This window comes from Oreochromis aureus, linkage group 23, assembly GCF_013358895.1.
Source record: "Oreochromis aureus strain Israel breed Guangdong linkage group 23, ZZ_aureus, whole genome shotgun sequence".
NCBI lineage: Eukaryota > Metazoa > Chordata > Actinopteri > Cichliformes > Cichlidae > Oreochromis > Oreochromis aureus.
The window spans coordinates 12,488,001-12,560,089 of record NC_052963.1 but is presented as its reverse complement, the minus strand read 5'-3'; the positions used below and the strand labels follow the sequence as shown (position 1 = coordinate 12,560,089).

At 40.2% G+C, this 72,089-nt stretch overlaps 1 protein-coding gene and 1 long non-coding RNA gene across 2 annotated transcripts; both read left to right on the top strand.

The window, feature by feature from the left end:
- Window positions 1–45,082: 45,082 nt before the first annotated feature.
- On the top strand, window positions 45,083–63,857 carry LOC120436044. The gene is made up of 2 exons (XR_005610076.1): window positions 45,083–45,146; window positions 63,566–63,857. It is a non-coding gene; the product is annotated as an uncharacterized LOC120436044 (long non-coding RNA).
- A 3,139-nt stretch (window positions 63,858–66,996) lies between these two features.
- Window positions 66,997–69,537, top strand: sox1b (SRY-box transcription factor 1b). Its single transcript, XM_031738485.2, has one exon. It carries the CDS (start codon window positions 67,283–67,285, stop codon window positions 68,345–68,347), a length of 1,065 nt encoding a protein of 354 aa, XP_031594345.1. The 5' UTR covers window positions 66,997–67,282; the 3' UTR covers window positions 68,348–69,537.
- The last annotated feature ends 2,552 nt before the right edge of the window (window positions 69,538–72,089 follow it).

The window sequence follows — 72,089 nt, the reverse complement described above, 5'->3', positions numbered from 1 at the left end:
ATGTGCATCGTGCAAGCTGCGAATACACACATTTCTGACAAAATGCAACCTTTTTTTAGATTGAAATTTAATCTCCTTAAATTATCCAGATTCTAATGAAGAAGAGGGGAACTCAGCCAAACTCTTGACATGAACTCATAAATTGAAGATAGCATCTGAATGAGACTAAATCATTCAAAAATACCTGCTAGTGTTTAATTTAAGGTCAGTAATCCATATTATCTCGAGTGTGTTTAAATAACACTTTGTTATCCTGTCTCTGTGTCATTTATCTCCATTTACTCTTTAGAAAGTATTCAAACACCTCAGCAACCACACCGCTGCACTGTGGCATCTACCTGTTCTTTAACAGTCAGTCAGACACGCACAGCTTGGACAATAGTCCACTTGTAATAAAGATTAACCACGTCTACAGTGGCAGGTTGTACTTTTGAAAAGATTTTTTTTTTACAGCATTGTGCCCGAGACAGTCCACCCGTCCATCCCACCCTGTGCACATACCCAGAGAACAAATCTGGCACGAGCATTAATTTGGACTCGAGGAAGAACTGATTCAATTTCGGTGGTTTAGATCAAGGTCACTCTGACCTCATGTCAGTTCAATTTGTGGATGTGATATCTCAAGGATACTTTGATAATATTTCACCACATCTGGCACAAATGTCCGCTTGGAGTACAAAAAGAGCTAAAAAGAATTTGGTTTTTTAAATGTTTTTTAGTTTCTGCATTTCTGCTTGTCTACATTTTCTTTTAACAATCACGTTAATTAACAGAAGCCAACTGTGATAACCTTTAAGGTGATTAGACTGTTATAAACACTGGTACCTGTCTTAGTTCTGAGAGAACAGTTGAGACCAAAGTTAGTTTTGGTTAGGGTTCGGGAAGAAATTTACTCACTGTCAGTCCTCACAGCAGCAGAGATGCACACAGATGTGTGTGTGTGTGTGTGTGTGTGTGTGTGTGTGTGTGTGTGTGTGTGTGTGTGTGTGTGTGTGTGTGTGTGTGTTGTGTTTGTGTGTGTGTGTGTGTGTGTGTGTGTGTGTGTGTGTGTGTGTGTGTGTGTGTGTGTGTGTGTGTGTGTGTTCAGCACTGAAGCCGTGCCAGGGTGTAATTTTCCATTTGGCTGCTGGACAGAAAGATGCATGTTGGCTAGACAATCTACTTATTGTGGTAAACACACACACATGACAGCATGGAGATCTGTGCTATTATGTAGCTTTCACAAGTTTGTTCTGGCATAAAGCACAACCCCAAGCTAAATACACTGCTTTGACATACCCCAATAGCAGTGCACTTAACACAGGAAGGGAAAGATATCTCTGACATAGACGTTATTGCTCCCACGGATCTCTATCTGCCTCTCTACCACTGGAACACTTACTCTCATCACTCCATCTACGTTTCCTTTCTCTCCCATCTCTTTGCAATCTGTTGCTACTCTTCCCTCTGTTCCCTTTTCTCCATCTGCCCTTCTCTGATCTCCTGCTGCTGTCTGAGCATCAAAGGTATTCAAGAGGTTTGCCATCTCACCTTCCTCCCCACAGATCCCTTCATCTTCTTCAAACGGAGGGAAGTGCAAAGGCTAACTGTGGGTTTCAGAGCATCTTTGTATTGCTCTACATCTCACGCTTGCTTCTCTGTCCTGGTCTTTGCTATTAGCAAAGTATCTGACAGAAGTGTTCTGGGTATAGAAAAGGTTGATCCTCAGATTGGACTTGTATGACCTTAGATCTCAGCTCAAAGAGTTTTAGTTTTTTTTGTTTGCTGCAGTGACAAGAGTTGTAGCTTCAGAACCTTCAGAATTTTAGAGTAAAAGGACGCCCGCTTAGGTAAATGCTTTGTAAAATGTTGTTGTGAGGAACAGTAATAGTTATAGTACTTTGTTTTTATTATTTTAAAATACTGCAGAATTTGCTTAAACAAACTGATGACTGCTAAAAGTATGCTTAAAGCATGAAGATATTGAACAATGTGAACAGGCTGTACTGCCTCCAATTACTGATATAGGATGGTAACCATGAGCACTTTCACTGTTTCCTTGTGCAGTCAATATTATCTCAGCTATTATGTTAAATCAAATAGACGTCTTTTATGTTCTGGGTCAAATTGGCCCCTGTAATTTAATTTAATCCTACCTTTAATTGAAAGTGTTACCCAAATTTACTCTTCCAAACATCACTTAAAAATACACGAATTAAGATATTTTTATTTACTGGGTTAGAACCCTTTCCTTCTGGTCATGCTGACCTCTGCTCTGAAACTTTTCTATTCTTGGCCTTCCAGGATTTTGATTGTGATCTGAAAAACTGTTGGTGAAGGACACAAGCATTCAGTCTGTTGTGTTAAATGCTGCACGTTTACACTTTTGGTGTAAAGGATTGACAAGCATAACACTATAACTACCTACCAAAACAAACAAACTCATTTATTCAAACTTGAAAAAGAGGGTAGGCTTTAAAAGGCAAGTAAAAACAAATCAGGGTGAATAATTGAAACAAAAAACATGTGAACATTTAGATGCAGTCCTCTGACCTTCTAACGTGGACACTACAGCTCTTTAAAAGGCTACACAGTCTCCTCACTTCCAGGACTCTCACTGACGGTGTTTCCAGGACTGATGCCAAAAGACTCTTTTGTGTAAAACTGAGACACGAACAGCCTCTGACAGACTGGCAGGATTTGACACATTGATATAAGATGAAGTTGCAGATCCCAAAGTTTACAAAGCAGTTTCTGATTTTAGGATCTAGATCATTCAACCCGAGGATTAATTTAAGCAACATAAACATGTTTTAAATGATTTCCAACAATGAGCCTAAAATGCTTGAAATGCTCGAAACATTATGTATACCAATGAGATAAGTCTATAGACTCCCACTATCCATCAAGTGAAAAGAAATTGCTCCACAGTATTTTTTCACATTATATTACAAATAACTGATTGATTGATCAACTTTGTTTTTCTTTCAAAAAGACCAAAAAACTTTTGCAGTACCTGATATCCCCCATGCTGGTGTGGTTTCTATATTATTGTAATAATGTTAGTCCAGGATCAACATTACAACCAATGACCTTAGCATCTTAGCATCTTAGCACTCAGTCAGCATTAGCCAAGAAGTTAGCTAAGACGATTACAAACTATCACAAGCCAACCAACACCAGTAACTTAAGTCTGGTTAACTGGAAGCCTAACTTGATAATATATGTATTGTATTGTACAATATTGTACAATTTGTACAATATAATAAAAACAATATTGTACAAATTAATAAAGAAAAAACACTTGAAATCCTGATCATTTTTTCCAGAAGAGATTTTTATATAAAGAAAGGCATTTTTCCCCTTTTTTCCTCACATTGCAAAGCTATGACATCACAACAACAGGACTGGTCAGCTGTAATGTTGATCCTGGACCAATATGAATACGACGATGCAGGAAAAGTCCCAAGGTCAACAAAATCTGATGTTTGTACAAATCTTGTGTAAAATACATGGTCGTGTAACTCCATTAAAGTACTTATTCTTAAAAGTTGTATAGAGATGTAACTACATAGGTTCCTTTTTAAAGGATAAACCAAAATAAATGTCTTAAAAAGCTCTCGGGGCCAACAGAATATCTTCAGTGCACCTTTACTGACTCTACAGGAGTCAGTAATGCTCTCTGACATGTTCAGTTTAGTTATGATGTAGTTATATGATTTACAGTTTTTTCATGGTTCAGTGAGCCTCATGTTCAGTAGACTGAGGCATTTTCCATATTGGAAGAGATCATTTCCATGAGGATAGAAGTGTTAGGATCACCCTCTGATCAGTAGGCTAGCAGCCATGCCACCATAAAGGCATAAACGCATAACAGACCCACCAGTCATCCTCACCGTAAGGCTCAGGTTTCAGGTTTCTTCAGTCATCACCTGTATGCAGATTTACTTTATAAATCTGCACTTTGTATTCAGATCTCGCAGCAGCAGGTTTGGATTTCTGGATTTTCAAATTGAGAAACCTGCTATGATATCGTCTGGTTTGAGGTGCTGAATTGTCCATCTCCTCATGACTCTATACAAGTGTGTAAGAGGATCCTAGCAGCTGCTGTTTACAGTTTAAATACACACCCACATGATGTATGTTTGAGTTTGCTGCCTATACTGTGTGATCACCTGCTTGTGTGGTGATGAACAAACAAAATTGTTATTACTGTGAGAGAGAGGGAGAGTTAAATTTCAAATCCTTTAGATCCTTTAGATTGTTTCCTGTTTAGCCTTCATCTGTGGTGAAGTCTCTACTGCACCTGAGAAACATTGTTTTGTGATTAGTAAAAAAAGCAACACAATAGTGTAAGTACTGTTGTTAATATTAGTATATTTACATATGTATTTGTGAAGGATTATATGGAATTACAGGACATTTCACACTAACACTAAATCCCCTTGGGTATGACACTGAAAAGGGCCCAAAGGCCTAGACCTTACATGCTACATCAACATCCACAAACCCACACATATACACACAGCCCACACACAGCACTCTGACCTTTACCCTAAACCCATTCCTCATCTCTCTGCAAAAGCAAACCAAGTGAATGGCTTCGCTAAAGGCTTTTTAATAGACTGCTTTGTGTGGGGAAATCTGTGGGTGACGAGGGGGGGGGCGGAGGTCCCCAGGGAGACACAGGCAGGGAGAGACGGAAGGACAGCGAGAATAGCTCGCTGAAAACCATGTGGGCAATTGGTGTTTGCCGGACTATTGATTCTTAAACATATTTAAACACCTTATTTAAATACAAAAAAATCACGGTTGCATCTGTGACATTTCCTAAAAAGTAATTGGCTTAGCTCGTCCAGAACCTGTTGTGACCGAAATACCCCATTACAGCCCGCGCAGATATCAATTTTACAGTGCTGATGAAGCCCAAATAACTAATTACGCCGAGTCCCACTGAAGATTTGAGTTTTTCCAGGCGTCAGCTAAAGGGTTTGAACCTCACATTTCTCTCCCACCCTATAATCATGGCAGCCATGAAAGCTTTCCATTTGCTGCTCGGTACATTCGTGGCTGTGTTTGCATCAAACCCTCATTTTGTTTCAATTTGGTTTCCATTCTCAGAGATTATACAACATTCAGGCTTTAGAGGGGTTTGAAATAGCTTGAATTATCTCCTCCTAAATGCACCCACACACGCAGTGAATACCCTTTCTGGAAAAGAGTATGTTGGATCATGTTAAATGAAATAAGAGCAAATCCACATTTGTATTTATACTGTACTTTTATTTATTTATTTATTATTATATTTACAGTAGAGTCTTTAAGCGCTGACAAAAAATAAATAAAAAAAACTATTCAAATGGAATCCATGCTGTTAAAAAGATGTGCAAGGGCATGAAACCTTTGCAGCACACTTCATATACAGACAGATGTTTTTAAAGTGTATGTGGCTTTGCATGGGTTTGGTATGGTTTAGGGGCATAAAACCAATCCGTTTGTCACAGAGTTTTCAGAACATTTTAAATCGTGTGAATTAATCTTCCACCAAGTACTTAAGTTTTTAGCACACATGGTACCACAGTGTCTAACCAGATTAAGAGACCATCAAATTTTCCATTCAGAAGACAGATTTTTTTCAGATTTTGCTTTTACTTTCATTTCTGACCTCTTGTTTTCATTTGCTTTTTTTGTTTGTTTGTTTTACACCCTTTCATTACCATCTGCATCTGTGACAGAGGTGAAAACAGCAGAGAATATTTGGCTATAGTCTCAGTTCTTGATGTCCTGAGTTGTCCAATAGAGTTCAATGGAAGTTCCCTCAGCTTCTGAAACTAATGTGTGCAATAAAATGTGCTCTAAGGAAGTTCTGTCCAAGCGTAACTTTAACTGTTATTACTGTGATCTATACATGAGGTATCAGAAATACCAGTGTAAGTAAATGTAAGTACTGTGCAAGTAATTATATCTTCATGTGTTTTACAGGAAAGAAGAAATGATTACACTGTAAGTACAGTTAAGTAGTGCATAAGTAATTTTTACCAGAAAGTTACACAAGAAAAAGTACAGTGTACTTATAATGTAGGATGTTTGTTTTTCCACAAAATTACCATGAAATTACAGAGTACTTAAAGTTACTTATGCACTACTTAAAATGACTACTTACAGAATAATCTCCTTTCCTGAATAGTTTTGCACTATATAAAATTACTTACACACTACTTAAATGTACTTGTTTTCTGTTAAAACCTTAAGTAAATATAATTACAGTGTAATTTTATATAAAATACATTTAAATTCTGCTTATAATACAGCTTGCACCTAAGGACATTTTTTTCTATGTAGTTAAAATGTTACCAAACAAATAACATGGTGAGGGCTAATGTTGAGATTTGAGTGCAATGGGTGATGTCATGGTGGGTAATCCAAGTCTAGTTGTCCAGTCTGTAGTATGAACCTAATGACCATAACGTTATTTTCAGTAATACTGTATGACTGATATCCTGAGAAAAGTCTTAACCCCAAAACGTGACAAAAAAGAAAGTTTTGCCTTTCATTACAAGACCCATGTTACATCTTTTACACCAAATTTTTTCCTCTTTCTTTTTTTGTGGGTGGTTCCAAGCTGGATGCCACAGTTTTGGGTCAGAACAAGGTGACATGTTTGCCATAGCTGTGTACTCTGGTCCCCTCTCCACTGCAGCGTATGAATGAAGACATTTATTACAACAGAGACACAGAGGATTAGCAGAGAGCTTAAACCATTCTCATGGTAATGCACAGAGCTGGGAGTGCGCAGATAAACACAAACACTCACCTTATCAAAACACCCAGACCTGCGAGACTACTCCTTAACAGCACCGACGGAGTGGCTGAGAGACCCTGACAGGAAACAGGAAACCGAGAGAACGACCTAAGTTAGCTGAAGCAGATTATTCAGGAAAAAAAGTCAAACAATGAAGTCATTCATTTCATATTGCACTTTAACGCAAAAGGCATGACTTCATTGTCTAAGCCAACACACACACAAAACAAAAACAAAAAAACTTTCATACAGGCCTCAGTTTGGTCTCACAGAATCAGACGCTTAAATCTTAAATTTGATGTTGCTGCCTAACGTATTTAAATGGGACGCGTGAATGTGTCACTGTAATACTGTTTAAGTAATCAATCAGTGCATGAGTCATGAGTATTACTGTATAAAACACGAATATCCAGAAGGTCTGCTATTACTGAATAATGTAATGCAAATCTGTGTGATGTGTGTGAGTTGTGAACATTGTGTAGCTGCTGCTGAGTCGTCGGGCACAGACTTTTTACCTCTGAAGCTTTTTAAGAGGGCAGCCTAATGTTTGATACATATATTATAGTCATGTAGTGAGCTCCAGCACCTCATGTACAGGCAGTCCATCATATCTGATGTCTAGTATTGACCCATCAGAGCAGGAAAAACTTCTTTTTCTCTGAATGATGGCTAATAATTCAAGTTAGCGAAATGTGATTTTTACAGTAAACTGAATATTTTTGAATATGACACCTTTGGATGAAAATAATCAGACTTGTGAAGATGTTCATGTTGTGAATTACGGATTTAGATTTTCACGATGAATTAATTCATCAAGAAAACCATATACACCAATGGGAAATGGGTGTTTCTGGTTAAACTAACCTTCAGATCGCTCTACTGTCTAATGACTGACTCCTTCTCGAGTTCTATTGTGGTCTGTGCAAAGAAAGACAATGTGAAAGACAAACGCAGCAGGGAAGAAAGTAATCTGTCACGGTATCCTCCCCGCTCGAGGCGGTCCACCGCACTCACTTATATCTTCTCAACATTGTAGTGAGACAACAATCTCAGCCAGTAAAACCATGAGTCTCCAAATCTCCCATTTTGGCTCCTTTGAGAGAAGACGGGCCAGCAGCTGAGCTCTGTGGATTGTTATATACCGCTTTTGAATAGACTCTACCTCTTTGAATGTTGCATTAAGATTCATCCAGGTTTCATGGAGCCTTAAAATACTGCTAAAGCAAGCATAACATAAATGGGCGAGATTTTCAGAGCGCATATGGTTAGAACTAATTATTAGTGTGTAGGAATAACACGACCGAAGGATTAAGGACCAAGTCAAACGCAAACCTCAAGCTGTTCGAGAACAGGCCAAGTGTAATCTCTTAAGTCCTTTGCGTTTAATCAAGCCAAGAGTTTTTAAGTGTCATCTTCACTGTTTTAACGCTGACTGACATGCTTTTTTCTCTCTCTCTACTGGTTACACACTTTCACCAAAAACAATTTTAAGAAGTGCAGGTGTCAAAAAAGCTAGCACCCAAAAATTCACCAAAGATGGAACCACTAACACCAGCGGCTGCAGTAAGGGGCTACTGCTAGAAATTAACCAAAGATCTGTTAATGCAGCACTCAGACACTGTGTCAGAATCCCGATAAAGAAATATGTACCCACTCTGCTAGTATCGATCCAATACCACAGTTGTTATCGAAACTATCGATATTTGGATTGATCTGTCGATCCCCAATAAACTGACTCATTCTGTTTAGTATGAAAGTGTAGTAAGGGTCAAGTTCTCTGACAGTGGTGTGGTGTCATGGGACAGACTCAGTGTGACCCTTGTAGGCATGTGTAATACCAATGTTTTACTTTGGTGGATGATTTCTGCTAAACTGACTTCACTAAAAAAAAAAAAAGTAGTTCTAATCAATGGTTCAGTATCTAAACCTATATCAGAAACTATCAGTGCCAACTACTTGAGCCCCTTGGAAGCTTCATGTGATATTCATTGAAGCAATGCAATATATTACTTTCATGCAATGAATTGTTACACAGTTTGAAATTGTGTGCATTTTAAAATCTTTTCTAATCTTGTTGAGCATTTTTGATTGGTCATCTGAAAACCACACAATCACAATCTAAACCCAAAATTTCTCTCTTTATTAAAATTCGCTCTCTATGGGATGAGCCTTTAACTTTTGCTGTGTGCCACCACCATAGGATTTTTTTATATAGACACATGTTGTTCTTCCTTCCTCCCTCCTCTCCTTGCCTCTGACTGCCAGTCTTCCATGCAGTGACAGAGATGTAGCTTCCAGATCTCTCCCCTGCCACCTCTGATTAAGGCCGCTGTGAGCGAGACACACCTGTACAGCTGATGGGAGACAATGCCGCTGCTTCCTCCTAGAGATTGATTTTCTCCATTAAAACGGGCCCTTTGTCTAAAAACCCTGCACCCTCTTTGTTATGCTAAAGAGAAGATGGAAGATTTCCAATTCAATTTGGGCTGAGCCGAGGGCCGGTCAGCTATATGGGCCTCCATTGTCCTGGCTAAGCCCGCTGGGACAACGCTAGCGTCTCCCAAACGCCAATTAAGCTGGACGGAGAAACGGACGGGGGATAATTGACAGGCAGGAGAAAGGCAGCCTCTTCCTCTCTGTCTCATCATTGAAAAAGAAAATCAAAGACACAGCAAAGGAGAGGAGGAGAGAAGTGAGGGATGAGAGGAAGGGAACAGTAATAACCTGTAATATGTTGCCCGCAGCAAATTACATGAAGTGTTTTGCTCACGTACATGAAATGGGCACCAACAGAGCAGAGACAAACACAATGAGGGCCGTGATTAAGAGGAAAGTGAAAGTTGGAGGATATTCATGAAAAGTAGGAATGTGGGGGGAGAATGGATCAAAATGTCATCCACTGAGAATAGACAGATGAGTTAAAGTACCTGTATGCATGCTGTACACTTTTTGTATGATGCACTTTAACCTTTTAGGTTGAATTCTGCTGTTTTAATAAACACAAGATTCCCAATCACAAGAAAACAATTTTATCAATAATCCTAAGTGAAAATTAGACCTCGTCATTGTTATAATTACTTGTGTATGATATTAATGTTGTCTAACTCTCACCATCATCACCCACCATCATTAACTCATCATGGGTCCCACATATGTTCATTGGTAGCACATCCCCCTAGCTCCGTGTTACTGTACCTCAAAGAGTACACCACATAAACCAATTATCTAAGAATGGTAGAGCACGCAGTGAGGACTTATGAGAAATACATTTTCTTTCTGGTGTTGGATTGAGTAGTTTAAGTTAATAATAACACAATAATTTGGGCTGAGAATCTGAGCTTATCAAAGGCTAACCCTGTCTGCTGAACTAATAGGTACAACACTTGTTATAAATCTGGATACCCTGTTCATCTAGGACAGGGATGTTAAAATAATTTTGCATTGTGGGGCACATACGGGCCAGACCAGTCAAACTCCCCTTTTTGGTCAGTGTATAGAAGTCTAACTACACATTTAATTCCTGAGATATCTTAAGATAAGTAAAAGAAATGCAATTTCAACAGTAGGTCTTAGTTTTTTTAGACATGATAAAGAAATGCTGCTGTAGTAAATGTAAGACATGTATCAGCACGACTCTTTGGACTTAAACTGTAACAAATAAATGTGTAAAATTACAGGAAAAGCTTTGCTTGTTTGTTGCCCAGAATGTCCTGTAATTATAAAACAGAGGTTTTGTTCATTGACAGAACATTGTCTTCTTACTGTGGGCCCACTGTAAAATTCGGAGATTTCTATAGTAGATTGTAAAAAAACAGGAACTTTCTGTCATTTGATTTGTTCATCTGCTGGTGATTGGGGAGGTCATGATGATTAACAAAAGCCGTAACAGCTAAAAAAATAAAAAAATCTAATTTTGGGCCAGATTGGAGTCATGTGGGCCTATTTTGGCCCCCAGGCCTTATATTTCAGACATATTTGATCTAGGAGTATTAGTATACAGATTCAAAAGTAGTAGTTTCTAATTCAAGATCATCACATTATGCTGTGTTTATGATCATCTTGGCTCCAGACATATTTATAAAAAACCCTTTAAATACATTAAAGGGTTTTCTCTTTTTAAATCTCATTTTCTTGATCACCCTTCTTTTCGTTTGGTGACTTGTGTAATGTCTAATTGATCTCAGAAAACTGGACAAAAAATTTTTGCTGTCAAGACGATCTGCGTCTTGAGCTCATACACTACAATGTAAGTAAGAGCTGCTCTTGAAGTGTGGATTGTGAGAGATCCTTAAGCTGACTGCTGCTTGTTATAATATCACTAGTCCAGCAGACTGTTCAAGACGAGGTTAAAACATATGCAGGGGTTTAAGGTAAGGTAAACTACCAAGGCAGAAGGTGCGAGTGAATAGTCTGTTTTGCTAACTGAGTGAAGTGACCCAGAAGCAGGATGCACTGAAACAACCTGTATGAAAGGAAAGGAGATAATTCCCTCATATAAAACCCAACAACACGGCACTCAACTCTGCCTGAAAACGATCAGAGGTGGCAAAGTGGTACAGATCTTGAAAATGGTGCTAAGTGTGTTTTCCATTTAGATAACCTGCTGATATGTTTTGAATTTTCAGCAACAGGCTGGTAAAGCCAAAGCTAAACTGTGAACTTTACACTGTTGTAAGAAAGTTCTTGTTGAGGTGTTGCAGTTCACGAATGTCGATTCATACAAGCTCTCTAAATCAAGTTATATGAGTAGGAGAAAACAAGAAAAACGATTTATTTCATTTTATTCTTTACTTGTTTTTTTATTCCAGTCTTTGTAATGAAGTCATCTTTTTTTCTCTTTTTAAATGTTTTAGTTTCTATGACCTTCGCGAAACAGCGTTAGGAAGATCAAGAAGTTTAGTACTAGTGCAGTTGGACACCACAGATCTTCTTTTCCCAACTCTTTAGAAATTCTCTTTTACACCCTCCTTGACTTCAGAACATCTTCCACAAGTAAAAATGATCAGGAAAAAGAGGTACAGTAGGAGGTAGTTTTTGGACTATTGAACCACATCCAAACTACACAGACACTACCGCGTATCTCTAAACATTTTAAAAGCTGACACAAATTGAAATAGCACTTTGGTGTAGAATGAGTGTACAAACAACTTGATTGTGAATCACAAGGTAAAGATTTTATGAGCAGTTTTACAGTAGGGGTCCTAGTGACCCCAAAATGGGATCTCATAGGTAAAAGTCTGCCATGCCTGAATACACTGTAGACTCTTACTTTTGACTCTCCTCTTCTGGGCAGCCATTGGCTTCCACTCATGTCTCATTATACTTTGAAAATACATTACTGTAGCTGACTGTTGAAACTTATTTCACATTGTGCAATCAATAACATGCATACTGAGCCAGCATTAATTTAATAGATGGCATATTATGTCTGTATGGTGAAGCCACATTGCATTCCTTATAGTGTATCTCAAATTAATTTTGAAGGTTTTAACTTGAAGCTCAAATTAATTATTTAGAAAATTGCACATCTCAATTTTCCAAAGGAAATGATAAAAAAAATGCTTTTAACTAAAGTTGCTGTCATTCAAACAAACACACAGCAGCAAACACACTAGCTGAAAGCATAACTCTGTCTACTAGAGGTGAGTGGATTGATCCAAATATTGACAGTATTGATAACAATGGATCGATACTGAACTATGAAAAATGTCTGAAACTTTTTGTGTTGACTGTCGCCTTTTTTTTATTTAAGGCCTGTAGCACATTTGAACAGATGCTGATCCAAAGTGCTTTAGAGACCGGCACAATTACATTCCAGGTCTCAAAAAAAAAAGATAGGTGTGTTTTGTTGTGTTAGCTAATTATTGTGGAAAGTTGGTTTTAGAAGTTTAAAGTATTGGCATCATAATTGGTATTGACAGAAATGGCCCTGTATTTACTTGGTGCAGGATTGATACCAAAATTTGCAGCATTGCGCAGCACTATGTCCTCTCAAGTATCAGGAAGACTCATCTCTATACTATTAAAACATATTAGTGCTTTTTTCATTTTATAAAACTCATTATTTTGTCAGGATGGCTGATATATACACGTCTGCATATCCCTCTTAAAAAATAAAAATAAAAAACTATGAAAGATATTCCTTCCTTTTTTTACGTTTTCCTCTTTCTACATTTTATACTCAGTTACATTTTGTTAATTTGGAAAAATTATCTTGCTGCAGAAAAGAGTGTTTTTGTTATCGTCAGCTTCGTGTCTAGAAGTAAGAAAGCAAGTCTCGGTTTCGGGAGAACTGCTTTCATGTTTAAAACGGGAGCTGAGAGGCTTGATTTAAACCTGAAAAAGGTTTGAGTTCTTTCTTTCAAAAGTGATTCCAGTGATACAGACACAAAGGATGAACAGTACCTGCTCCTCTCCGTTTTACCACTGAGAGCTGTGTGAATGTGCACAATAACTGAGACACGTTCAAACAGGAAAAGCTGCCTATTTTAGATGATGTTTTATTTTATTTATGTTTTGAATAGGTCTGTTTGAGCTACGGGCTTGTATTGGCCATATATCGCATCTTTTGTTATGATGTCATTTTGGAGTAAACATGTCTTTGAATGATATAAATCATAAATTGCATGGCAGGAAACAGGTTTTCCGGAGGAATGACACACAAAAAATGAAAAACGTTGAGCAACTATGATCCTACAAATCTCACTTGCCTGTATTCAGATATATGTATTTATATGTACAGTAAATATCTGAAGGGAAACAGCTTGTAGCTACTTGTAAAAACCATCCTTTCTTCACTTTCTTACCTCCAACCCAGCCCCCCCCCCCTCCCAATTTTGATCACTCTTTCTCCCGTCCTCTAATTGCAATGTCTCTCACTCCTTCTCTCTATCCCTCCCTCCCCCTTTCACTCTCTCTCCCTCTCGCTGCTGGCTTGTGACAGACGGCCTAATAGGATTTAATAAGCCCCATTTGCATGTCAGCCTTTTAGATTTTCTGTAAGAAAGAAAGGTGATGGGAGGGATAGGGGTGGATGGAGGGGGAGGGAGAGAAGGAGGGATAGTTTGGAGGAATAGAAATAAAAGAGCAAAGGAAGGAGCAAAAGAAGGGAGCGTGACGATAAACGGTTTGGTTTAAGGACTTTTTTTTTTCCTTCCTTTTTTGATGAAGTTTATAAAGCTATTAAACAAATTGGTTTAAAACAGTGCTCGATTGGCTTTATCTTTAAACATGTAATATCATGCTTTCACCTTTTTTTCCATTATTATTTCTTTTAATCAGATTGTGAGCTGAAAACTCGTTCCACTGTTTAACATCAGCGATAATTGTTAATCTCTCTTTTTTTCATAGAATGGTTAACACGTGAAACAACAAAGATTTTACTGTAAATTCAATGTTCAGCCTGATCCTACAGTTTCATGTCCCTTCTGCTAAGTGGCTTTTGTGCTTTTGTTTGGATTGTGTTTGTCATTTAGCGCAGATGTGCACAACGGGCAGCAGCAGAAAGTCAAGATTCTCAAAAACGGATCACAGGATGATGAGTCATCCAGGTATTACTTGACAATCAAATGTCATCATGTTGGAAGAGCTTATTGTTCCCACCCATACTCCAATGCCAAATCATTTGTTTGGTTTTGTTTTTTTTCTCAAGTGCTTATAACATCCCATTTGTACCACCGTGACTTTAAAGAGTGACTGTTGTCACAGCAAAGGACGAGGTAGCACGATGATGTTCGGCCTTAATGAAGAGGAGGCCGGGGCGGATGTTTTGATGTAAATCTAGATAAGATTGCATCTTGTTTCCACCAGCGTCATGCTTTTTTTTCATTCTTCCTCTTCTGTTTTGTGACCGATGATGATGTGACGTCCTCTCCGTGCTTTGGGACCTAGTTTGAAACATTAAAATGAATCTTGGAGAATATTTGCTGTGCATATTTAAGATAACGTGCAAACATGCTTCTTTTCCAGGACGCACACAATGCAACACAAGATTTTCACATAACACAGAGCTCTAGGCATGCTTCATGATGTTTGAGATTTATTATGGTGAACTGTGCACACACATGGCTTTATAAATCTAGTGAAAGGAGTAGTGCACCTTTTTGCTTTAGTCTGAATTCTGCATCTGAACGTACCCACAGCCACAGATGCTGATCAAGAGCCTAATGGGGGAAAAATGACTTCTCAAATTTGCTGAATAAGTTTCCAGAAGCAAATACAAACACAGATTTACGGTACAGTTTATGATTTTATGCCGGCCCTGACATAAATATTTACTCAAAGCATAGGCTGTGAGAGACACACACAGACCGTCGTTCTCTAAGGATTATTATTTTTGAAAAAAGAAAAAAAAAAGAGTCCAGCCAAAAACCAGAAGTGTTGAGCACACATCTCCACACGCTCTGTCACACTCGGTAATCCGCATGTTGGTAGCTGTTGTTTATTGCCGTGTAATGGGATCAGGATGAGGCAGCGCTGATATCGGAGCAAACATCTCACACTCTCTCTCCCTCACACACACACGCACACACACAACTGCTGATCAAACATAGCCCAGGAAACATTGTGATCCAGGAGAAACGAGAGGGCTAATCCTTTTAGCCCTCTAAGAAGTCTCTCCCTCTCTTGCTCTCTTTCTCTCTCCAAAACCATTCTTTATCTTTCACTCTCTGTCGTTCTTTCTTCCTCATTTTTGGTCGACAACATTTTTCCCCCTCTCTCTCTCTCTTTCTGCCTCTCTCTGCCACTTTTACCAGCAAGAACTCAGTTAAGGGGAGAGAAAGAGAGTGAGCGAGAGTGAGGGAAAGAGAGCGCTACTGAGCTAAATATACACACCAGTGTGTGTATCTATGTGTTAAGAGATTGATCTGCTTGGTTTGCTGAGAGATTAGGCCTGATAAATCCTCCTTTTAAACCAAACGAGCCTTCGTCAGCCTCCTTCCACCTACACTCTGCATCCGTCTGTCTGTGCACATTCCTTCATGTCTCCACATTCATCTCCATCAAACGTTGGAAGTTTAGTTTGAGCTGTTTAAGTTCTGAAGTGCAAAATTCGACCTGTTATTGGATCGGTTATATGCTAGATGATGTAATTAAGCCTTTTTGTTTGCTCCAACAGTTTTACACTGGATGATTTGTGCACTGTAAAATAATGGGAAATCTTAAGTTTCATTTCATGTCTCTTAAATGAAACACTTATTCAAGTGCAGACCTTCAGCTTCAATTCAAGGGGATTTACACAAACATTGTACTTAATGTTTATGACCAGTTACAGAGCATCATCATCAGGCTGAAAAATTAAACACACCAATCAGAGAAATAGTAGAAACTTCTCAAAAACACTATTGAGGAAGTAGTGTAAGGCAGTTCCCTGCCTTAACTGCCTTAATTCTTTATGGGATAGATTCAACAAGGTGCTGGAAACATTCCTCAGAAATGTTGGTCCATATTGACATGATAGCATGATACACTTGCTTCTGATTTTTGGCTAAACATCCAATCTCAACATCCCAAAAGGGCTCTACTTGATTGAGGTTTCGTGACTGTAGAGGCCATCTGAGTGCAGTGACCTCAATGTCATATTCAAGAAACCAGTGTGAGATGATTTGAGCTTTGGGGTACACCATCATCATAAAGGCAGTGGTTCCCAAACTTTTTTTGCCAGGCCCCCCTTTTTTTACAAGAAAAATGTTCGCGCCACGTTATTGTTTACATGAGATGAATTGCAGAATGGCAGATAGAGACAAAATACTGTTACTGTTAATCTGACTATCTGCAGGTTTTACACGCTTACATATACACACGCAGTTACTGTCCCTCCATTTAGAAAGGCAGAGGCGTCACGGTGTGATTATTTTACGTGTAGTTGTTTTTTTTCCTGTGTAATAATTTTCAACATTGCTGTCAATACATTTTTCAAAAAATGCCTCTCTGTGCAAAATGGGTTTAAACACATAAACAGCTGTGGGATACTGTTCGTCCGTGATTTGAACCGGGGGAACAAATTACGGCAGGATCAGCCTGATATTATTTGTATCCCACTGTAACTTTACTGCACAAAGAGCTAACATGTCCAAAATGTCAGGAGTAGTTAGTCATTACAAGAAGTGTTTGTGAACTAAAAATCAAGAATGTGGGATACTGTTTGTCCGTGATTTGGAGAGCCCAGCGCTGCTCCCGACGCAGGGAAACTAATTTTGCAGGGAAGACCTACCTTGGCACCTGTGCAGGTGAAGCCAAAGGGAAGATATGCTTCACCATATTTTCCTGTCTTTGGCTTGGAAGGAAGTTGGTTTGGAAACATATTTAGCGATGCTTCATCTCCTGCTTTATGCTTGTGTGGGAGCCCGTCAAAACCTGTCCACAGTGTCCAAGCGCTCTTTTTTTTTTTCTTTTCATACTGCGCCCCCCTGCAATGGCTCTGCGCCCCCCCTAGGGGGCGGGCCCCACACTTTGGGAACCTCTGATAAAGGGATGGACAAGGTTGTCAACAATGCTCAGGTAGGCTGTGGCATTTTAAACAGTGTAACTGGTACTAATGGGCCCCAAGTGTGCCAAGAAAACATCGTGTATACGATAACACCACCACCAGCAGCCTGAGTGGTTGACAAAATATTCTGACCCTACCAAATCTCAGAAAACTGCAGAAATCAAGACTCATCAGACCAGGAAACGTTTCTCTAGTCTTCCATTGTCCAACCAGTTTGTACCAGGTCCTTGTAGCCTTAGTTTCCTGTTCTTAGCTGATAGGAGTCACACCCATTGTGGTCTTCTGCTGCTGTAGCACATCTACCGTAGATTTCGGGTCATAAGCCACTACTTTTTTCCCACACTGTGAACACTGCGGCTTATACTGACCTGCGGCTAATGCATATTTTTTTTCGTGCGGCCAAAAACATTTTGCCTGGTAACAGTAGACCAATCAAAATGATAAGTAGTATATATACCAACTTTATTGGTTGTTAAGAGTCGTTGTAATGTTGTTTGTGCACTGTTCCGTAAAAAAACCTGACCTCAAGAACGGCCATTCTTTGTAAACCCTAAAGATGGTTGTGCAGGAAAATCCTAGATCAGCAGTTTCTTAACTACTTACCTTTTTTCTCATTATATAAAATAATTATTTAATGTAATAAAATAAAACAACAATATGGTACATTTTCTGCAAATTCATTCAATTAATAGTTTATATAGTGAGTTTTATAGAGTATTTTTAACATAATAAGTTATCTACTCAAAGATGAATGGTACTCTGTGGTTATTTTCTTCATTTTGTTTGGACCTTCTAGACAAATCTCTAAGAATGTAAAAATCTGACATATGAATGTATGAAATACAGCATTTTTCAAAACAAATAAATATATAGTTTTAACTGATGATCTCGAGGGCAACACATTGGACCAATTTATACCAATTTTTGATTCTTTGGTACAAACAAACTTTGTCCATCCAAATTCTGCATACCACACTACATTGAGGCTCACTGTTGGATGAGGTAATATTGAAGACTGTTTGGGTATAAAAACCGTTGTGTGGAGCTTGCTGTGAATAGAATATAACAACCAGACCGGTCATGTCATCATCTACATAATAACATTTCAAATAGATTTATTTCCTTTCTTTCCACCTGCAGTGTAAGTGCTTTGATATAATATTGAATTTCTATATCAAAATACTATTTTCTTTTAGCTTGTGTTCAGTGTAATGCCAGTGCAGTCACATTTTAGAGCTGTGTTTGTCCTGTTGGACGTGATATTGTTTTATTGCTGTTTGTCTTTTTTATTCATCCTGTTAAACTCAAATAATCTTCACTCTAATTGCCGTGTAGCTATTTGACAGCGTACACACATTAAAAAAAAAGACAGTATGATTAGTGCATATCACATTCATAGGTTCATGTTAATGCTCACTTCTGCGAGCAGGACATGCTTGTGAAATGTGTGCGTATGTGCGCATGTTTGTGTGTCTTCAAACAGAGCTGTGAGTGCTTAATGAATTTACTTTGCTCTGATTGAAAATTAATTAAAACAGCCTCAAACAGACAGCCGCCCACAGAGAACCACTGGCAACACACTGACAGACAGATTACCGCTCTGAGGAGGGAGAGAGGGAGGGAGGGAAGCAGGAGGGAAAAGAGTTTGCACTTCCTACGACCCTACATGTCATGGATTATAGCAACCTTAGCCTAGCCGTTGGTGTAATTTTTGAATCTGTTTTATCAGTCGTATCGGTAGAACGACAGCAGTCTCAATCACAGACTAGTAGTCTTCTCCCTGGTGAGTTTGTGACAGCTGGTGACATCCAAAGTAATATTTGGCTTCTGATTCCTCTGAACAATGCAGGGAGCAGATTTACATAAATTAAGTTCTGGAATATGTAACTGACAGTTCAAGCCAGATGTGTTGCTATACTGCTTTTGTCCCAGTGGGTTAAACTCTGGATATCCTGGAAGCAGATGGGGCAATGACATTTCAGGATCCTTTATCTCTTTTCTTTCCTTTGCATGGACCATGTTCATCAACAGTGGTTTCATCAGTGTTTGAGCCCATCAAGTAATTTTTGTCCTCACTGCTGAATTGGGCCTATTTTTAATGCAGCGCTGCCCAAGGGCTGAGAAAAGATCACTGGCGTTCAAGTGTCCCCTTCATGTGGGGCACGCTGACTTTATATACAGCCACCGTGATGCCATCCAGTGGTTTATGAAGAGCTGTTCTGAAGACTTCAGAACAGGGGGGGACACTCCGCCCTGGACACTCCACTCTGCTCATTAGCGACTTGCAAATCACAAGGTAGCCCGCCCTAAATCAAACCTGGCTTCATCATCAACTTGCAAGAAAGAAGCAAAGACAGTTGTAGTTAAAGGTGAAGAAAAGAGCACAGGCAGCGTGGAGATGAGTGTCAGGGGTGATTTGTAATAAGGATAGCAGTAAGAGTGAACAAGAAGGTTTTCATGATCACAGGGACAGCTCAGGTTGAGCAGTTTGGAGTCTAAGTCAGAGAGGTTGAGAAGGCTTGTGAGAGACATGTGCAGAGGAGGGATAGTGGATATACTAGACAAAAGATGTTGCAGATGGAGCTGCCAGGCAGGAGAAAAAGAACAAATATTTGTGGATGTAGTGAAGGAGGACATGTCTGAAGAGGATGCTAGAAATAGGGTGGAGATACAGAAGATGATCCGCTGTGATGACCCCTAAGGGGAGCAGCTAAAAGAAAAGGATGTTGTAATTAAAAATACTAGTAGCTAGTCAATGAGGCCATAAAGTCATTGGGAACGTGAGGTTCGATACAATCCGATTTTTTAAAATCATATGGGTTTTGTGCTTACCACCACCCAACCCCTCCGGTGGTGCATTAGAAAGAATCCAGGTTTAAGCCACTTCCATTTCAGCTTCACTTTTCAGACTTGAACGCTACATCCATCTTTTATATACACTTTAGAAACACTCACCGTATTGGTTCTGAAATCAGAAACTTTTTATGCTTCATTGCCTTTAATGAGTTATATGATGCAAAGTGTTTTATTTGTTTGGGTTTTTCTTACTGTTCTTCTCATCCTTTTTTGCCTTTTTTTCTGCCACTAGTGTAAAAGGTCAAGGGGTTTTCCTCATCTGTACAGTATATTCACAGTTATGTTTCTCCCAATGGAAAAAAGAGAGTGTTTTTTCTGCCTCGGGCCTTCTGCACATACATATACAATGCAAAGGAGCCTTGAAAGGCTTCATTGTCTTTTGGAGTGAATTGAAGTTCTGCTTCTGTTACTGTTCTGTTACTATACAAACAGGGTATTACAATGACCCAGTGAAGCTGTTGGGAGGGGGGGTCACTTTTGTGCCAAGGTTTAAATTTTTGTGTTGCTTTTGTGTAATACTGACATCATATTTATTATATTTATAATAAGTTAAATGTGATTAAACCCATCTGACACAGTGTTATGTTGGCATATTGTGTGAACCATTATACAGACTTTGCATCTACACAATTATTGTAAACATTAATGGTCTTTCTTTCCCGTCTTTCCCGTTTCCCATTTTTACATTTCGATATAATAGAAACACATTTTTACTCAGCCTTCGAATTAACTGCAGTCACCCCCCTTCGTGTGTGATGCAAGCTGTCTCTGTCCCAGCCCTGAAATTAACCCCAATAACATCTAGGTTTTTCACACACCCCATTTGCTGACTGAAGGATTTACACTAATATGAACATTTTATTTTTCTAAGCAGCGTGTTGCTCGTGTATTCACAAAGATGAATCAGCAGTAATGGGCTCGTTCGCAAAGCCCAAGTCACGCTCGTAATTCTGAGGAATATCATTTCTCCACCCCTCGTGTTCAACCCCCTGCGTCTCCACATTAACCATCTCTCCCCGCCTCTCTGTGAGGCAAGTCTCACCGTTTTAAAGTCGCTGTTCTACATAATGGGGCATGATCAAAAGCTCCAGGACAGCTACTATAGCAGACTGTGAGGTGAGCCTGCTTCACCACGCCTTTAAACCAACATGGATGACAAGTGATCGGAGGAAAAAATTTAAAAATGAAGTTTAGCGCAGCTGAGACAAACTTAACTTTGAAGATAATGTGACTTCACTAAGTGTTCTAAAGAAGCTAATAAACTGAGTTAGTGGGTCTGTTGTGTAGTTAAATCAAGTTTATTGTGTTAAATGAAGCCGGACCCCAACTGTCGATGCGTCTGAGCCTCTCTGCTCTGCCTCTGGTTCAGGAAGTGTTAACCGGTCCAGCTCCCTCAAGCACACAATGATGTTAAAGACTAATTGACGCACACTTTAAATAAGTCCTAATTAGAGCACGGCTGGTAATAATTGGGCAGGCGGTCTGAGCACTAATTAGAAGCCCCTAGTGTGTGTCTGTGTGTCTGTGTGTGTGTGTTACTATGTGGATGAATGATCTCTACAGGGGGGCTGATAAAGCCCATACTTTCAAGAAGCAGCCAGAGCGAGAGTGAGCGAGTGGGCGAGAGAGGTAGATGGAGTAAAGAGAATGGAGGGGTGGGTGGAGGGGGGGGGCAAACCTCCATGCCACTTCGCTCTTTTGTGATGGCGTATGGTCTGCGGGTGGCCCGCTCTGCATGGGAAGACTACAGCTGAGGGCAGGTGTGTGTGTGTGTGTGTGTGTGTGTGTGTGTGAGAGAGAGAGAGAGAGAGAGAGAGAGAGAGAGAGATGAACTTACTCCTAACAAGACTAATTGATTCTGTAGCCTCTCTTTATCCATCCCCATCTTCCCCTCACTCACTCCCGCTCTTTTTTTCCTCCTCTTCTCCCCTCGGCCTCTAATTGTTTATGCTGAGAGGCGTCTCGAAAACGGCAATAATAGATTTCCCACCTGCTGCAGGGACACATTAGTAACACACTCAAACGACTTGTTTGCCTCTCTCGGTCTCTCCCTGCTGTTGTCTGCTCATTGTTTACTGCTCCTCCTTTCAGCCGCTGACCCAGGTGTACTGATATCCTCTGGTTCTCGGCCAGCAGGCATACTGAAAATACATCCAGTGCATCACTGTTAGATTTTTATTTCTATGCATCACATTTCATTAGTCACACTTAAAGAGCAGAGGTTGAACGCAGCCTATGAAGGCCCGATGTTATTATTAAATCCCATATGTAATATGACCCTCAGTAGGATTGGATAGTCTGGTGCTTATATAGCACTTTTCTAGTATAACTGTGGACTTTTTTTTTTACTACAAGGCTCATTCACTCACATTCATACAAGCACTTTTGTCTATATCTAAGCACTTTGTCTAACTTGGGGTGACCGACCCCAAAAGATTAGACCGTCAAGATCATCAAGAACACGCATGCAAAGTATTTTCAGCTTTTTCTTCTGCTGTACTTTCTTTACAGTGCTGTGTTATGCTAAATATTGATTTATGCAAGACATACGCTCACATTAACTACGTTTTCATGGAGCCTTAAAAAAACCCACCTAAATAAAGATGTACAAAAAGTCTTAAGTCTGTCAAAAGCACAGACTTAAGACTTTATGATGTCAGTAACTGAAGGTATCCCTGATATAGGGAAGCATACACAAAAGCCCCACCCATCTGCTGTTCCAACCTTTTGTTTATTGCCGAAACCTATCAGAAGAAAGTTGGCCTTAAAGGGAATGGAGATTAAATGTCATACACTAAAACGATGTATGAGATGAGGCTTGAAACTGAATGATACAAAGCTAGCTTAGCATGATTCCAAGGATAAAAATTAAGAGCTGTAAATGAGCATTTTGGTTCACCAGTTGGCTGAGGCCTCACTGTGTACTTCACCTCCAGACAAAAAAAAAAAAATACAAGAAACACAATAATTGCACTGAAAAGACAATCATATGCATATGACCCTGATTAAACATATGGTGCAGGGTTACACAGCTGTTTAAGGACTGACTCGATTTTGTGTAGCTCACAAAATGATTAGATTCACTAGATAAAGTCATAAGATCATATCCGGTGTCCTGTCTCCCTCCCCTAACCCCTCATTGGTTGTGGCTGATGGCTGCTCCTCCCTGACCCTGGTTCTGCCTGAGGTTTCTTCCTGTTGAAAGGGAGTTTTTCCTCCCCACTGTTGCCAAAGTGCTTGCTCATAGGGGATGGTCTAATTGTTGGGGTTTTATGGATTTGACCACTGACAATGTCTTCATCATGTGTGATGTTTCCCATTCTAGCTTTAGTTTAACATGATGATTAAAGCCGGGGTTGTGTTGATATCTGTGCCAGATTTTATGAGAGTCCACAGAGCAACTGTTGAGTCAGTCAACTCAAACCTATGAAGGTCAGTCTGAGAGTAAAGCTGCTGAAAAGTAGGACTCATCTATCATCTGAGATGTCGAGCATGGACTGAGGCAGCGGGCCCATCAAAGGAAACTAGTTTAAACTTTAAAATAGTTTGAACTTTGATCACAGTGGGTAGGTGATGCACAACATCAAAAGTAGCCCTGCTTGAAAGCTCCACTGTGATTTTGCTGATCAAACCCTGGAACTGAAAGAAGTGTCCTCCTGGCCTGAGACGCAGCAGGATTCATAACTCAGACAGATTTATAATTGAAAATTACTTCAAATACTAATTAATGGCACAGCAGAGCCAATCTAGAATTGGCTGTCTGGTTTGAACATGCCAGCTGTATAGTTGTTGGTCTCTAATAGGTGTTTAATTAAATATCCAGTGGATTAGAGGAATTATGGGCAATTGTCCCTTAACGACCCTTAACAAGGTCTTGATTAGTGTCTTCAGCCATATCCTGTGGCTAAAATGATCCTTCAATTAGTGATGGAAAGCTCATGAAGAGAGCACGTCACATGATGGACAGCAAGAATGAGATTTTAAAGCCGTCACTTTAAAATGAGAGAAAGAAAAGAAAGTTTAGATGGACGGTGATGGTTGGGTGTGTTGAAGCTCTGCGTTTGAGGATTGTGGCTGATTTTTGTTGTTTGGTTTATTCAGGTAGTCTGTAGGTGAGCTAAAAATAAAAAAAATAATTAAAAATAGACCGTTTAAACACATCCACGCAGATTAATGGTCGAACTGGTACATCAAGCTACATTTAGAAAGGTTAAAAAAACCTCAAATGCTGTTGTTTTTTTAAAATCTGCTCCAATATGTCAGTGATATTCTTAATGCTTGAGAGCCAGTTTTAAATGTAAAAAAACGTGTTTTTATTTGGCCATGTAATTTTTGAAGTGTGCTCAGCAAAGCGAGGCCTCTCGCCTTTTGTTAGGAAATGTGGAATGGACGCAGGGAACAAATTGTGAAGCAGTTTCAATTTGGATATTTTTTAGGACAATAGATTTTTTTGTCCACATGCCACCTGTGTAAGTCACGTGTTTGTTAATTTATGAACAACTTAAAACCAGTTGTTCAAAAGACTGCTTTTCATTGATTCCGGCGGGTTGTATTTCTAAAATTTCTAAAATAAATGGCAGAACGTGAGACCTGCTGCAAAACAGGTTCGCGATTTTTAGTAAGAATTTTTAGCTCTGGTGTTGTGGATTTCTTATGTTATTATGAAAAAAAAAACAACAACTTCAACAGCCAAAATCTGTCAGAAAAAAGATCAGCCAAGATCAATAACCCAGGACCACACACTTATTAATTATTAATTAGATATGACCAGTTTGTGAATGACAGGAATCATGAAAACTACATTCTGGACATTTTTTAGGTATGATTTAATGCATAGAAATTCAGATCTGTCATGTACTGACCACATGCAGTGGAAGTTTGAATACTGACAGTTGTGCTGATTTTTAGTATTTAAAACATCACTACAGCTAGATACACAACCTCTTTCTAGATCACGTTGTTACATTTAAAAATAAAAGTGCTACCTCTTAACACTCGCTATAGTTCCCACCAAGTACCAGCCTCTTGTACAGAAACTGAAGCCAGTGTGGAAGTACCAAAACTAGGGAGTATTTTTGGCCTCTATAGCTAAAATCTTTCCCGTCTGCATTACAAAGGTATCATCTTTCTGAAACTTAACTTTTTGCATAGTGTTAAAGCTCAAAGCTCAGGTGTGACTGGCAGGTGCCAGCACAGAACAAAGTAGCTGACAGCTAGGCCTCACCTCTGCCAGCTGGAGTCACTGAAGTGGATATGTTGATTGTGTTTGTGCTGCTACAGCACTAATATTCTTTCTCGCTGCAAGTTACAGCCCATCCAGGAAATCCGTGCTCCTTTTTCGAGCAGGGGCATGTGTCTGTGCATTGCACCCACAGAGTGTCTGACTGCAGCCTGCTAACTCTTGAGTCTTAGATGATAATGGAGCCCTTCAACGTATATTTAAAAAAAAAAAAAAGAAAGAAAAAAAAAGAGGAGGCTTCAAAATGCCAGATGGTGTCCATGCATAACCTCTAATGCAATGCAGTATTAAAAGTATTATATACACAACTGTGAGTGCTGTTGTTCTCATTGATATAACTCATAGCCTCCCTTTTTTTAACCACACATCACAAAGGGGTACAAAGGGCTCTGTAAATTTCACTATAGCCAAAGAAAATAGCCTTTGGGGGCTTTAACAGAGACCAGCATATTTGAAGCTGTGATGTATTTGAATGCACTGACACATGTTGGTATACTAGCATGCGTGCACATGTGTGTGTTTGTGTCCATATTTCATGACACTGATACTGACAGGAAGATTCCCCTGGCCTCTGCAGCCTTGGCAGACATATGATTGCTGTAGATCTCCCATCATACACTTGCACACACACACACACACACTGGCTGGATGGAGATAGGAAGGTGGCTGACATTTGTGGTTCCTCGGGTGAGGACATGGCCTTTTCTACTCATTTCTCGTGGCCAATCACCCAGACTGAAAGGGGAAAGAAAGATAAGGCCTTTTGTTTGGCCTGACAATGTCCTACTGATACTGCCATGGGAGACCATTCAGTGTGTGAGACAGTGTGTGCACGTGGGTATGTGTGTTGGGTCTATCCCACCCTTTTAAGACAGGAAACCCCTCTGAGAAGACATTATTACAGGAGAGCATTTGCCATCAGAGCCACCTTCTTTTAAGTCTAACACGCCATCACAGACATACAGTTATATGGTTTAAATGCCACAGATTTTGTCTTACAGCTGCTCTGTCTCTAAGAATTTGTGCTCTTGTGCAACAATCAGCCCTGCACTGTGGACTGAGTCATCAACTCAAGGGTCACATGCATGCTAGCATTAGAAATAGTTTTACAGTTCTGGAAAAAGCATGTACAGTAAATGCCCAGTGAATTGGGACTGGACCTGATATGTAAATGTGCCTGTCTCTAAAACACTCGGCCAACTCTGTTGTTTAAATGTGCTATTGGCTATAAATAAAATAAGCATGACAGTCGACACAAAAAGGTGCAGACATTTTTCATAGTGTATGTTTGAGGTATATTTTTTTCCATTTCCAAAAAATAATTAATGTAACACAATTCAGTAGGCTACATACTGAACTTGAGAATAGAAACAAAGTATTGATCCAGTACCAATACCAGTGTTGTTATTGATCTGGTCGATATTTGGATTGATTGACTGATTTAAAAAGCTTGACCCAAGTTACAACATCCCAGGTAGACATCCCAATTTTAATATGTGACAATATTGTGTTGGTTGATAAAAAGTGAAAAGGTTGGGTTAGTTTAGTTATTGTTAAAGTCTGAAGCAGTCTAAAATTGCAGGGGAAACACTGCCTATGTGGCTTTTTGGCTTACATTTGACTTCTGCTGTGTCACTATGTATTATGCTGTGCCTTTACTTTGCACTGTAATGCTGCTGCTGGCATCTTGTGGCAACTTATTCACACTTTGACTGAGGTAGTGTCATCAGTGACAGTGGCTTATTAGAAGAGAAGGGAAAACTCCCTTCATTTGAGTTGCACTAATAAATGCCTGCAAGATGCAGTCAGCGACAGAATATGGTTTAGTTTTTCTTTTTGTCAGAAATGTGATTGTCACAACTTTCCTTGAAATATGTTGATATAATGTTGAGGCTCTATTAGCCACCACTGAGAGCCGCTAAAGCAGAATGTACGTGAAACTGAGTTGTCCAAACGCAGCCACGAGCCTTTTCCATCTCGTACCAGCATGCATGAATGCACTCCTCACTGCTGAACAGTGACAGCAGCTCGGTGGTGACAGCGCTGTATGATGTGTGAACAATGTTGCTCTGATCTGAATGATTTCCCTGCAGTCACAAATGCTTTATATTTCTGACATTCGGACTCAGAGCGTACAAGGTATCATGTGAGCAGCAGGCATATGGACAGCTAACAGTTTTGGCTCAATACCCCAACTACCAGACTACTACTTCACATCCTTGAGACGCCATGCTGGCCTGATGTCGTCCCATATCATTAGGCAGCTAGATCTTACACTGTTGCCAGTAAATGGTGTTAAGATAGTGTCAGGTGGGAAGGGGGAGTGCACTCATTTAAGGATATCGCTCCCAGAAAAAGGGGCAGCAGCCAAATGCAGGAGGATTGATAATTTTGTCAAATTGCCGGCAGCACTTTGAGGTCTTACCGTCAGCTGCCGAACATCTTAAAGAAGATTCTGGTATAATATATGAAACCATCTTCATAATGTATCAAAATTGAATGGCTGGAATACCACTTAAGGTAGTGGTGGTGTAATTGGTACTCAAAAATCTTAATAGTATCACATATCTTGGGCTGGGCTTTTAAAAGGATCTATTGTGTGATCCTGCCTTGATCTCTCCCTCGCTTCCTCGCTCACATACACACTCATGGTATAATGCATTCAAGCCATCATTTCATCTTGGAATTCCCAAGCGTATCGGGACACCACATGCTATAATGATCCTCTGTAAATGGCTTGGTTGGACCGCTAACTTGTGTAAATAGTGCAGGGAGATACTAATGTACTGTCTTGTAATAGGGGGGAAATTACCTGCCTATTACAGCTAGACCCTCCGAGAGGGGAGGAAAGGGGGAGGAAGGAGCTGAAAAAAACGATGAATGATGGGAAAGAGAAAAAGAGAGGATGATGACACTGATGAAGAAGATGGAAGGGAAGCTGAGAAGCAATTGACTGCGTATAGGTCTCCATTCTGTGTGTGAGGAAACTTTTTAACAGTAAGAAAAATCAAAAGAAAGCAGCTGATTGGTCAAAATCAAACAAATTATAAAACAACACCGGCCCCATCTGCCGTACTTTCTCTTCTTTATACTTGGGAATTTTTGTCCACAAGAAATTGAGATTTTGAATATGTGGCTGATTTATCCAAATACAGCTTTTTAAAGCAAACATCCAAGGTCAGAACACCACAGCCCTTCTGTTACTTACTGGTGGCACTGATGTCGCTGCTGTGTTTAAAACATGATGTGTTATTTCTCCCTGAAGAAAAAAAAAAGAGTTAAAATCTAATATTTGCTTGTGGGCAAATTGCTTTTGGCTGAAAATTAAGGTTCAAGCACAGGTTGTGCTGTGCTTTTTTACTTTTGACTTGCAACAGACCTTCTCAATCAATTTAAATGAAAATGGAAAAGGAAAAATGTAGCATTTATAAAGACACTAAACTATAATAAAGATTGTAGCTGCATTGTTGAACCTCATAATCCAGATTATCATGAACATCAGTACAAAACAAGTGTGGGACAGAGGCAGCCAAACAACTGCAGGAAATGGAAATTTCCAACACTAATTATGCAGTAGTATTTATTACGGCTCCTGAAAATCTCAAAAGCCACCTTCAAGAGACTAGAAATCTGCACCCACCATACTTGGGTACTTAGAAAAGATTTACAAGATACAATAAAAGAAATTTCTGCAACTCAGCCCATTGCTTTGCTTTGATATAATACATTATCTTTTATGCCCCATTATGTACCTTTATTTTCCGATCAACAGCAAATCTGCAACTTCCCCATCTGCCTCAACTTTACACAGACAGCAAACATCAACTTCTGTGTCAAACCCAACAGATTACAAAACAATGACTGAGGATCACCACTGATGATGGGAGCAGAGTCTGACTATAGTTCAAACACCAGGCCATATGGATGAGCAAATTGGGCGACAATGTGTAGGATGTCTGTAGCCTCTGCGTCATTTTCGGCAAAGATGGCGCCGTCATCTGCGAACATCAAGTCGGTTGCAGATTGGTCATCAGTGAAACAGACTTCACGGCGGCCATTGAAGGTCCTGCACAAAACTGCATCGATCACGACGTTGAAGAGCAGGGGGGTACTACATTACCTTGCTTGACACCAGTCCTGATTTTCAATTCTCCAGATAAGTCATTTCATATGCACACAAAGCTGGGCGAGCCATGGTAGGCCAACTTGAGGAGGGTAATGATCTTCTTGGGGACATGTTCTGCTTCTAACGTTCTCCACAGGGTAGTCCAATCGATGCAATTGAAAGCAGACTTGAAGTAAATGAAGGCAATCACTGTCCGCTGTCCAGCGATCAGCTGGCCAAGAATGAAGATCTGATTGCAGCATCCGTGCCCAGGTCGAAAGCCGGCTTGGTCTTCTCTGCTTGACTGCTCATGATGCTTTTTTAGACGCGACTGAATGATTTTCATGAAGACCTTACCAGTAACGGAAAGAAGGCTAATTCCACGATAGTTCTTACACTCGCAGGTGTCTCCTTTCTTGTGAAGTGGGATGACGATCGCCTTCTTCCATCTTTTCGGTCTCTCCTCTGTTCTCCAGATCTGTTGAATTAGTCCATGGAGTCGAGAAAGGAAGATGTCTCCTCCAGTTTTGATTGCCTCTGCAGTGACTTGGTCCGACCCGGGTGATTTCCCATTCTTTAGCGCATGGACTACATGTTTGACTTCTTCAGTTGTTGGTTTGGCGTCCGACATCGGCGCATGTCATGCGCCAATCACTGTTGCTACCATGATATTACTAGGATATTATATGGTTATGACTAGGGATGGGTATCGTTTAGGTTTTATCCGATACCGGTGCCAAACCGGTACTTTTGAAACGGTGCCGGTGCTTAAACGGTGCTCAAACCGGTGCTTAAAGAATGGAGAACACAAAATTGGTCCAAAACCTCTCATGTTTAGCTGGTTTTTTGTAAAAGATAACAATGTTAGCCTTTTCTGCAGCTATAGGGCATATATGGTCTCACTCTTGGCTGGAAGCAGTGCTTAATCAATGGAAAAAACACAAACTTTGTCCAAAAACCTCTCATGTTCAGCTTTTTTTTGTAAAAAGATAACAATGTTAGCCTTTTCTGCAGCTATAGGGCATATATGGCATCACTCTTGGCTGGAAGCAGTGCTTAAACAATGGAAAAAACACAAACTTTGTCCAAAACCTCTCATGTTTAACTGTTTTCCACTTTTTCTTTGGTCATTTTAGCCTTTTGGCCAGGGTGAAGGGAGCATCTGCCATCAAACAAGAAGACAGCCGCATGTAACTACGACGGTGTTTGCTAGTTCACCTTACATGCATTAATGTAATAATGTGGTTAGCGTACTCAACGTTAATTACACACGAACAACATGAAGCTACTCACGCAGAGGAGAACGACTGCTGCTGCCATCATCATCCGTCATCATTTCTGCTATGCTAACAGGGCTAGGGGCCAGGACTCTACTCTTCGGGTTTTTGGGAGATGTTAACTCCGGGTCCGATAACAGGCACCACACCCGCAGTAGATGTGCTCGGCTTTTAAAAAACCGCTATGCATCGCCAGGTGTTTCATCGGATTTGAGGTGTTACCTCCTTTGACAGTATCACAGTATCAGCTTAAAGCACTTGTTGCAGGCTGCTGAGTTTGCATCTTTTGCTGTGAAGTACAGCCAGACTTTTTACCGCTTCGCCTTGGGCGTTTTTAATCTGTAGCTCTGCTCTAAAAGAACGTACGTACCTGGCCCCGCCTACTATCCTCGGAAACGTAAAATGATTGGCTAGAATTGGCTCAGGAAAAAAAAAAAAAGCACCGAAATAAAGCACCGAAATGTGCGCTGCTTTTCGGTCTGGTTACTACCGTTTATGTCAGAACCGGTGCCATCATGGCACCGGACACCGGTACCCATCCCTAGTTATGACCTTTCAGGTGCCCCTGATAAGTCAAATGTACTGCAACCTAAGAAAATATCAGCAAATAGAAAAATGTTGTAATAGCACACAAAACAAAAGTAGAGAAAAATATTTTTGAGGAGACAATAACCTGAAGGAACAGCTGTGGAAGTGACAAGCTAACAGTGTTGGGGAGTAACGTAATACATGTACCGCCGTTACATATTTAAAATACAAAATTTGAGTAACTGTATTCCGTTTCAGTTAGAGGCTAAAGAATGTAGCCTCATGGGCAGTGTAGTCCGTGCTGCAGGGAGAATGGACTGCCATACACGTTATGTGTCTGTGTGAGCGCCAGGGAGGGAGAAAAAGGAGAGTGGAAAAGTACGAGCTGTCACCGAGCAGAAACGGGAGATGGAAGCATGTAAATATAATAATAACCACTGCAGCCAAAAAGAGTGCCTGACGAGCCCAGCTGTAAGTAAGCTATTAAGACTCAACTGTACACTGTGTTCGTGTTTTCCTCCGAAACAATAAGTTCCGTTGGAGCAGCCTTTCAACACCTCTCTCTGTCTCTCGCTAGAAAAGTTGACCCAGACAACAAAGTAAAGCTAGTTTTCAGCTACGACCCCGACACGGAAACCGACGTATTAGTCAGAGGTCCCTTTACTACGGTTTGGAGCCTCGGACCTGTTTTATATACGCGCAGAATAGTTTTCTATACGAGATCACTGCAAAAAGTGCAGCCTTACCTAATGTCCACCCTACTGTTACTCATTTTATATTATAATTTAAAAATCTAGTTGGTATTGGTATGGTGAGTAACCTTCAGTAATGAGTGTTTTTGCAGCACTGTTCTACTTGTTTGTAGTTGCAGTGTATTTGACCTTTGAGAAACTGAACTTTCATGCAGCAATCTAAAAATGCCACGTATGCTGAAAGTCTTACAGCACCACCCAAAGGTACTACATATATGGAGAAATCTTTATCTTTAGCCCACAAAGTCAGCATCTGTTAAAAAACAAAACACTTTTAGCTCTAATGGTGCTTTTTCTCATTTTAGATGTATTAAATTATGCACTACTATAAAACAAGCCTTGGTCTTTATGCCAAGCTTTACTTTTAGCATTTGGATGTTTAAAGTCCAGCTCTAAGGGAGGATCTATTGACTCAGAGTATTGGTCGAAAAAATATTTGCAAATGTTAGCTCCTGTAAAGGGTCTATAAGTGTTAATTAAACAGCTGTAAAGAGCCATTCATGATGTTTTGGTTAATTTGGGTCTCATTCTTGAAAAAACATGCCATGCCTAATGAATCTCCTTTTCTAATCTGGATTTTGTTTGCTGACAAAAATCCAGTCTTTATAATGCCAGCACTATGTTTTGTCATGCGTGTTTATAGAAATTAATTGAAAACCTTTGGAGAGTTGGTTGTAATGCGCACTAATTTCCTTCAGCTATTGGTGAAGGATAAATTGGCAAACACTCGCATAATGTGTTCATGTGAATAGACAGTTTAGATCGCTGTTTGTTAACAATATTTGTTTGCTTAGTTATTGTATTCATGGAGACAAATATGAGGCATGTCTTTTTATGCTGCTTCATTTCTTGTTAGTTGTTTGCTATTATGATAACAAGGATCCATTTGATGTCAGCAGGCCTTTTATCTTCAAATGAGCCATTTAAATGTCATTACTGTAGGGCTGCCTCTGTGGTGTGTGTGTGTGTTACATTTTTTACAAGGCCCATTCATGTCTTGTCATTTTTCCTACAATGCAAAATTACTAGCATTCACTCTCTGCTGCTGCAACAGTAACAATACTCACTTTTAAATTTTTTTTTTTCATTGTGACATAAATTCAAGCTTTTGTCCATTTCCCTCTCCTCAGTTGTTTACTATATAAGCAATGGGCCATAGCATAATAACGCAGGAAATTGGAATCATTATTCACTAATCCAATAGCTTCCTTTTGAGCTTTTTAAAGTTGGACATAATCCATTTTTGAGTTTCTCTTTCCTCTTTTCAAAACAGTGGAAAGCTAATAGAATTTTTTAGTAGATTATTCTGGTTATTATCTTTCCACCAGAGCTGGACTAACAGTCAATAAGTAGTCATGCTAAAAACTGTTTATGTTATTATGTTGTTTGCAGGAGTTAAAGTGGGATTTTGGTAGGTGGGGGAACCCTAAGATTGGGTGTAGCGGTGCAGCATGGGAAAAAGAATTACTCTAAAATAAGTCAGAACAAACTGTGTTGTGAGCTTCAGCATATTTTTATAATACATAATACAAAATTAGTGTACTTCAGTGTTGTTTACAAGATGTTTAATAAAATTAATTGAGCAAACCATCATGTACAGCTCAAATATCTGATTCAAAATGCATTTAGGACATTATGTCTAAGTGCTAGAACGTTGATCTGGAACACTTAAATTCCTGGTTTTTGGGCTCTTATTTACATTTCTGAGTTATACTTTTCCTATTACTTGTATTTGCAGAGAAAACCTACCGGTTATTCATGTTGGTTCAGCGTAGATACATTTTACAACAAGAACAACAGCTGCTGCATTTTTCCAACCATCTAATGACACATTTATTACTAAATTATTCTACAGTGAAGCCGATAATTTACAAATACTAGAAATATGTGCAAGTAACATGTAACCTTAATGCCTGATTAAAAGCTATTTAGTTAGCTAGCAACTGGCTGTTAGCTATTTCCTCTCAAAATAGTTTGGTAGCAAGCAATTAATGGCATATCGTGCTAGCAGCTAATTAATGTCCATTATGATGAGATGTGTTCAGTGTTTTAAACTCATAGTGCACTACATTGACAAGAATAAAGTTTCACAAGAATAAAATTTAACTGAAGAGTTATACTGCAGTTCAAAACTGCATTAGAGTACTTGAGTAAATGTATTTATTTAGTTACTTCCACACTGCATGATTACTGATGAGCTCAGGGCACCTGACAGTGCTCACTACTTCACTGGCTTCATGTCTTGCAGTGCTCTAACCTTCACAGAAAGATCGCCGTCTCTCTCTTTGCTGGAGTGGCAGCCAAGCTATAGGGCAGCCCTCCCAGTGCACTACTGGTAATTTAGGAAATCCTTACTGGCAGGTTGAAATGACAAGGCCACTGTCTTTGCGTCTGTGCTCTGTAATTTGCTTGTTTTCCACTTCGCCATAGAGCTGACGCACTGCAGGAGCAGGCAAGCCAAAGAGCGTTTTTCTCTCTTTTTCTCTCTCTTACTATCTTGTTCCCTTGCTCACTCGCCCATTTACTCGGTTTATGCTCTCTTCTATTGTTGTCATTGTGTTATTCAGCTCAGCTCTGCGGCCTCCCGAGTTAAAAAGAAAAACACAGGCCACAAACACCACAGAAATCAGAGCCTAATGTCTCACAGTGACGAAAAAGGACTGAATGATTGAAAACACAGCACTCTGTCGGTTTTCTGAGTTTAAAATATGAATGCTGCCTGTACGGTATGTAAAGAATTGAGGATGATTCAACTGACTGTTCATCATCAATTCTCCTTTGATTGTAATCTAAATTAAAAGGTGCCAAAATATCAACATGTAGCTTAATTTTCCCATTTTGTGTAATTGTAAAAGATTTCCAAAAATGGCCTGTTTTGTCAAAAAGTTCTCACAGAACACCCATATCGGAGAACACGTTTTAATTTTTTTTGTGTATGCCCCCAAAATGATATGACTATAGTTTGATAGAGTAGTCTGTTGCAGTTAGTTTTCCTAAACTGAATATAAAATCCAGTTGTTACATGAATATAGTGAATATGTAGAAAATGTTTCATACCCTAAAGCTGCAACTCTAATTAACCGAAATCTCTGTTAGTAGAAGTGTAGTAGTATGTAGATGTGGAATATTTGTTTTGCAACTTTATACAGTACAGAGCCCTAATAGTGCCCAATACTGTATTTTTCTTTTGATAAATGCAAAGACTAATATAAATGTAAAAGTTCACATTTAGAAGTGTTGTGATAGGTTACGCCACTTATTTTGTCTTTATACTTTGATTCTTTTAGATGTTTGATGTGGTTTCCAGGATTTGCACAGCTCAGATTTTTGAAAGTCTGGCTAGCATGTGTTAAAATGTCGAATACAGCAGCATATCAGTAACCTTGGCGTGATTAGGAGAATTGTCACAATGCTGCTGATAGTTCACAAAAGAGAAGAATCCGAATCTAAAGTGTAGTTATGTTAAGCAGTGATACTGTTCATGGAGATTGCAGTAGGAAAGGCAGTCAAACAGCTGATAGTATCATACTGGAAGGCTCATATTCTCTCTGGCATTGTACAGTACTTTTCTTTTCACAGTAAGAAACTGTAAAATAACAGTAACAAGCTGATAAAACAATATTCTAGTAAATGACTGTAATCTAACAGTGAGAGTTCATTGTTATTACAGGAATGCAGTTTTAGCCCCTAAAGCATTGAGATGAATTCCTGGCTGTCACTATATACAGTTTTTGCATTTGTATCCATTTGAATATGTCCCTAAATTAAACTTCTGAATTGCAGCAATTGGAAAAAAGGAGAGTTGGATACAGGCTTCACTCGTGTATGTACAGTACTCTGTGTGTCTCTGAGTGTGTGTATCAAAAGAACTTTGACAAACAGCTCCCCTGTTTACCATGGCGACGCCGTGGCCTGTGTTCTCTCGTCTCTACGGTAACCGTGGCCCTGAGCTCTCTTATTGGCTGAGCCACTGAACTCCCAGCGAGAGACAAAGGAGAAGGACCTGGCGCTGGTAATTTCTTATCACCAAATCCCATTAGGCTCAGGGTTTTTCAGTTTTTTTTCATTAACCCACACAAAAGTAAAGTGGAAATCACCATACCCAGTCAGCTCAGCCCCTACTGTGAGGCTGACTAGGCCCCCTAATAACATCACTCTGCTCTAGCTTGTGCTGTATGAATACAAGAGACACTTACAAAAGTACGTTAATAGACTCAAAAAGAAAAAGCTTTAAAAGAAAAAAAACAGCATCACTTCATTATCGCATTTATCCAGATAGGTTTTGTGAAAAATTATTGTGAAAAAAATGGAACCACTGCAGATAAAGTTAATAGACCCCAAATTACTTCATTGATACTGTTAATTAATAATAATTAGTTTGTGTGCACAGATAGTTAGTCATTTATTAATCCCAAAAGAAAACTGCCGTGTTCCATCACAGGCTATATTTTAATTGGTATATTTAATCCAAAATGCCAATTTCTTAAATTTAAGTAATATAATCACAGATTCTGTTGTCAGATAAATAATAAATAAATGCAAATAATACACATCAGGATCAGTATAGCAGTCTTGGCAGTAACACAGAGCCTGTGTAAATAAAAGGCTTCAGAGGTGCTTTGTTAAGTCACAGAAAATAATCTCTGCTTGAACTTGAGACTTTAACCTTTTCACGAAAAAGGCCGTTTACCTGGCAGCAAGGCTTTAACAAAAGGATCCAGTTCTTCAGTAGCTAACCTCACCGCAGGATCTAAAAGTCAGGATATCTCTGCTTCTGTGGACACGTTTTTGAGCATTGTTTCAGTCCTCCAAATAAATCTGTCACCAGTAAATTCCCAGCATTTCCCATATAGATATTTGACAGATCCAAAGCTGGTCGTTTTGCCTGGTGTTATACATATGCAAGGTGACTTTCTGATTTTTTTATCATAGTCCACAGTAACTCTCTTTTGCGTGGATCAATATTGTCATGAAAAGGATTATTGTTCTAGTGTTAAACATTGGCATCCTGCAAAATGTGGGTCATGTGTTTATTGTGCATATCCAACATTAGTAGAAGTGACAAAAGTGCAGAGAATATTCTATGGTGCACACTGTGATTTCTCTCTTTAAGCTGCAGGATTCAGTTAAGGGGATCTCTGGGCTGTTTGCCTGTGTAGTTTGGTCCATTTGAGCTGATACGTAAGCTGCTGGTCAGTGCCCGACACTGAAATTCCCCAGCAAATGAGACCTCATTTCATAAACTAGCATTTTTTTTAAATTTAACTAGGAACATATATTTATTTCTACTATACATGAAATTTGAAAATCAGGAAAATGGAGAACATAGCGTATGTTTATGTTTCTATGTACTGGGGCACTTTCAGATTGAATATCTTTTACCATAATGGAGTAGCATAGATATAACTAATTATTATTTATTCTAACCAAAAGTGTAAAATTCATCACTGAAACTTCTGCAGTAATTAAATTATAGTTCTGCATGCAGTAAAGTGACTAAAGAAAAATGAGGACTTCTTATGGAATTAAAATCTATCACCTTTTTTTGGGAAAGTACATTCAGAGAAGCCTAGAAAATATGAAAGAAGTACCTGTAGTAATAACCTGTAAACTGGATTTTTTTTTTCCCTTGACGTTTTAGCTTGTCAAGTCTTCATTTCAGCTCAGCACTCCACTTTCATCTTTCACCTGTCACCCTTCCTGCAGCCAACAAACTGAGCGTGCATGTGTTACAGCTCCAGTTCCACTAGATCTGACACCTCTCAGCATACTGAATGGGCCTGATATACCTAAGGCCGTAATCACTGCACGAGTGTGTGTGCTGATAGGTGGTGGTTACGTGTATGTGGTGTGTGTCTGTGTGATAATCGCCGCTATGAAGTCGGATTGACAGACAAAAGCCTAATCGCTCCTCAGCTCCAGCAGCCAAACAGCTCAGAGGAAGTATTGACCCAAAAGCACCATAATCCCCTTCACCTAACACGGGCAATTTCATGTAATACCTGTAATAACACACATTCAGCTCAAAGTAGTCATCAAAAGAGCTTTGAGCATCTGATTTTGAGAGGTGAGCTGTTTGAATAAAGGGGACCTGAAGAGTATATCAATCTGTAATAACAACATTGTGGCCTGAACTCACTTTCTTTTCAGTTCGCCTTATCACCACTCCTCTGAATCACTTCACTCATGTTCTCTCACTCACTTTGTGTCTCTCTGTCTAAATGTGTCGCTCATGTTTCTTTACAGTCACTGCATGCAGACATGCAGAGGGTTTTTTTTAAAGGAAACATATAGAAACTCACACAGTAAAGATAAGCAGTGCACCAAAGGGGGTCATTTTCATTTTCTATTTGTGAACATGTTTGCAAATTCTTGCCTGGAAGTGACATTCTCATTTTCTCTGGTTCTTGTAGCAGCATCAGTGCTCAGACACAGAAGTTGCTGAGTTCTCTGGAGACCTAGTGGGTACAAATATCAGTAAAAGATCTTCTCCTAACCTAACATGGTCTAATCCTAGGGATCATTACTAGACAGCAACTAATCAGCTGCTAGGAATGACGGGGAACGCTAGATCAAACATTGTGTGATTAATTCCCATTGGAGTTCCTTTCCAGCAAAAACTGCTTACTTGTAAAACAAAATGTAATTTTGCCAATAGTAGCTTTCTATATCACCAGTTCCTCAAATCTCACCCTGAGCACATGTTAGACATGAAAGAATCAGAAGAAGCTGTGGAGAAAGTTACGCTGCCTGTAACACTGGTAAGCATGTGTCAGTGATGGACTGGGGAGGCATATCCATGGAGCAATGCACAGACCTCTACAGGACCCTGACTGCCATTAGGTGTCAGGATGAAATCCTTGGAGCCACTGTCAGACCCTACACTGGTGGAGTGGGTCCTGGATTCCTCCTAGTGCACAACAATGCCCAGGCTCATAGGGTGAGAGTATGCAGGCATTTCCTGGAAGATGAAAGAATTGATACAGTTTTAGTGCTCATTAACACAGTCGACCTCTCTATTTTTCCCACAAGATCTAGAAATCTGGGTTGGGATTAAGGCATCTGGTTCATTCCTGTTCTCATTCCTGCTCCTGCATCTTTTATGTTCTTACTTATGATTTTTTTAACATTTATAAAGAACCTTTTTTGTGGTCACTATTCATGTTTGCATTATAATTATGGTGTTCCTCCAGGCTCTGCCCTTAGTCCACTTTTATTTTCAGTATATTTCTTCCCCTCAACCAGTTCATTAATAGGGATAATATCACTCACCACAGCTATGCACATGACACACAGTTATGTCCCTCTCCCTAAAAACAACTCCAGTAGCCTTGATACTGTGTTCACCTGTCTAAATGCTAGCTGTCACATAAGTTTACAAAAATGAGTCATGATAAAACTACAGTATTAGTAATTCGTAAAATTCCAGTACCCTGGCCTACAGTAAACTTGGTTCATTGACCAAAGCTGTCAAACTGCTAAAAACTTCAGAGTTATTTTTAACACCATGCTCTGATTTGATGCTTACATTAAAAAGTGTCCAGTCATGCCTTTTTAAGATTTAAAATTGATCTTAAAATCTTACTAATTAATTTTAAGCATATAATGGCCTTGTTCTTAAGTATTTCTATGACTTATTAATCCCTTATGGGCCTGGGTGCTTACTTGGATTGGTGAGTGGGGTGCTGCTGGTTATTCTGAGGTCTTGGCTAGCAAACAAACACCAGCAGAGTTTTGGTATTAGAGCCCCCATTCAGACCAGAATGGTAACTTCCTTATTATCTTTTCATATCTCATCTTAAAATGCTTATCATGACGCTTTTATGAATATTTGATAGTCTGTATTTGCTGTGTTTTTAACTATTTATTGGATTTTTAAAAAGTCTTTCTGTGAAACACATTATTGTTAGAAAAGTTCTATATAAACAAAGTTTGATGTTATTATTATATTTGCATCATGCATAAACACATCCATCATCATCACAGCCTCAATTTGCACTCACTCAGACATGGACACACACTTTTTAGCCTGTGATTTGGTATTCATGTCACACAGATTAATCAAGCTGCTCATCCCATCTGCAGTTCCACACTGATACACACCACTCAGTTTACCTGTACCTATAGGTAGTTGTGCATGTGTTTGTGTGCGCGTCTGTATGAATAGGAGGGTGGGTTTGTGGTGTGCACATGCTTGACAGACAGCGAGAGAGGCCTCTGTCACCAATCTGCATATCTAAATATTAACACTGGACCATCCCTTTAATTTCCTACAGGGGCTGATAACCATCAACCGTTTCCCCCAGCGTCTTTGTCGCTTTCACAGTGTGTGTGTGTGTGTGTGTGTGTGTGTGTGTGTGTGTGTGTGTGTGTGTGTGTGTGTGTGTGTGTGTGTGTGTGTGTGTGTGTGTGTTAGAGAGGTTGTTGGCTGAATAATACCGTCAGTTTTTTCTCTTGCTCTCACACACACACTCATTTTCATATCTTAGTGAGGACATCTAATTGACATAATGCTTTCCCTAGCCGCTTACACTAACTCTAACCATCAAAAGCAAATGCCTTATCCTAACCCTTAGCCTAAACCTAACCATAACCTAATTGTAACCCTGACACTAAAACCACATTTTGAGCCTCAAAACTGCCTTCAAACTCCTGGGGATGAGCATTTTGTCCACCTAAGTGACTGTTGGTCCCCACAAGTATAGTGGCATGCCAATTATCTGTCGTCACAAAGATGTATAAACATGTACACACACACGAGAGGGTTGTCAGAAACGAATTGACATGATATTGATTTACTTTTCTAGTTAATGAGTGAAACCATCTGTGAGATATCAAAAGGGATTTTGGAGAGAGAGGAGAAGAGGAGACGGGTCAAATAAGCAACGATGAAACAGATTTGAAAATAGCTCTGTTTATTCTTATTGGGGTGGGAAATATTCTGAATGACATTTTGGTCATTGTGAGGCACTAAAACTCTACACTGAGACATCTGATGAGAACAGTTGGTACCACCCAGCCATTTCCTGCTAGCTCTGCTTCAAGGGGCTGCAGTCAAAGCTGACATGCCCAGAAACCCCTCTCTCCAGCCCACTCCTTTACCTCTTCAGGTAGGACGACAGAGTGCTCCTAAGCTAGCTGAGAGCAATCTCTCCAGCATGTGCTGGGACTGCCCTCTTAAACATCTACAAGGCATGCAGAAGGGAGGCATCCTAGTCAGATGTACAAGCCATCTAAACTGGCTACTTTTAACCCTTTCACACATAGTGGTCACTACAGTGGACAGCTATTCAAAGGCTGTTTTCTTGTATTTGTGTCAGTGTTGATGGTATACTTGCACATAAACCACTACATTGGACACTGATGTGTCAGTCCATACCCTGCCACCAGTGACACAACCGCGATGGGTCAATGAAATGGACAATAGTGGTTTTTTTAAATCTTTGACATGGTGCCAGACTGCATTACATTTTACTCAGGGTCACACATTCAAAAAACTAAACTTCACAGAATGTGATGTGACAGTCTTTGATAGGCTTATATACAGATTAATAACTACCCGCGTGTGTCCGTGTGGTCACAAATGAGTTTAACAGCTCCACAGTGATAATAGTTTCACATTTATTATCTCTGTGTTGGCAAGCAGCCTTGCAGTAGTCTGCGTGTACCCACATGTGTGTTTGTGAGTCAAACCACATCACAAAGAGGCGAATGCTAATCTGCTATCTGCCATTATTCTCCGAGACCTTGAGAGGATGGAGGTAGAGACGAGGGAGTGAGACAGTAGAGGGGGAGAAGTAGAAAATGGCAAGGTTATGAATGAAGCTTTTGTTGAGGACGTGTTTGTGTTAGAGTGTATTAGTAGTAGAAAAGAGTGGCAGAGAAAATTCGTGATATTAGAGGAGAGGGTGCCAGTATGAGAGAGAGAAAACTAAGAGAGGCAGAGAGAGGCATTGTGGTGATGAGGTCATTGAGATGGTGGACATGTCTGTTAAACTGCCGTCCAGCAGAAACATGAACAGGTTCATTTCATTAGAAACGGACTTTCTCTGATTTAAGGAAACACAATCTAAAAGCGCTTTATATTGTAAGGTAAAGAACCACCAATAATACAGAGAAAACCTAAACAATTGGAGGACTCCCTATGAGCAAGCACTTGGAGGTTGACGTTTACAGGTAGACTTGTCCCACAGTTCATTAGATAAACAGTAGTACAGCTTAATTCACCTACAAAGTACGTTCAGGGCTTGTACATTCACTTAAAACAATGTAACTTGTTATAAAGGGTCATGTTTACCATGCTGCTTTCAGGTCTGGGTTTTCCAGGTTCTGCCTTTCATGTCATTGGCCGGGGTTTGAGTCCTGCAGCCAATGGATGCCCTCCAGGGCTTATGTAGGTGTGCTTAATGCACTGTTAATCTTTGCTTTATGCTTGTTAGGTTCAGATTCTTGTGCTTCTCATTAGCTTGTTTGTGCTTATTCCACTTTATTAATTGGTTCTTTGTTACATTGGTAGGGGAAGCTTGTAAAAGGAGAGCTGTCACCACCTTGAGGTGCTGTCCAGTTGAGCTGTAGGACTGTAAAGTTTCTTTTGACTTCAGTTAGTTAGTTGATGGAGTTTTGTTTTACGTTAAGGCTCTTTTGTTTTGTTAGTTAAGTTGGCCTTGGCTCTCCCTGAAGTAAGTTTATGCTTCCTTTTTAACATCTCAGCATTAAACCATTTCAAGCTGACTAAAACACTCTCTTCATGTTACTCTATTTACTCTTGGGACCAACATGGGGACATAACAGGGGCCAACTAGTTAAGCCGTGAAGCACTCTGACATGACGTGATGTAATAGTAACTACAAAATGTTAATATTTGTGATATTTTCAGCTGAATGTCTGTTAATTATTTAGAGACGGTGTTTGAGTTTCTTGAAAAATGTCTGTAAAATAATTCAAACTAAGATCAAACCTGTTGTGTAGCAGTCTATAGCGTACATATTAGAATCTATTGTTTATATCTGCAATATTTACAAATGTGTTATGTAAGTAAAATGCAGAGATCTTAAAGTTGCATCTGTACCTGACCATCAGAACAACACAAGCACAAACTCACCTCTGCAGAAGAGACATTTTTGACCTGAAGCTTTGTGTGTGAACGATTTATTACTTTGTCTTTGCAGGAATCACTGTTTCTTCTCTCTTTGTCATTCTTGCCCCTGATCTGACAATTTCCAACTAAAGCAAATAACTTTGCTCAAGGCTGAGAGATGACAGCAGGTGAAAAATTTGACAGTGCTGCCTCTTCAACAGTGTCATATTTTTATCTGATGTCAAAGTGTGGTAAACGTGGTAGCTGATCAAACTTTGCAAGAAGTTCAAAAAACGAAATCGATAGAACAATTTCATCCAGAGTGCTTGAGAGGCATCGTGTGGCTGCTTTCATCCCACCTCATGTTTTCCTTCACTGATTCATTGTCTCCAGGCTTTGGTCCTTTCTATTTCCAGTTTTCAGCTGAAAATAGGCTGTGTTTAAGCCCAAATACTTAAGGTGCTCCAGTAAGTGGCTTTGCAGTTTGTGCATGAATAACCGTCTTCTCGCATCTATCCCCTTTTTCTAGGACAAACGTCTTGTGGCGGTCAACGCTGAAGCTAAAAGCAAAAACAACTCAAACATCTCTAAAAAGAGAAGGACTCCTTCATGATGCTGAAGTACTTCCCAAAGGTAAGAATTGTATTAGCATTGAAATTTGAACCTCGACAGACAACTCTGTTTCTCTACATCCTTTTATATGAAGAATCCAGAGACAGATCAGGTGATTCTGCTGGCTTTAATCAAGCTGGTTTTGCAGCCCATTCTTCCAATTCAGTATGATGTACAACGAGCATCATACTGTTTGTTCATCAGATCAAACTGAAACTTAAAACATACTGCAAATGGTTCATTTTAAACATTTTAACTTTAACTTTACTGTTAAAATCAAAATGATGAGATTCAAGATATAATTGCATTTAAAAAATTTTCGCCCACCTTTTATTTTTTGATCAGATTGCTATTCTATAAAAAGTTTTTCTTCTTTCAGTCTTCCCAGGGCTGACGATCTGTGTGTGTGTGTGTGTGTGTGTGTGTGTGTGTGTGTGTGTGTGTGTGTGTGTGTGTGTGTGTGTGTGTGTGTGTGTGTGTGTCTGAGCTTTCAGTGAGATAAACACTTGAGTTATAGATTCTCCACAGGAGGAAATCTATAATGTTTAATACAAACTCAGTAGAAATATTGGTTTCCCTCAGTGAACAATCCAATTGAACCCTTCAGTTTAACAATGTGTATGTAGTTTGGATGAGGTCAGTGCCTCCTTAAATCAGTGGCTAATACCCAGAGATCCATTGAATACATTTAATTCATGGCATGCCAATTCACAACAACAATAATCTCAAGGTACTTTGCAGTGTTATGGATCGAAAACAAACGATTCCCTTTGATCAAGTATCTAGTGATAACAGAAAGGAACAAAATCTCATAACAAAAAGAAACCTCCAGCAGAACCAGGCTCAAGGTGGATGATCATCTGCCTCAGCCAATTTGGGGTAAAGAGGAAATAGATGAAGCTAACTACAGTTCAAGAGCATGCAGTTTTAGCTCCTCCTGCCTGATACATGATAACCAAACAACAGTGCTAAACTATTTAAAACTCACCGAGTCATTTTCCAAGGTGAGACTGTGGGCTCTTGTTAAATGAGTACATCTTTCAGGGCAAAGTATAAGATTTAGATTAGTGTGTGAAAGAGACTGTCCGACAATACCTAAAACTTCCTCATGTACTTAAAAAAAAGTACAGGACAATACAAATGATACAGAAGACATTAAACTCCCTCTCAGTTGACTTATTTATAGTCCCAGTAATATTCTGTTGCATAAAATGTGAAAACGGACAGACAATAACTCACCAGCATTTCATAAAGTTACAAAATGACTTGCGGGCGGGAATGGTGGACTAGGATGGCTATGGCTTCGTCAGAAACAATTAAGGATTGATCTTCTGTGATTTCCAGGCTCAGCAGAGACTGAAGACAATGGGAGAGATGGAATGAGAGTCAGAGACGAGACATGGGGAGGAGATACAGGTCAGGTTCATCAGGTCAGGTTTGGTTCATCTCAAATTTGCAAACTGGGACGAGTTTGACTATCGTGTGGACATGTGCCGCACTTACAGAAGGGGACACATTGAGTACTTATTAACATTGTAAGAACCTTTATATTCAACCATGTATTTAAAATTTACTGCAAACTTTTTTGTCCGCTATTTTTCAGATCAGATAATTATTTTCCAAACAGCCAACAGAATTTTTAGTCCTCAGCCTTAAACTTGATTACATGGTTACTGAAGAACAAGGTGACATAGGATTTCTAAATTGATACAATACGTGCATCTCTTAAAAATCTCAGACAAGTTCAGATGTCACTGACCTTGACCTCTGACCTAGACCATGAGGTTAAGTTTTCTGAAAGTCTGGTAAATGCTATGACTCCAGAAAGAAGCCGCCAAGGATTTTTACATTTATGGTGCAGCTACTACGATACTGAGGGGGTTGGTGCACAGTGCAGATCAGATGTGTAATAAACACACATGTAGGGGTGCTAACGCTGTGCTAGGAATGTGTGATTTTGTGTCCCTAAAAATACGCTTATGTTGTCAGTCAAACTGAACCAAGAATAATGGACGTGTTATCAGTGCAAATTGACAGGTTGTGTGTGTGTAGTTCGGGAGTATGCTGCTGACAGCACAGTGATGAGGTGATAAGGTGTGGTCTTCATGCTGGAGAAAGCCAGAATGATGGACGTGCCTGTTTCTTACTCTTATCCTGATCATCTGTCCAGTTTGACTGACTGAGCAGTGATGCTCTGGAGTCTTCACCCAGCATACACCCACCTAAATACCTGCCTGATGCACACATGAAGTACAGGATGTGGAGGGATTTTTACAGTGATTTTTCTCTTCTGAGATATTTTCATTTAATTTCTAAAATAATTATCTCACTTTCCAGCCGGGTAGATCCAAGATGAGTTCTGTGCATTCACTTCCTCTAACCCTTACTCCTGGTGTTGTCCTCCTGTCACGCTCTTGATCTCTCCATCGCCTTAGTGTCACTGCTTTTATCTCGTCACCCTAAGCAACCTCTTCATCCTATTGTCCTGCTGCTGCTATCTGCCTCTTTGTTACTGTGATGAGGGTCAGCGGGTCAGCCGGAGGGCTCGTCATTAGCTGTGCGCGTGCATGTATGTGTGCACATGGTAAAGTGTGTACAGGTGTACATAAGATATGAGGGCCTTTACTGATCGCCTTGAGGAAGCTGTGTCAGAGAAGGAAACTATAAACATACATCTGTATGGCACATATACTGTATTACTTACATAGGAACTAAACCTGTTCAGTTTCTTTTTTAAATATTTCCAAGACTACCATCTTTACTATTACATAGAGGCGGGCGGAACGATCCAAATATCAATAATATCCATACCAACTCTGATATTGGTATCGGTTCGATGCTAGTACCATAGGATCAATACACTGTTTCTTTCTGGCAAGTTTAATAAGTAGCCCACAGAAAAAAGGTTTATTGATTTGGTGGTCATTAAAATGTGTTCAGGATTTGCAAATTAATGATGATCATCTCATAAATCATGACACATTGCTCTCCCCCACATAAGCTGCCTTTATAAAGTAAAAGTATCTGTCTTGGTATTGGCAACACTGGCCCTGTATTTACATGGTGTCACACCGACACCAAAATCTGCAGTACTACCATTACAGATTAATTTTATCTGAACATAACATATGAGACGGGGACACCATTGGACATTAACTTAAGTTTTAAGACACCACGACAAAATCCCAGATTTGGACGTTTTTAGAGATGAGGTGGGATGTGCGGAGTTAAATCCTAGCATGAACACATAGAAAGACAGCTCCATTTAACTTCAATTCAGACAGAAAAAGCATGAAGCTCTACCACATAAACTGGAAAGTTGTGTATAAAAAGACTGGTTAAACTGAATATAAATGCAAAATAAAGAGTTATTTATAAATTTGGCTTTTTTTCCCCCTGACACATGATGTCACTCTGCCAGCGTTTTTCTTTCTACTGCGTTCTGTGCTGACCAGTTACACACGCTGTCTCGTGCTTTATCTATGTCAGTCGAACAAAAGGAACCAATAGGAAACTGCTGATGCTGCTCGGGTTGTGACAAACAAACAGAATCCAGAGCTGTCCATCAGCCTCCCATTTTTACCCAATCTCATCTTTTCTGCTCTGGTTAAAATTAGACATTTATGTGAGCCTTATGATGTTTAACCATTTACACATAGGAATTTTAACTGTGGATTTTTTGCAAAAACCAAAAAGCTTTACTGGACTTAAATTGAAATTACATGCAGTTGGAGACATTAGCATAGCGTGTGTGTGACTGGCTTGCTGGTTTGTCCTTCCAGTCTCGCTGGGCTGACAGTGTAGTCCTTCTGTGTTTCTGGACATCAGCTTATTGTGCCTGCTGGTAATGAGAGCTGCTTAGCGTGTGCTTCTCCCATTGCTGTTTGTTTAGGTGTGTGTACGGGTGTATTTGCATACATGTGTACACGTGCGTTTGGATGCCACTATTTATTCAGCTTCACCGGCTTCCTCAAGGTTGCCTCTTCTCAGCCAGGAGACAAGAATAATACTGTTGTGTGTGTGTTTGCCCGGGGGGAATAGAATCTAGAGTAAACACACGTGTCCGTCTCTTTCCCAGGTGGAGTTGGATGAATGAATTCAGTGATAGTGACAAGCCAGCAGCTACCTTTTGTGTGTGTCTGTGTGTGTGTGTGTGTGTCTGTGTGTGTGCATGTAGACTGTCTGTTTAGCTTCTTCACATTTCTGTTTTTTATTGGTTGTCAGGAAAACTGTGAGATATTTTTGAGGAAAAGTACTTTTTGCAACATAGAAATTTCACTAACTGCTCAGGCAGCTGTTCACTCACAGTTATTGAAGGAACTTCTGGAGTTTGATTTTGATTTTGGAAATTTTGCCTAATTTGAACTGTAATTTAAAAAAACACACACAGAGATTTGTCATCCTGCATATGAAAAGCTGGCCAAAGACAGAGAAACCCAGCTGCGTGCAAAAACAGCCAAGCAATGACACAACCAACAGAAACTGGACAATATTTGTTATTTTAACTAAATGGTCTACAAATATTTCTCAAAACTATGTCAGAAAAAGTGAATTTTAAGAGTTTGTGATGCATAAACTGCTGTTATACAGTGTAATATTTAGCACCAAATCCTTTTCCAAGAAACCTCTCAGGTATGAGAGAGAAAACCCTGCTCAGCACAGCCACACCTTCCAGCTGGCCCGGCAGTGAAATTTGTCCCTTTAATGAGGCTGGCGACTTTTCCGTCTTTACAGCAGTTATGCTATACTGCCAAAAGTATTAACTCACCCTTATTGATAATTGAGTTCAGGTGTTCCAGTCACTTCCATGGCCACAGGTATAAAAAAAAAAAAAAATCAAGTACCTAGGCATGCAGACTGCTTCTACAAACATTTGTGAAAGAATGGCTGGCTCTCAGGAGCTCAGTGAATTCCAGCGTAGTACTGTGAAAGAATGCCACGTGTGCAACAAGTCCAGTCATAAAATTTTCTAGCTTTAAATATTTCACAGTCAACTGTTAGTGGTATCATAAGAAAGTGGAAACATGCTGAGTGTACAGAGGTTGACAACTTTCTGAAGAGTCAATCACTACAAATCTCCAAACGTCATGTAGCTGTCAGATTAGCTGCATCTAACCTGGATGCAGTGGTGTAAAGCATGCAGCCACTGGACTCTAAAGCAGTGGAGATGTGTTCTCTGGAGTGATGAAATACATTTCTCCCTCTGGAAGAGGTTGGGTTTGGTGGTTGCCAGGAGAACGGTACTTAATCATGTTGTGTTCCATTTGTGTTCAGCTAAACTGACTCAGTGTTTTTTGTGCCAAGACTTTATTTTTTCTGGCATTTTGTACGGTGGCATATTATTTCTGGTATATGTTATAAATGTAATAACAGATAGAAGCTAGAGAGTTATCCAGCAATGCTAGCATAGACTAGCTAGCTTGGTGAATCTCTAACTCACTGTGTGTTTGATAGCATGCACATTTTGGCAAGCAAAATACAGGACTGTACGAAAATAATGCATATCTAACAGTAAAAATTAAATGGTCGAGTTATTAAAAAAATACACAATTTTCAGAAAGAAGGGGGACTTATTGATAAAGACATCAAATCACCACCAGGCAGGTGGGGAGAGTGGACGCCCAACTTTGTAAACATGATAACTTGAGAACAAGGCAACATTGGATTTTCAAATTGGTACCATGGGTACATCTGTCATGGTCCTGGGTCAGGCCACCCAGTGTTTCTGAGTTCCATGTTATTTTGTTTTTTCATCTGTATTCCAGTTTCTTTTCAGTTTTCTTTCGGTCATGCCTAGTTTACAGTTTTACTTCATGGTTTATCAGGTTCCCCTTGTGTTATCACCCCTGTGTCCAAGTTCCCCTTGTTGTTGTATGTGTCTTATCTGTCATATTTCTGGTCTGTATGGTTCTTAATGTCAAGTTTGTCATGTCTACTTCTCCATGTTTCCTGTTTTATTTTGAAAGAGTCCAGTGTTCTTTGTTCATTGTGTTTAGTTTCACTTCCCCGGTCCTGTCATTAGGTTTATATGTGTCAGCTGTTCTCCCTCATGTGTTTCCATTTCCCCTAATCATCCCTGTGGGTATTTAGTCTGTGTGTTTCAGATCAGTCTTTGTCAGATCATCTGTTATCCTCACCACAGATTTCATAGTTTTCTCTCATTGTTTCACTGTGTTTCATGGCATTCCTAGTTACTCTGCGTGTATAGTTTTTCATTGTTCTTTCACAGAGTGTCATAGTCTTTTAGTTTACACAGTATTCTTAGTCTCCTTAGTTTTCCCAGTTTCAGTGTGTCTCTGGTGTTTTTCTCATGCCATCAGCCACAATAAAAGCTCGCTTTATTTTTGGAAACTTTGTTCTGTCTCCACTGTGTCTGCTTTTGGGACTACCTCATCTTCACACCGGCACACCCCGCTGTGACAACATCTACTAAAAATCTCAGATGAGTTCAACTATCTGTGAACTTTTCCTCTAGGTTGCTTCTAGGCCTGACGACATAACATTTTAGCTGCCTAAAAATGGGGAATGTAATTCACAGACCAATAAGTAAATATGTTCATTTCAGTCTGTAGCATAGTAAGTGCCATGACTCATGCACAGATATTTAATATAGGTGCATTTTGTTCACAAACTTTTAATGGGGTAAAAAAAGGACATGGATTGTGCTGGTGCACTGAACTGCTGTGATAACGTCTCCCTCTCTCACACACACGAAGCATAGAAAGAAGGGGATAAAGGGCCTTTTTTCCGTTCCACATGCCAGGCAGCTCCCAGTGGCCTCTCTGTTGACATAGCCGCCACAATGGGAACTAAAGGCCTCCCAATGCATCCCATTATGAGCCTAACCCCGGGCCCAGTTGCTGCGCTGCAGGGTTAGCCAGTGCGGGCCAGCCGGCATCAGCCAAAGCCCCCTTGAATATTAGTCTGGGTATATAAGACTATCCTCCCGCTCCCGCCCCCTGCCACATTGTTCAGCGTTATTCTGCTCCCACAATAGGACATCACACTTTGGAAGTAATTTTCAAATAGGGGAAGCCAATCAAAAATAATGGCACTTATTGTTTCTCTTTTAACACACATTGCTGAGCGCCCTGCCCCTCCCTCCTCTGTCGCTTTCTCTGCCTGTGTAGCCCTAAACCCCAGGGTTCATTCACGTCTATTATACGGACAAATTAAATAAAACCCGGTATTGGTTGGAGGGGAGCGGAGAGCCACGCCGGCCATCAGTGGTGGCATTAGAAAGAATCAGAGATGGGAAGAACACCAAGCGGGGAAGGCCCGAGGAGTTGATTCAAGGCAGCACCAGAAGAGGTTTTAGGAAGGGCTCAGAAAAGCCCAGGAGGAAAGCACTGGGAAAAGGAGTGAAGTAGAAGAAAAAGTCATGGGTACTGAAAGAGTTCAGTTCTCCAACACGTAACTAAGTTTGTGCCATTAATGGATATATCAACCTCTGTGGGAACTACCTAACAAAGATGTGCTAGGGGACAATCTGTCACTGCTAGCCGATACACAGACTATTGGAAAAGTAGTGGGAAATGTATCTAACTAGGAAAAACAAGAACTTATGAGGAATAAGGGAGACAGCACCTGGCATCCATTCTTTTCTGCTCACCTTCTATCTATCCAGAAGACATTGCTTTTAAAAAGTGTACAAATCAAAGCATTTCTTGCCTCTTGATGGACTCGTTGATTACTGCAAGGACAAAATGGATATTTGGGGGGAAAAGTTCTCAACTTGCCTACCTGCTGCTTTACTGTCATGGCTGCATGGATGCTGGTAAAATGAGGGAAGGTATGTTGCTTCTTCTAAAGAAGGGAGGGTCCTTTGAGGCCTGACAGTGTGTGTGTGTTGCATGGTTGAAGTTCCTTTTTCTAATAAGTTGCTGGAGCAAAATGTATATTTTTCTTGCTTTGAAAGCAGGAAATCTGTATAATTAGCCAACAACTGTTCTCATATAAGCACTGCTTTCACAAAAACTACAAAAAGCCTCAACATCATTGGCGAAAAAAATATCATGATTGCACCAAGTTGTAGCAGAGAGTCCCTGCAAAGAGCTACTATGACTGCTGTTGATGGCTGGGTTTGTTAGCTGGCAATGGAAATAGAAGTGAATTGGGGAAATTTATATGCATTAGCCATGAGCCATGTGGTGTCTTTTAGTTTTAGTCAAGATTCTTAAGATCATGGGAAGATTAATGCTGGTGTCTTATCCTTATACATTCAATACTCTGGTCTGATTTTCTGATGAGGAAGAAAAGTAGGCCTTCACAGATTTTCAGCTTTAACAAAATGGTTTTATTACCACCGAAGGTGACCACAATGCAGAATCAGATAAAAGGAACGGCTTACGTGGTGTGCAAAAGCTCTAGTGCCTTAAATATGACATCAATGTTTTGCAGAGCGCAACTGCTGTCTGGGATTGGCTCCTGGGAGCAGATTTTTAAATGTGAGCACGTCACTTACAGACTGTTGCAAAACGTGTAGCATTTCATAAAAGTCTGTTTTTGTTAGGGTTTTTCTTGTCTAGTTAATATATGACAACAGCTCAGATTTCATTTAAGGGGTAGAAACAACGTGGAAACACTGTCTTAGGAAAAATCTCACTCAAAATCACTCTTCTAGCATGCTCAAACTGGAATCATACAAAGCAGACAGAAAGCAGATAGTGTAACTCTAGGTGGAAACAGCAAGAGAAGCAAACAGGATAGACAGAGAGACATAAATGGGAGGAAGAGGAGAGAAGGCTTAAGTGAAGGACAGGAGTGAAAAGGAATAGGGGAGGAACAAAATAAGAAGAAAAGGTTATCAAGAGAAGGGAGGAAAGGGCAGGTGCGGGATAACTGCTCTTTGGGGTCTTTGAAAGCAGCTGGCCCTGGCTTGAAGCTTGACCCCATTTAGGATGAGCAAGAGACATTGAGAACAAGTGCAAGGGAGCGAGAGAGAGTGAGGTAGCAGCTCCTCAACCCCACACTTAAAGGCCCTCCACAGGAAGTCCTCATTCTTCCCAGAGCGGACACCCCCTACCAACAACTACGAAAAAGCCCTCATTTAGGATGTGTAGAGGGGGAGAGAGAGGACCCCCATCCTCCTCTGAGGGGGGTCCAATATCAAAACTTTCCCTCAGCAGGATAGAGAGAAATGTCAGCAAGAAAGACTGCTTCAGGCTCCTGCCCTTCATCATTTTATTTGGATATTGATTTGTGCGTAGGTTTGGCCTTTTCTGAATTTTGTGATGTTGAATTTAATGACTAGTAAAAAAAAAAAAAAAAAAGTTATGTATTAAGATTCTTTCGGTCGTGTATATAACTTGCATCAGGTCCCCTCTGGTTTTTGTGGATCCCCTCATATACAAGTAAAAGAAGAAAAAAAACATAATAATGATTTTCAACTTCTTTATACTCCAAAAACATTTCAAATGAAAACGATCTACTTCATGTTGCAATTTGTTTTCTTAGATAACAGAACTGGTATTGTGTTACTTTGTACGGAGGGTAGGGGACAGTTTTATTTGAAAATAATGACTTTCACACTTCCTTATAGTGTCTTTATCAATAAGCTTAGAGGAGCCAGATTTTCCACAAGCAAGACACTGCTGGATTTTTTGGATCAGGTCGTGTCTGAGCATCTAATACAGGATTTGAAGACATTTTTCCCATCCCATAATTTCTTTCCAGTCATTATTAAAACTGACAAAGATGACCCTCGTAAGTTGGATTTTTGCTTTCAGAAAGCAAATCAACTGAAGATTGCTAATGATACTTTTTTCACCGGCCATACGCTCCCAGCCTCACAAGTTCATTGAGTGTTTGGTGTTGCTTTTTATTATTATTTTCTTTGTTAATAAAATTAAGTTATCATTGTGCATTTGGGAAAAAGGATCATTATAACATCTGTATGCTGAATTTCTATATTTGACTTTTTTCATTATTCACGGTTTTTACGTACTCTCAAATTCCTACTACGTTTACCTCCTACCAAAAAAATCAGAATATGTCAAACTTACTTTGTCAAACAAACTTAGACTAATAAATCAAGACAGCTAATTTGTAAATGTCACCATTTTTAAATTGTAATTTGAACTTTCTGACTTATTTTCTTTTACTTTTTCACTGTATTGCCTGTTTTTTTTAAAGGTAGATAAAGAAGTGGGCTTTTATTTCATCAGATGTGAATTTGTGTTGTAATAGACATTAAAAAAAAAAGTAGATTTCATAATTAATCTTGTTTTTTTCTTAATAAAATATTAAATCATGTTTCCCCAAACGCACCCAAGACTGGTTGTTTAAATGTTTAAGTTAAAAAGATTAATCAATTAAATCCGGTCTCCCTGATTGTTAGCCAAACATTTGTCAAGTGAATAAATTAATATGTTTTTACACACACCGTACTCCACAACTTCATAAACTGGTAAGTTACCGTAAAGTTAGAAAAACTGTGATTTCAGCTGACAGAATCATTTTGAGATGTGTCAGGTAAACTCGGCCACAGTGGGGTTGTGTGGGATTAGCTGCTCTTTGCCACTGACACTAACCACACACACATAGAGAGAGAGAGAGAGGTATCTGGTGGCAGTCAGCTGTTTTCTCTGCTGATGACAGAGAAAGTAGGGGCAGGGGTGTGTATGAATGTAGCGCAGTGCTTGTGATATTATTGCATATGTGTTATACCAGCAGTGAGCTGGACTCATTTAACTTCAACAGTTTTGTTAACAAACAAACAAAAAGTAAATCTTGAATTTGTTGCAGAAATGGTTGATTTCTTGCATTCATTTGTGATTTACAGTAGGGGGAAAAAGTCAGATCTCATAGGAGGATATGAATCCCAGAATTGCTGATGCATCCACCTCCTCTGGAGGAAGTACTGCACTGCAGTTCTTGCACTCACACCTGTGACGTCACGTTGTCCCAGGGAAATGAAAGAGGTGAATGCACTGACAGTACTGAGATCCATATTCTATGATTAATAGTATGTAGCCTCAGTTAACGTGTCTTACTTTACGTTTGGTTATTATTTGAAAAGTAGATAATCCAAATTTTGACATCTGCATTGACTGTAGTTCTATGTTGAAAAGAGCCAAACTAGGGTGTGCCAACCACCATCTACTGTAGGTAGACTAACACTTACTTTGCTTCTCTTACTTTTACATCCCCACTTTAGAGCTCTTACCTTGGATTATGATTGCAAGTTCTGAAAGTTTAGCAAAAACAAATTTTGATCTGCATATAGGAGAGAACAACCTGACCAGGAGACTTGAGCTGAGCCCACCCGTTGAGTCGTGTAAAGCAGCTAACAGTTGGTTTTTATGTAAAAACCCTGTCGTAAAAAAGAATTCAAGCTGCTGGATTTGAGCAGTTGAATAAAAGTGAGGTTCCAGCATGCATCATGATTTTACACTGTGTGTGCAGTGCATGTGCTTTGTGTATTCTGACAGATATGTGTGTGTTTGCATTAGTCAGACAGGTTGAACTGATGCTGATCACTTTGATGTGTTCATTGTGTGTGTGTGTGTGTGTGTGTGTGTGTGTGTGTGTGTGTGTGTGTGTGTGTGTGTGTGTGTGTGTGTGTGTGTGTGTGTGTGTGTGTTTGCATTGGCTGAGACTGACTGCTCTCTGAGGGACTATCATTGCTGGTAATCCTCTTCATGGCCGACTAATCTGTTTTCGCCGGGTCACTCCATTCCAGCCCTCCCTCCCTCCCCCTGTCTCTCTCTCTCACACACACACACACACACACACACACACACACACACACACACACTTCCTTTTTCTCTCTTTTCACCACTCCTCAGCAGGGTTCCTCCCTCTCTCCTTACCTTGTTCTTCAAAGGTCACTTCTTTATTCTTCCCTAGCTCCTTTCTATCTGCCCTTCTCCCTTTAATAACACTAATCTTATTATACAAAGAATCAAAGCTTTCATGTTTACCTCCTGTCCATTTGAAAATCAAACTAATAATAAGAGGTTAAGGATCTCCTTCCTCCCCCTCTGTGCTCTTCCTCCTCCTGATCCTTCCACTCTTCATTTACCATTTCCTCCAACTTCCCTCTGATCATGTAAGAGCTACAGGAGTGGCCTTACAAATGCAGGATTCATTCAAGAGTAGACTATTTTTTCCATCTGCAGTGATTTATATCTTGTGGCTATTGGAGTCTTTTCTGGGACCTCTGTGCCCACATATGTAAAAATGTGAGCAGGCAGAACAACAGAGCAGGCATCAATGTCAACACATATAGCACTACTTAAATGCAGCACTCCATGTGGGATTTGCTAGTTCACTTCATAAAGAGCTGATTTACCAGGAGTGTGGCTCAGTCTGACCTTCTTGCTTGCCTGAGCAAAAATGCGATGATTGTTTTGAAGCCCTCTCTATGATGCTGTTTCTTGCAAGAATCCTGTACTGCTTCTAACACACAGTTTTAGTTTCTCTTTAGTAAACACTGATTGCCAAGCACCTTATGTCATGAATCCCAGGGATTAACATTTACATGCAGTGTACAACAAATACCTTAGACCTCCATTAAATTAAAAAATACTTAGTTGAAAAAAAAATGGAAGAAATCCCGCTCTTCTTTCGATCCAATCATCTCCTCATCTTTCTCAATCCTCCAGCTTACCTCTGCTCTCACCGCTGACAAAACCCCAATCAGATTTCTTCCCAGTTCCTGCACAAACAGGCAAACTCAAACACGTGGTCTAATCATATTTCTGCCTATCTAGAAGCAATCAGTGATAGTGTTGGCTGCTCCCGAGCGCCTCGACAATACTGGCAGAGAGGGAGGCCACGCATGCTCTAATTAAATTAAATGTGTATTCTGGCGTGTGTGTGTGTGTGTGTGTGTGTGTGTGTGTGTGTGTGTGTGTGTGTGAGGGTTGTGGGTATGTGGGGGATGTTATGAGGGAGGGGGGCACAAATAAAAATGTAGCTGCGGCATCAACACTGCTTGACCCGCCTGCAGCAGATGGAAGAGCGATGGAGGAAATAAAGGCTCGATGTGAATAGCTCAGCTGAAAGTGCTAAAGGTCAAAGCAGGATGTTGATCATCGCTGCTACATTAACAGCATCATGGGTTTTTTTTAATGATCTGTTTTTACACATCACGTTTCAGAAATTACTCATTAGAGTTTGACAATTTCTGCTAATGAATTTTCCATTCCTTGCCTGCTTGTGTTTGGGAACACAACATTCCCGATCCTAACACCGCATCACCGACAGACAAGACTGAAAAAACAAAGAGTTAAACATGAGTCTGAATACTGAGTGTAAATGCAGAAAATCAGGTAATGGTGTTTTTTCATTAAACATCTTAGCTCATGATATCAAAAAGCAAATACTCACCTGCTTACTGCAAAAAAGACTTTTGCACCTGTGAAGCAGTTTTTGATTGCTCATTGCACAATGGACTATGTCTTTTTTCATCTACCTTTTTCTTAAGTAGGTCCCTGTTTGCCTGGTTGCACTGTACACAGGACAAATCATTGAGATGGAGGGCAAAATATCCATTTCTGCCTAACGTTTCAACCTTTGACTACATCTTGTAGGGTTAATACGAGAGGAAAGGAAAAAAAGCAACCAGACAATGTGCCAACGACAGAAGTAAATACTGTAGAGCATAAACAATGCAGGTTATAGAAAACAGTCTTTGCAAATCCTTTCTAAAGGAAGGAAATGCATTCAGAATGCTTGTAAGGCCTCAAGGATGCACGTAATGCGTAATTTCCCTGGTTTAGAGCAAAAATCCAGATCACCTCACGGAGCATTTGGTCTCAGCTACGATGTAGAAGCTCATCTGAAGCTGAAACATGAAGTCAGTCAGAATTCAAAGATCTTTCATGCGCTGTTACATTTGGTACGGCAGTAAAACCAGCTGGCTTTAACGGACTTTATTTTTAAGTTTGCATGCTTTTCCTCCATCCCCATACTCCCACCAAAGACTCTTAATCATTTGTAGTAATTACACAGTTCACAGCTCAGTAAGTCTTTCTAAGCATTTTCTCTGAAAAGTTCAGATGGGTCCTCAAGAGGTGGCCCCGTGGAAGAGTAAGAGTAGGGAAATGGCACAGCCTGACATGCTGCACTCTAAGCATCTCCATGCTGTTTTTGAGATATAAAGCTCAAAGCAAGTTTCTGGTCATTGCTGCTAGATCCCATTAGCAAAAAGTGATGTGGCTGCTAATTGTTCAAGTATTTGAAAAGAGATGACCTGAGGTCTTGTTTACACTGAGCTCAAAACTGTTTTATTTTATGCACACAGGGACCTGACCGGAAAGCATCAGTGTTGTCCATAAAAAGGAAAGAAAAGCTCAGGATATGTGACTTCAAGTATATCTGTATTAGAAATGTTAGAGTAAATGGTCTTAAAGCTCCAGTGTAAATGCGGACTTCTCTGCCTGCACCCTTAGCTGTCTGCCAGACAGGCAAAACCCATTAGCAAGGCTCTGTTAGCAATCGTCTTGTAAACCGAGACCCCAGGCATTCATTAGGCATCAATCAAAGGACGAGGTGTGATGATTAAATGATGAGTGCAAATGCTTAACAGTGTTCGGTACACCAGGCCACTTTACTCTGACACTTGAAAATGGGGTGGGGGGGAATGGATGGAAGAAAGATGATGTTAGTCTCTGTGGAGATGGCTGGAACTGGATGGTTGCAACTGGTTAATTTATTCATGCAAGTTATTAAAGAAAGTGAATTTCAAAACCTTGAAGTCAAAGCTTGATGATGCCGCCAATTGCTAGTGGAGCGAAGAGAAGTTAAAGTGCTCGCATTGTCTCTCAGTAATCATCATTAAACTATACTTAGTTCAGGAATTTGTAGACTTTCTTCCAATTTCACAGCTCAGAACATTTCAGCGAAGCGGTCGTAGTATCAGAACAAAGTCTGTGATTCTCCAGTGTTCTGAAACCTGTAACAATAACGAAGACTACATCAGTTTTAAATAATTCACATGACATATAATGCAGCCATGTTAAATTCTTTTACTCATGCTAATATTTGCACATTTGCAAACATTTTTTTCCTTGCTTATTTGGTTAAAAACTGCATTTGAGTGTCAGTCATAACTCCTGTATTTGTGCTGTCCAGAGGGCTTTGGTAACCACCAAAGGGCAACACCCATAAGACAAAATCACAGACTGCATTGTATCCGTTTGTGCATAAATTCAACCCATCTCACTAGAGCATGGCACAGTGTTTTGGTGGTGGTGGTGGGGAGGTGGGGGATCACAAGTATACTGGCCAAGACTAATCTGCAATCAGAAAAATGTGCTGAAAACAGTCTGGGAAAGACGCCTATCACATTTTAATATTTGGGATCGCTATCAGTACCACACACTTTGCACAAATGCTCCAGTAGCCCATCAGTCTACAAAGAAAATAAAGTCTTGATTTATTTGTGTATTAGCCTAATAAGTATTAGAGTTCAATAATGAGTTAGTCAAGTTTTGCTCAGTGTAATTACATAAGTTACACCAAGCAGCTTAAAAATGTAGAAAAAAAAAAAAAAAAAGTTCTTGTATACTTTCATATCCTGGTTATACTCACCTCAAGTCTGTTTTTTCCACCTTTTGACAGGAACAGTGTTCTTACATATGCTGGAAAGCATCGTGCTTTGTTGGAGGTCATTACAGCAGATCCTTTTTCTAAATCGTCAGAGGCTAACACGTGAACTTCGCTGTCAGACATGCCTGGGCTTAACTCGTTAATGTCCACACAAGGAAAGGGACATGCATGTCTTCGCTCTGTCATTGGTATTACAAAATGATCCAAACTGATCCAATGAAAAATCCCACTATATGTTGTCATTTAAATTCTTGATTGGTATTAAGATTTTCAAAATAAAAGCATTCTGTAATAACTTATCAGGATGATGAGGAATTTTCTAAATAAAAGCAACTGTTGAATGTTCTCCATAATTTACAATAGTCCAACGATACAGAACACAGCCCCCAACTCCAGCAGGTGTCTCCGCACATGTACGCATTGTTACTACAAGTACCTTTTCAGCTAAAGTAACACCCCCCCCCCACACACACACACACACACCACTCTGTTTTAGTTATTTTCCAACAAACTCCAGATGAAGCAAAGAAAATGAAGTGGGTGTACAACTACAACTCCAGATCCTTTAAAAGGTTCATTTGAACACTGTTATCACCATTACTGTTTAGTGATGTTGGTTATAGTCATCTAAAAGTATTCAAAATATATATGTAAATATTGTCTCTTAATAAATGTAGAAAAAATGAAGCTTTTAGAAAACAAAGCAATATCAGATGTGATACTGTAGCTCCTTTTATATGACGAGCCAGCCCATGATTAGATAACATATCTGAAGCAGTGCTAGCATTTTCTTTAAAGAAAAGCTTAATTCGACTATGCCAGGAGGTTTTTCTTAACAATTTTTCTAAACACTTAACATATGTCATACCTTCCAACTGCGTATTCATACTGTATGCAAGCATGCATGTGTGTGTTTGTGTACTGTCTGCTCAGTCAGAGCTGCTGAGCTCCAGTAGAGCTGACAGTTTGCTGTGACAGTGAGCCTTAAACAAACCCACCGGGTCGGCTGCTGCACAGAAGAAATGCCTTTGATTCTGTTAGAATGTGTGTGTGTGTGTGTGTGTGTGTGTGTGTGTGTGTGTGTGTGTGTGTGTGTGTGTGTGCATGTGTGTGTGTGTGTGTGTGTGTGTGTGTGTGTGTGTGTGTTCATGGACTGATAGGTTAGATACTTCAGGCCTAAAAGCAGATAGAAATAATATCCTTAACACCTTGTTTTATCTAAAAAAATATCTGATCATGTGCTCTGCGCAGGAGTAGGATCACAAGTCTATGACATTTTATTCAATGTAATGAGATCGATATGATGTATTAGGTAGAGCTAAACAGATTGGGATAACTTTTAAATTATATACATTTCACTTTTTTCAATATTATTGTATTTTTTATAAAAAGATGAGGATAATGGAAAGTGTCTTTGATACAATTAGTAACTTAAAGTTCTAAAAACATTGCTGAGAAGCATCGAAAGGTAAAGTCTACTTACTGAAGGTTCCAGTCTGTTGTACTATGAAGTGAGAATGATGGGTTAGCGACCTATGTGGAGCATATAATCTGATTTTACCGTGCTAAATCAAATTTCAGAGCTTCAATGTGCGGCTGTTAGAAATAAAAAGCACTGAGAGCAGCAAAATAAAGAGAACTTGAGACAATCTTCTTTGTGATTGCGACTGATGCGTGGTTGTGATTATCATCACCAGCGCACCAGTGTTGCATTTTGCTGTTATATTTTAATAATCTTGTAAAATCTCTATCACCCGTTCTAAAGACAATATCTCTGCTAAACATTTTCCTCACGATTTCATGATCTCAGTCGCTCGTTCAGCTCTACTGAATTAAAAAAACTTTCTATTTTGTAAGTCTTGGTCATGCTGTGTTTGAAACTGGTGAATTATGTGTGGTATAGAACAGCATACCCATTGGCTAATGACTTTTCACTCAGAACTTGTTAACCAGTAGCATTTCTCAATCAGACCCACTCCTTCTTATCAAATCAGTGGTTTGTTTGTTTGTTTGTGTGGTGTTGGGGGGAGCAACAAAGATGGCGGCAATGGAAATTGATCTTGAGCCTTCAAAACAGGACTTCAGAAACCAGTGGATGGCGTCACAGTGGATATGTCAATATTTTTTAACATAGGCTGAAGTGGAAAGCTGGGTTAACAAAGAAAGCTGTGTTGATTGACTGGGGTTTTAAGCTTTGTTAAGCTAGCTAACACAAAGAAAATCTGACTACGTTGAACTTCCTTCGTAGTTGTGAACATATTGTATTGACTACAGTCCACATAGCAAGCAGGTCTGGCCCGGATCTGGTATCAAGCCGGCACTGCTGGTTGACTTCTGGCATGATAAGATATATGACATCCAGATATGGGCCAGGCCTGGCATAGATGGCACTGTCTATGTGATGGCATGCCATATCTGGCCCGATTGTGGTTTGGTGTATGTGGCCCAGGCCCATAGAAAACAGGTCTTCCCTGGATCCGGCATCAAGCTGGCACTTCTGACTGACCGCTGTCATGACAGAGTGTATGTCAACCAGATGTGGGCCAGGTCTGGCAATGATGGCACTATTTATCTTCCTATTTTCCTATTTTAGTTAGAAGACCTAAATGCCATGTTGCAATACTATACTGCTATGGTAGCCAACCTGTCATATGCAGGTTTGACAGGTTTGTGACTTTACACTTTATCCAAAACCTAGTGAGGGTTTACTCATCTTTGCCAGTGGGTGGCTGTAGCTCAGGCGGTAGAGAAGGTCACGTACTGATCGGAAGGTTAGTAGTTCGATCCCTGGCTCCTCCAGTCTGCACGTCAAGAGTGTGAATGTGCATGAATGTAGTTAGGAAGCACTCAGTTTAGAGAAAGTGTGTCATTGGGTGAATGTGGCATGTTGTATAGAGCACTTTGAGTAATCTGGGAGACTAGAAAAACGCTATATAAGAATCAGTCCATTCACTGTCTGAACAGAGTTTCATCATGCTACTTTTGCAGCACATGTTATAACATGACTTGATTAAGGTACACATTAGGCTGACATCTGGGGCCAGAGTTGAAACTGTTCTAGGCCAGCACAGGGCCAGCAGCATGTTTGCAATTGGCCCTTGGCTGCACACAACTTACAGATGGCCCACATACCGCAAAGAATGACGGCCCTTTGGTGGCCCAGATCAGGTTGGCCAGAGGTAATCCACACATGGGCAAGACCACCAGTGTGTCTACAACTGGCCTTGTGCTGGCCCATGTGTCGGCCACCAAAGGGCCGTCATTCTTTGCAGTATGTGGGCCATGTGTAAGCACATTGTGTGGGCCAGATCCAGGCCATACCAATTTTGCTATGTGGGGGAGTGATCATCATCTGAAGAAATGAGGGTTTCTGGCAGCAACAAAAAACATCTTTTACATGAATTACCTCAGTCTGAAAGTGCATACACATATTTTTAATATATATACCATGTATTAGAAAAACACAATAACAAAATACAACAGTGAATGTGCTTACTGAAAGAAAAAAAACATGTCTGGTTACACAGGAAGTCATCAAGCATGTTTCATTATTCTTTTTTGACTTTTATAAACTTGAAAAACGGAATAATTGTTTTAATCCCACATCTGAAAGTCTCACTTTGCAACAAACCAGAGCTTCCTGCACAGTGCTATCGGCCCGCTGGCTGCCCTGACACAAACAATGCCCGTCAGAGCAGTCTGGATATTTCCAGCCTGTCCAGGCTCACTCAGTGCTGCTGTCTACTTAAAATCCAGCAGCTGCTGGATACATGCATGTGCGATTTTTAACTTTAAGTACAAAAATAAAACATATTCATGTGCACCAACTTTCAGATAATTGAACCAGTACAAACTGTCTGAATTATGTCATTTCGCTTATACAGAGGACTTTTAGTATTTTAGTGTTTAGTATGTTTAAGCATTCAATTTGTTAGAAATGTGAAGGATTTTGATGATGGGAAAGCATCTAGTCTAATTTTAAACCACTGAAGAGTGAATGTTCCAGGAAAAACACTCCTCTTTTTTTTATTCACAAAAGTAGGGGGAAAAAACCCCAACCAAGCTGTAACTTTGGCCATTACTCTTGTATGTGATTTTGAGGAAAAGCTATTTATTTATTTAGATTAGCTGAGCTTGTCAGGCCAGCAGCGCTCATATCAAGAGCAGTAATAATAGTATAAAATGAGGGAAACTGTCTGAATGAAGCTGTTGTTTTTGTGCTTTCTCTTTTAAAGTGCTCTGTTCTCCACCCCCTTCTATCATGTTTGCTAAACTGCTCTGTCTGTTGCAGACTTTCACTGATCTGAAGTGAAGCTTGAAAATGAAGAACTGCATCTCATCATCATCATCATCTGCCTCCTCAAGACAACAGGATTACTGAACACACAAACTCAGGAGCTTCCTTCTTCTGACGACTAAAAACCACATAAATGTTGCTCAGGTTCCTTTAAACTAACTGCTAACTCATCCACTGAGACACTGAACAAACTACTCGTATCCTTCCTGGTTTCTGCAGATAATGTATGATTGTGGATGTCACACACTGCCTTATCAAAAATTAAACTGCATGATATTTCAAGCTACATTATCCAAGCTTTCTCTGTCACTCCCACATCTTTAACTTGTTAACGTTTTCTTCCTATTCAGCAGCACAATAAACAAATACTTTTGATGTGGTTAAGGAGCTGGTGAGTTTTAACACAGCCAGCACAAAGCCTCACTTATAATACAGAAGTTGTAGCATTGACAGGAGTTATTAGAGCACTACATATGTCAATACACTCCCTCAGTTAAATCTACACCACCTGAAATCTTAGCATGTTTTTAACCTTCTGTAAATACTACAAAGCTTCACTTGGATAACCTGATATGAGTCAGTTCTTTAATTCGTCACATTAGTTTTGTCCACTGGCTCCTTAATAACAACCTTAAACATGCGTGCAAAACACTGTCCATATCACAGCAGCTATTTACTTAGTCACCATTTACCTCTGTTTCCATGGCACAGCAGGGAACACAAACTCCAACAAGCTACTCTTATCTTTTTTTAATAACAATAATAATAAAGTAAAAAAATGTTACCAAAGAAACAAAAACTGACATGGCTTAAGAAAAAAGATGGATGAACTGTTCATTTTTTTCCACTTCCAGTTCTGTGCTTTTTGAATATATAACCCAAATTGTTTTTCAGAATAACCTGATAATGAAGATTAATATGAAGAGAATACCTGATTAGGTTTGGAAATCAGGCTCAGTCAGGGGGGGAAAAATAAAGATACATTTGATTAGTATTGTGAAGGCACTTGCACTGGCTTTTCTAACTTCGTAGGGTTCAAGGTCACATATAAATAGTTCTCCAAATAATGCAGAGTGACTCCTGTAGATCATTTTTTCACTACCTACAGTGAAGAAAAGTGGATCTCTATAGTGACACACTCCACCAGGCCCTCAAATATTCCTCTGAGCATGTGCAACTTGTTAAAAAAAAATTGCCTTAATCATTCTCTAATTGCACTTTTGATGTGCATGCAAACAAGCTTTAATTATGTCACAGATGAAAAAAAAAAAGCAGCAGCTATAATGTTTGCAACTAAACTTGGTGCTCATTGACAATCAGAAGCAGACCAGATTTCCTTCAGGGATATTCAAGGGGCTGCCGTTACCTGGAGCAGGTAATTCACCTGCAGTAAGGCAGCACACGGGAGCCAATTAACTGATGATGGAGTAACAGACAGGGTGGGAGCAATGTCCTTGCGGCCTTTTTCCTGGCTCTCGTGTAAATGAAACCATCCAAATGTCCCCAACAAAGAATCTCTCAAAGAGTTTTAATCTCTATCAGCTGTCAGGTGAGCCCTCAGTATGTGACAAAGTCCCTCTCCCTCACTGCCGCAAAATCAATAAATGAATAGATCAGAAAATAGCACAAAGTGCATTCACTGACAGGATATTATTATTTGTTCAATGGGAAATATTTCTGTCAATTCTTTTGATGTGATTTCTCAAAGAATTCCACTCCTGGATTTAAATGTGCTCATCCATGTGTGTGTGTGTGTGTGTGTGTGTGTGTGTGTGTGTGTGTGTGTGTGTGTGTGTGTGTGTGTGTGGAAGCATTAAAAAAAAGAAAAAAAAAGCAGAGAGAGATTTCACAGTGAGCGCTAAACAGATCACACAAGCCACTTAACAGCACTATACCCAACTGGTACGAGGGAGCAAGAGAGGAAAATCCAGCCGTGCCAACATGCCAATATAGTTTAGCAGCTCGCTGAGAGGCGGGCAGCACCTGACAGATGCCACTTGGGAGCATAATCCCAGAGGGATGAAAAGATCCTGCACATGATGGGAAGCCAGGGAAGCAGGAGGAGACCGGAATACCTAACAACAAATTGAAATGTTAATGTTATCTGTCTGTTATGTGTTCTTTCTTTTTTCTATTTTATGGCTTCGGAGCTACCACATGGGCCCAAAAATGGATTCAAATGCAAAGAAATTACACTCCTTTTAGCTCCTGTTGATTAACTATTTGAATTCTTTCTCAACTGGGTTTCAGATGCTTACATTTAATCTGAATATCTTTCAGTTTTGGACTGTGAGTAGTCAGCTCAGGAAAACTGTGATGGGCTTTTTTTATTACATTTTTCTGACCAAATAATTAATAGACGCAGTAATGTGCAGATTATGATTATTTGTGGAAGCCCTAATAAAACGTGACTTACGTGTATTTGTAGGAATTTATGAACAGTTATCCAGAGGGAAAAAATATATATATAATAAATCTATAATAATGATCTCTGCAAAAGCAGGAGTCTGGAAGAAGATCTGGGGCCTACTGCAGCAGGCCTGCCGCTGCTTTACAGTGACAGCGTCGTCCTTATCATTATTATTATTATTATTATTAGACCTCATTAGTTTATTAAAATGCTTTCATTAAGAGCCTCTAACATTTCCAACGTTTATTATGGGATTACTGTAGTTTTTGTTTTCTGCCCTCCCTCCTCCTCCTCTTTTTCCTCTCGTGCGTGCTCGCCACGGGAGCGCCGGTGAAACAAACAAAAGATGCCGCTTTGAATGGCACGTGCTCCGGGCGTCAGTCACCTGTTTCCTAGCAACGGGCACAACAGAAAAGCACCTGTGGCTCTGAATGGGAGGCAAAAAAATGGCACGGGGGGTGGGGGTGAGCTTTTTAGGAACCATTTAGGTTAAATGTATAATACTTAGCAAAGGATTAAATCTCAAAGCGCTGCGGCTAAACACGCAGCTGAAGGCGCTCTGCTATGTAGTTTTCACTAGCCGTAAGCAGCGAGCTAACACGTTTATATGATGCCTGTGAATCTGTTGTTATTAATTATTAATATTAGTATTATATTCATACTTGCTTGTGGAGTGAATTTGCCCTGACGGCATCTTGTTTTTATCGTAAACACTGATTAAATCAGCCTGTATGAAGCAAGAGCACGTGCGCAAAAATTAGCGGAATTAAACTGTTTGTATGTTGTGTGTTTTCTCTCTCTCTCTCTCTCTTTCACACACACACACACACACACACACACACACACACACACACATAAAAAACAGATGACAGAGGGAGTAATTTTTAGGTCTCGCGCTCCGACGTCACCAGAACCTCGAGCCCCCCCCGCATGCAAATCACGTCTGCGCTCGAGCCTCTCCATTGGCCGTCTCGCGCTCATTTAGCTGCTGTCAAAGCGCGCGGCCCGGGCACGCTCCGGTAACTTTTCCCCACTACAGCTTCAACCAAAGTAAGCTCAAACAAGCGGTTTCCATTCTTCTCTGCGCTCGTGGATGACAGAGGGGGGAGAAAAAAGAGGAGGAAAAAAAAGTGGTGAAAACTGAGGAAGTGCGGGAGCAGGTTTACCTCTGAGCGGATTTCATCCCCTCTCTCTGCTTCTTTCACTCTTCATCCATCTCTCCCTCGGAGGTTTAGCTGCTGCGCGCGGGCCAGCCTGAATGTTTCTTCGTGTTTGACTGGTGTCCCACAAAGACGAGGTGAATGTACAGCATCATGATGGAAACGGACTTACATTCCCCCGTGGTGCCCCAGACCAACCCGTCCAACCCGGGGGGACACGCGGGAGGCGGAGGCGGGGGGGCCGGAGGCAAAGTCCCACAGGAGAGGATCAAGAGACCCATGAACGCCTTCATGGTGTGGTCCCGGGGTCAGCGGAGGAAAATGGCACAGGAGAACCCCAAGATGCACAACTCGGAGATCAGCAAGCGGCTGGGCGCGGAGTGGAAAGTGATGACGGAGGCGGAGAAGAGGCCGTTCATCGACGAGGCGAAGCGGCTCCGGGCCATGCACATGAAGGAACACCCGGACTACAAGTACCGGCCGCGGAGAAAGACCAAGACGCTACTGAAGAAGGACAAATACTCGCTGGCCGGCGGGCTCCTCGGCTCCTCAGCGGCTGTGGGGATGGGCGGCGGGCAGCGGCTGGAGAGCCCCGGAGGGGGGCACGCGGGGGCAAACGCGGGCTACGCCACGCACGTGAACGGCTGGGCCAACGGCGCGTACTCGGGCCAGGTGGCGGCGGCAGCGGCGGCGGCTCATGCCATGATGCAGGAGGCGCAGCTGGCATACACGCAACACCCGGGCACCGGGGCTCACCCGCACCACCCGCACCCGCACCATCACCCGCACCACCATCCGCACAACCCGCAGCCCGTGCACAGGTACGACATGAGCGCCTTATCTTACAGCCCCATCTCAAACTCTCAGAGCTACATGAGCGCGTCTCCGCCGGGCTACGGTGGCATCACCGGCTACACCCACCAGCACCAAAGCTCCGGCGTGTCTCCGGTGTCCGGGGCCATCGGCGGCACTTTGGGGTCTCTCGTGAAATCTGAGCCGAGCGTCAGCCCGCCGGTGTCCACCGCGCGCGCACCGCCGCCGTGCCCCACGGGGGACCTGCGGGACATGATCAGCATGTATCTGCCGACCGGCGAGGTGGCGGGGGACTCCTCCGTTCAGAGCAGACTGCACGTGCTCCACCCGCAGCACTACCAGAGCAGCGGCTCCACTCCGGTAAACGGGACGGTTCCTCTGACCCACATTTAAACCCCCCCACGTCCTGCAAGCACCACAAACCACAACCAAATATTTACACTCTAGATGTGGGCGCGAGCTGCTGATGAATTGTAAATTATAGGCGGTTATAGCCATAAAAATGCAATCACTTTGAACAAACTTTTTTTTTTATCGTTATTATTTTTTTTATTTTCTTTCAGTGATGGATCCTTCTGTCTGTCCGAGTTTAAAGGAAAGCGCATCCGGTTTACTATCGCTCTCTGGAACAGAGCATGCCAAGTGTTTTTTTGTTTTTCGTTTTTTTTGACACGATTTAAATTATAATCCGTGAAGTGCTGGTGCGATTTGAAGGTTATTTTTTCCTGACTTTTCTGTGGAATTAAAGGCACCAGCGGTGTGTTTAAGGGATCCATAAAAGCTGTCCGAAAAATGAGCGGAGGGCGGGAAAGGAAGATGTGTTGGAGAAGAAGACTAAGAAGAAGAAAAAAGTTTCTAGGCTGCAGTTTTTAAAATTGATTTCCAGTTTTAATGCTTGTAAACATGTGAGTCAGTCGGTGTAATTTGAATTTTGTTTTTGTTGTTGTAAAATCTTGTAAATTGTGAATAAATAGGCCTACTGAAAACGCTTTTATGCAATTGTACATAATTTACAAAAATGCCGCAATTTTTTTTTCTTTTGTGGGAGGGGGCGGGGTTAAAAAGGAAACGTATATGCGCCGAGTTTAATAAATTTTAAAGAATTTCTTCTGTCTTGGAGAAAGCTCGTGGTGTGTTTAATGTCTGCATATATAAACTGCTCTGAGAATTCCTGGTTATCTACATCGGCTGTATTGTTAGGATATAACGACACATGCTCGTCCTTGTATCGCTGGATTAACGTTAAAGTCGCCGCGAATAGACGGGGAAAAAACAAATCTGGTCAAAAAATGCACAAAACTAGAAATAAATAATAATTAATACGCTGCACGCAAGTGTGTTTCCTAACCACAGAGGTGACTTTGATAATAGTATGCCGTTAATAGATGATTTCTGCTCTGATAAAAACATGATCGGGTTTTGCTCTTCATTCTGATCGAGCCTTTTTTTATGTATTTATGTTTTATTGATACAGTGGAAAAAACGGTAATTACCCGCCATTAAAATCTTAACATCACTCTTTACATTACATGATTACATTGTAACTCTTTTCATCATCATTATTAAGATGACGGAGGCATCTGAGAACAGATTCATTGGTGTATATGCAGATTTTTTTTAATCGTCTTTGTTGTTTGTTTGTTTATATTTGGGGTTTTCTGCACTAGATTTTTTTTAAAGCATTTGAAATAATAAACACTCAGGTGCTGACAACATACGATCCTATATTTTGTAATCTGATAATTTATCTGTAAGAGTGCAGTCGGTGGTTAAAATATAGATAAAAATTGACAACATTTTTAGCCAAACACTGTCCTAATACTCCAGATTTTTTTTATTTTTTCTTAAATATAAACTGTGCCTTTATTATTCAATATCCATGTTTAATACTGTCCCTCATGTGATTTACATCCATAGATAGATACAAAGCTTTATTTTAAGATAAGATAAGATAAGATATACCTTTATTAGTCCCACAAGGGGAAATTTTATTTCCATTTTGAGAAATTGTTTCATGTTGTTGTTGTTTATTTTTCAGTAACTCTTACATCCAAATTCTAAAAACACACGTAGGATATGTATTTGAAAACATTACTCATAAAATAGCCTCGGTGTGTGCGTTTGTGGAAGTCATGTCCAGCTAAAATATACCCTTCTTTAGAATGAGAGGACCTTTTTGTCTCCATCATCAGTTTGACCAACCTGATCTTACTTGATCATTTAAAACTTACTTTATAATGTGCATCTGGCTTCTTTAATGATTGTACTTATAGGCCAAGAAAAATTATTATTATAATAATAATTTTTAAATGTTTGTTTGCTTTTGTTTTTCCCCTTCAGTCTTATTTACTGCAGGGTCATGACCTCAGCAATCTAAAGAAAATCCAATAACGCAAGTATCCGATAGTCAGTGCACTACCAATTCACCCAGTGGCCTCACTCAGGCCCACTTCAACGCTCGCTTTCACCTGGGTGCTTTTACTCTACTGCCGGCCCTCAAATCTTACCCCATTCCATGACCTCCAGCATCAAATACCTCCATCTGTATGTGCAATTGTCACGGCTGTTACATTATTTCCTTCTTTAAATTTGATGGCTGAATCAGTTGAGGCCCCCGGGTTAGGAAGCGAGCAATGAATGAGGGCAGGAGGAGGTAGGGAGGGAGAAGGCGAGGAGAGGAGAGGAGGTTTTTGTGTTGCAGGAGAATGGGGGATTAGTCCTGGTGTAAGCCGGGGCAACCCGGGGGTCACCCCCAACAAAAAGCCCGGCAAACAACACCCGTGGTTTTATCAGACTAATTCCCACTCGGGTCTGAACTCAAAAGCGAGAGGGCAGCATGGATGCATGTCACATCTAGTAAAGATGATTCCAGCAGGTATTTAATATGCACACAGTTGGTCTTATATAATTTTTTCCTTTCCCTATATAAAATGCCAGGTTTGTTTGGCTCTGTCTTTGCTCTCTGATATTAAAAAAGCTGCTAACATTTCGATAAGCTATGACAGACTTTTATCATCAGGATTTATTTTTAATGCAGGAAAACAGCCCATCAATCAAAGAGGGGGTCATTTAGGAGCTCACAAGAGACTACTTGGATTATTTTCAACAAAAGGTTAAAACAAGAAAAAACAAAATGAACTAGTTAGCAGAAAGCTCTAACAGGTCAGTGGATGTTTCAACATGGACTCTGATCCAAGCAGGCCGGGAAAAGTTTAAAACTAAGACCGTGTTAAAAACAGACAGCAGAATAAAAAATGCTCTTCAGACATCACACAGGTGTCACGTTGTGGGTGGGACTCCATGCAAGCGTCCACAGCTAAACGCAAGACTCCAGATTCTGACTGAGCTCAGGTCATGTGTCCTAACACAGACAGCTCAAAGTACCTAACTTTAAGGTAAGTTCTTTTTAAATACATACAGTAAATACAGAAGCTAAAATACAAAACAGCAAACTACAATCCATAAGAACAAAATGATTTATAAATGCAATGATGTACATTAAAGAGATTTTTATGAGTTTTGACACAGCCCAACTGACGTCAGGTACAGATGTACTTTTTCCTTGTTACTTTAGAATACTTCCTGTTACATTTATAAACCCCATTCCCCATTTGTTCGTGTTCTTGTTCATGGAGTTTACAACATTATCGGCCAGATGCTGAGGCTGTAAAAGACTTGCAAATCAGGCTTCGTGCTGCATGAAATGAAGCGCTACTAAAAAAGAGCATCGTGCAGTCTTTGCAAAAACGCCAAGTTTGAGCAGGAAGTTAACTTCACTTCCTTCTCAGCTCTTCTACGCATTTCTAAAGCATGGCTTCCTGTGGAAGAACGGGGATTAAAAAATAAAGATAATTTAAACAAAAAAAAAGTGAAGAGATATTTGACTATTTAATTATCACTCATCAAAAACTTGTTTCTGCAGGATATTATTATTTGTTCATTGTGATAAAAGGTGAGATGATTGCCTCTGAATACCGCTCTGATTGGACTTTTTGATCGCAAATGTCTTAATATGATGATAGGGAAATGGCAGAGGGGAAAGTGGAGGATTCTGCCGCAGCTATTCTGATTGATTTGCTAAACCTCGAGGTATGATGGGAGCGTTTCCTCCACAAAGTGTAAGAGAAAGGGAGTG

Excerpts from the sequence above, each read along its gene's own strand:
- sox1b (XM_031738485.2), top strand. The coding sequence starts at position 67,283 with ATGTACAGCATCATGATGGAAACGGACTTACATTCCCCCGTGGTGCCC.